Source organism: Oncorhynchus masou, chromosome 15 (genome assembly GCF_036934945.1).
Source record: "Oncorhynchus masou masou isolate Uvic2021 chromosome 15, UVic_Omas_1.1, whole genome shotgun sequence".
Lineage (NCBI taxonomy): Eukaryota > Metazoa > Chordata > Actinopteri > Salmoniformes > Salmonidae > Oncorhynchus > Oncorhynchus masou.
The window spans coordinates 25,344,235-25,411,240 of NC_088226.1; the positions used below are offsets into that span (position 1 = coordinate 25,344,235).

The following is a 67,006-nucleotide window of genomic DNA, read 5'->3' on the forward strand; positions in this document are numbered from 1 at the left end:
TGATATCCAAATGGTAGTTACAGTCTTGTTCCATCGCTGCAACTCCCGTACGGACTCGGGAGAGACAAAGGTCGAGAGCCATGCATCCTTCAAAACACGACCCTGCCAAGCCACACTGCTTCTTGACACACTGCTCGCTTAACCCAGAAGCCAGCCACAACAACCTGTCTGAGGAAACACCACCCAACTGGCGACCGTGTGGCGTGCATGCGCCCGGCCAGCTACAGGAGTCACTAGACCGCGATGGGACAACGATATCACGGCCGGCCAAACCCTCCCCTAACCCGGGGTATGCTGTGCCAATTGCGCGCCACCTCATGGGTCTCCCGGTCATGGCCGGCTGTGACACAATCCAGGATCGAACCCGTACCTGTGTTGACGCCTCTAGCACTGTGATGCAGTGCCTTAGACAGCTAGGGAGGCCTTTTTACTCATCAAGGATTTGCCTTTATTTTGCTCCATTTTATTGTTCCCTCTATCCCTACCAGTCTCCCAGTCCCTGCTGCTAAAAAGCATCCCCATAACATGATGCTGTCACTACAGTGCTTCACGGTAGGGATGAAGTTTAGACAGGTGATGAGCTGGGCCTAGTTTTCTCCAGACATAGCACGCCAAAGCGTTCCATTTTTGTCTCATCAGACCACAGAATCTTTTGTCTTATGATCTCAGAGTCTTTCACATGCCTTTTGGCAAACTCCTTAGCGTGCTATCTCAAGAGTGGCTTCTGTCTGGCCAGTCTCGCATAAAGCCCAGATTGGTAAAGTGCAGTTGAGACTTTTGTTCTTCTGGTAGGTTCTCCCATTTCAGCCAAGGAACTCAGTAGTTCCGTCAGAGTGGTCATTGGGTTCTTGGTCACCTCCCTGATCAAGGTCCTTCTTGACCGGTTGCTCAGTTTGGTCGAACGGCCAGCTCTAGGCAGAGTCTTGGTAGTTCCATATTTTTTCTATTTCCAAATGAGACCACTGTGCTCTTGGAAATTTTCAACACTCTAGAAATTGTTTTATACCCTTCCCCAGAAACAGTATATGCCTAATCACATTTCCATCTACTGTAGGAGATCTACAGACAGTTCCTTGGACTTCATGGTATAGTTTTTGCTCTGACATGCACTGTCAACTGTGGGACCTTAAATAGACAGACAGGTGTGTTTCTTTCTAATCATATCTAAACAATTGAATTGGTCACAGGTGGACTCCAATCAAGTTGTAGCGATGATCAAAGGAAATTGAATGCACCTGAGCTCAATTTGGAGCAAAGGGGTATGAATACTTATGTAAATGAGATATTTCTGCATTTCATTTTCAATAAACTTGCTAACATTTCGAAAACATGTTTTCACTTTGCCTTTATGGGTTATTGTGTGTAGATAGGTGAGGTAAAAAAATCTATTGAATCAATTTTGAATTCAGGCTGTTACACAAGAAAATGTGGAATAAGTCATTAGGCACAAATTTATGGATTTCACATGACTGGGAATACAGATATGCATCTGTTGGTCACAGATACCTTAAAGAAAAGGTGGGGGCATGGATCAGAAAATCAGTTAGTGTCTGGTGTGACCACTACTTGCCTCATGCAGCGCGACATATCTCCTTCGCATAGAATTTATCAGGCTGTTGATTGTGGCCTGTGGAATGTTGTCCCATTCCTCTTCGATGACTGTGTGAAGTTGCTTTATATTGGCGGAAACTAGAACACGCAGTCGTACATGTTGATCCAGAGCATCCGAAACATGCTCAATAGGTGACATGTCTGGTGAGTGTGCAGGCCATGGAAGAACTGGGACATTTTCAGTTTCCAGGAATTGTGTACAGATCCTTGTGACATGGGGCCATGCATTATCATGCTGAAACATGAGGTAATGGCGGTGGATGAATGGAACGACAATGAGCCTCAAAATCCCATCATGGTATCGCTGTCATTCATATTGGCAAAATGCAAATTGCCATCGATAAATAAATGGTGTTGGAGGCAGCTTATGGTAGAGAAATTAACATCCAGTTGTCTGGCAACAGCTCTGGTGGACATTCCTGCAGTCAGCATGCCAATTGCATGCTCCCTCAAAACATCTGTGGCATTGTGTTGTGTAACAAAACTGCACATTTTAGAGTGGCCTTTTATTGTCCCCAGCACAAGGTGCACCTGTGTAATGATAATGCTTTTTAATCAGCTTCTTGATATGCCACACCTGTTAGGTGGATGGATTATCTTGACAAAGGAGAAATTCTCACAAGCAGGGATGTAACACAGATTTGGGCATAACATTTGAGAGAAATAAGCTTTTTGTGCATATGAAACATTTCTAGGATCTTTTATTTCAGCTCATGAAACATGGGACCAACACTTTACATGTTGCGTTTATATTTTTGTTCAGCGTACATACTGAGGCATAGATGCAGACATACGTACATGCACACACAAGCATGCACGCACACACATACACTTTGAAGAGGTTCAGTGAAGGTGCCTGGTATCCCACTTTGGGAGAGCCTTTTCATCTCTCATCCAGATCTGACAGGGTCACCTTCCCCTCAATCACATGCACAGACTAAAAACCACTCCACACACACACACACACACACACACACACACACACACACACACACACACACACACACACACACACACACACACACACACACACACACACACACACACACACACACACACAATACAGCTCTCTACACAAGTGGTTTGCTCTGCATTTTACTGCCAGGGGAAATCAGCTCTCAGACTCACTAAGAGGCTTTCACTCTCTTAGTTTGTACAAGATCAAAAAGACAAAACTGAATAATTACATTGCATTGTGTGAATGTGTGCAGAGGTGTGTTTTCAACCACATGTTTGTGTTCCAGTGTTTACATAACCTTACGAAGTGACAACATCCAGTGTATATGTGTGTGTGCCTGTGTCTATGAGTGAGTGTCTGTTTTTGTCTGTTTGACCTGTGTCTATGCGTGTGTTTCTACAGTGCCTTGCGAAAGTATTCGGCCCCCTTGAACTTGGCGACCTTTTGCCACATTTCAGGCTTCAAACATAAAGATATAAAACTGTATTTTTTTGTGAAGAATCAACAACAAGTGGGGCACAATCATGAAGTGGAACAACTTTTTATTGGATATTTCAAACTTTTTTAACAAATCAAAAACTGAAAAATTGGGCGTGCAAAATTATTCAGCCCCCTTATGTTAATACTTTTGTAGTGCCACCTTTTGCTGCGATTACAGCTGTAAGTCGCTTGGGGTATGTCTCTATCAGTTTTGCACATCGAGAGACTGAAATTTTTTCCCATTCCTCCTTGCAAAACAGCTCGAGCTCAGTGAGGTTGGATGGAGAGCATTTGTGAACAGCAGTTTTCAGTTCTTTCCACAGATTCTCAATTGGATTCAGGTCTGGACTTTGACTTGGCCATTCTAACACCTGGATATGTTTATTTTTGAACCATTCCATTGTAGATTTTGCTTTATGTTTTGGATCATTGTCTTGTTGGAAGACAAATCTCCGTCCCAGTCTCAGATCTTTTGCAGACTCCATCAGGTTTTCTTCCAGGATGGTCCTGTATTTGGCTCCATCCATCTTCCCATCAATTTTAACCATCTTCCCTGTCCCTGCTGAAGAAAAGCAGGCCCAAACCATGATGCTGCCACCACCATGTTTGACAGTGGGGATGGTGTGGTCAGGGTGATGAGCTGTGTTGCTTTTACACCAAACATAACATTTTGCATTGTTGCCAAAAAGTTCAATTTTGGTTTCATCTGACCAGAGCACCTTCTTCCACATGTTTGGTGTGTCTCCCAGGTGGCTTGTGGCAAACTTTAAACGACACTTTTTATGGATATCTTTAAGAAATGGCTTTCTTCTTGCCACTCTTCCATAAAGGCCAGATTTGTGCAATGTACGACTGATTGTTGTCCTATGGACAGAGTCTCCCACCTCAGCTGTAGATCTCTGCAGTTCATCCAGAGTGATCATGGGCCTCTTGGCTGCATCTCTGATCAGTCTTCTCCTTGTATGAGCTGAAAGTTTAGAGGGACGGCCAGGTCTTGGTAGATTTGCAGTGGTCTGATACTCCTTCCATTTCAATATTATCACTTGCACAGTGCTCCTTGGGATGTTTAAAGCTTGGGAAATCTTTTTGTATCCAAATCCGGCTTTAAACTTATTCACAACAGTATCTCGGACCTGCCTGGTGTGTTCCTTGTTCTTCATGATGCTCTCTGCGCTTTTAACGGACCTCTGAGACTATCACAGTGCAGGTGCATTTAAACGGAGACTTGATTACACACAGGTGGATTGTATTTATCATCATTAGTCATTTAGGTCAACATTGGATCATTCAGAGATCCTCACTGAACTTCTGGAGAGAGTTTGCTGCACTGAAAGTAAAGGGGCTGAATAATTTTGCACGCCCATTTTTTCAGTTTTTGATTTGTTAAAAATGTTTGAAATATCCAATAAATGTCGATCCACTTCATGATTGTGTCCCACTTGTTGTTGATTCTTCACAAAAAAATACAGTTTTATATCTTTATGTTTGAAGCCTGATATGTGGCAAAAGGTCGCCAAGTTCAAGGGGGCCGAATACTTTCGCAAGGCACTGTATGTGCCTGTGTCTATAAGTGTGTGCCTAAGTGTGTGTGGGCCTGTGTCTGCCTGTGTGAGTGTGTGTGTATAGCTGTGGGTTTACCTGTGTTACAGAGCAGGCTGTCTGAATTGGAAGGTCACATCACTGCTATTGGGTGGGTGAATAAGAGTTCACTAACACCACATCAGACCTGAGGCTATCCACTTGGTCATCCAATCACTACCTACCGCAATAAAACGTGTCTTTTAGACAGGGCTTGACACACGCACACACACACACACACACACACACACACACACACACACACACACACATGGATGCAAGCACGTGCACACACAAATGCAAACACACACACACACGCGCAGACAGACACACACACTGGCTCAGGGCCAGATTCAATCCGGACCGTGGAAGATCTGCATTATAACGTGATAAAAATGTTACATTTCCGATTGAGCCGAAATATGCAGTGTTTACCATGAATCTTTCGTGGTCCGGATTGAATCTAGGCCTCAGACACACACACAGAGAGAGACAAACAGACACAGTCTCTTATCAATTTTGAGCAGTAATTTTTTATCGATTGAAAAAAAGAAAAAAGGCGTAGAGGGTGAGAGTAAAGGCAGTTGGATATTTTCGGCTCCCAGACGCCTACCTCCCTTGGGGTCAGAGATCAAAGGACCAGAGGAGGTCAACGTTGCCTGCTGCAGAGAAAAGTTACATCCCAAATGGCACACTATTCCCTATTTAGTGCACTACTTTTTGCTAGGGCCCATAGGGTTCTAGTCTAAAGTAGCGCACTATGTCGAGAATAATGTGCCATTTGGGACACAGACAGAGAGTGGGTTGGTTGTTTGTTATAACACTCCGTCTTTAATTGTTGTACTTCTGTTCTGTCCCGGTTCTCCTTGCCTGCGGCTCAGTATGGGAGTAGAGAAGAACAAGGCGAGGGAGGGATGGAGGGGAGGGGCATGTCGCCACGCTAAAAGCCTTCCCTTTCCTCTCTCATTCCCTTTGGAGAAGTGACCTCTCTTTGGTGTGGAGGAGAGTCACCTTTTCTTCTTCTTTCTCTCACTCCCTCGGTCCCCCCTCTTCTGACCACACTGTAAGGGCTGTGATTACTGAACCACTCAATTGGGTTCCTAAAAGTAGACATGCTAACCTCCAAAAACATTTCTGCGAGGTTGCAGGAAGGTAACAGTAGCTTAGCTGTGGGTGAATGTATGCATCTGCAGGAATGAGATGATAGACGGTTGGCTTACTGTATGGTGTTAATATCATCATGTGCTTTCTCTCTCTCTCTCTTTCCTCTCTCTCTCTCTCTCTCTTTTACACACACACACACACACACACACACCGAGGATTTTCATATGCCCATCAGCTACACCACAGTGGTAATTGCTTGAGTCCAACTTGCTACTGAAGAAAATTCACGATAGTGAATGCAATCTCTCCCACACACACAAACACGCCATCCCACACACACACTTGCTTGCACACACACACACGCCATAATGAAAACCCAGATACCATACACACTCCTACAGGGTAGTGGGAGGAGAACAAGAGATTCAGATAGACTCCACTCAGTGCCGGGTTCCCATGGCGACAGGTGACATAACGCCTAATGGAAAACAACCAAACCTGATGACAAACAGCGAAAGAGAACCACTTGAACACTGTGTGCATCTCAAACATCACCCTATCCCCAATTTAGTGCATTACTATTATTACTACTATTAGTAATGCACTATACTAGGTTGTTGTGTGTGTGTGTGTGTGTGTGTGTGTGTGTGTGTGTGTGTGTGTGTGTGTGTGTGTGTGTGTGTGTGTGTGTGTGTGTGTGTGTGTGTGTGTGTGTGTGTGTGTGTGTGTGCGTGCGTGCGTGCGTGCGTGCGTGCGTGCGTGCGTGCGTGTGACTATTACAGTGCATTGCAAAAGTATTCATCCCCCTTGGCATTTTTCCTATTTTGTTACATTGCAACCTGTCATTTAAATGTGTTTTAATATGGATTTCATGTAATGGACATACACAAAATAGTCCAAATTGGTGAAGTGAATTGTAAAAAATGACCTGTTTCAAAAAATAAACGCTCTCCAGACCCTGGACGTGAACTGGGGACCCCGATCAGAGACTCTGTCCTCAGGTACCCCGTAGACGTGAGTGAACAGGGCCTCTGCAGTCTGTAGGGCCGTAGGGAGACCAGGCAAAGGGAGGGGACGGCAGGACTTAGGAAACCGAACCACAACGACCAGGATCGTGGTGTTGCCCTGTGAGGGAGGAAGATCCATCAGGAAGTCTTCTGACAGGTGCGACCACTGCCGTTGCCATTGTGGAACGGGTAGGGGTTATAATTTCCCTCTGGGCAGGTGCCTGGGAGCCTTGCACTGGGCGCACACTGAGCAGGAGGAAACATAAACCTTCACGTCCTTGGCCAAGGTGGGCCACCAGTATTTCCCACTAAGGCAACGCACCGTCCGACCGATGCCAGGATGACCAGAGGAGGGTGACGTATGGGCCCAATTGATCAAACGGTCGTGGACAGCAGACGGAACGTACAGGCGCCCAGCTGGACACTGGGGGGGAGTGGGCTCTGTGCGTAATGCCCGCTCGATGTCCGCATCCAGCTCCCACACCACCAGAAAAGAGGCCGGAATTATGGGAGTGTGATCCATGGACCACTCCTCTGTGTCATACATCCGGGACAATGCATCTGCCTTAGCGTTCTGGGAACCTGGTCTGTAGGAACCTGGCATGCCCACCTTGCCTGACGAGGGTTCAGTCTCCTCGCCGCCCAGATGTACTCCAGATTGCGATGGTCAGTCCAGATGAGAAAAGGGTGTTTAGCCCCCTCAACCCAATGTCTCCACGCCTTCAGAGCGTTGACAACAGCCAACAGCTCCCAGTCCCCCACATCATAGTTTCGCTCCGCCGGGCTGAGCTTCTTCGAAAAGAAAGCACAGGGGCGGAGCTTTGGTGGCGTGCCTCGAGCGCTGAGAGAACACGGCTCCTATCCCAGCCTCGGACGCGTCCACCTCCACGATGAACGCCAAAGAGGGATCCAGATGAGCTACATGGGAGCCAAGGTAAAGAGAGCCTTCAGGTGACCAAAAGCCCTGTCCGCCTCAGCCGACTACTGCAGCGTCATCGGTCCTCCCTTCAGCAATGAGGTAATGGGAGCTGCTACCTGACCAAAACCCCGGATAAACCTCCGGTAGTAGTTGGCAAACCCCAGAAACCGCTGCACTTCCTTCACCATGATGGGAGTTGGCCAATTATGCACGGCTGAAATGCGGTCACTCTCCATCTCCACCCCTGACGTGGAAAAGCGGTACCCTAAGATGGAGACGGACTGTTGGAAGAACAGACATTTCTCAGCCTTGACGTACAGGTCATGCTCCAACAGTCGACCAAGCACCATGCGCACCAGGGACACATGCTCGGCGCGTGTAGCGGAGTATATCAGAATGTCGTCGATATACACCACTACACCCTGCACACTACACTCCCGGAAAATCTCGTCAACAAAGGCCTGGAAGACTGATGGAGCATTCATCAACCCGTACGGCATGACGAGGTACTCATAGTGCCCTGAGGTGGTTCTAAATGCTCTCTTCCACTCGTCCCCCTCCCGGATACGCACCAGGTTGTAAGCGCTCCTGAGATTTTGTGAAGAAGCACACCCCGTGCATTGACTCGATCACACTGGCAATGAGAGGCAGCGGGTAGCTAAACCTCACAGTAATCTGATTGATCCCTCGATAGTCAATACACTGGCACAGACCCCCATCCTTCTTCTTCACAAAAAATAAACTCGAGGAGGCAGGTGAAGTGGAGGGCCGAATGTATCCCTGCCCCAGGGATTCGGAGACATATGTTTCCATAGCCACCGTCTCCTCCTGTGACAGAGGATACACGTGACTCCTGGGAAGTGCTGTGTCTACCAGGAGATTTATCACACAATCCTCCTGTCGATGAGGTGGTCATTTAGTCGCTCTCTTCTTAGAGAAGGTGAGAGCCAAATTGGCATATTCTGAGGTGATGCGCACGGTGGAGACCTGGTCTGGACTTTCCACCGTAGTCGCACCGATGGAAACCCCCACACATCTCCCTGAGCACTCTCGTGACCACCCCTTGAGAGCCCTCTGTTGCCACAAAATAGTGGGGTCATGACAGGCCAACCAGGGTAAGCCCAGCACCACGGGAAACGCAGGAGAATCAATAAGGAAGAGACTGATTCTCTCCTTATGACCCTCCTGCATAACCATGTCAAGTGGAGCGGTGGCCTCCCTAATCAGTTCAGACCCTAATGGTTGACTATCTAGGGCGTGCACAGGGAAGGGCATATCCACAGGAACAAGGGGAATCCCTAAACTATGAGCAAATGAACGGTCAACAAAATTCCCAGCTGCGCCTGTATCTACTAGCGCCTTATGCTGGGAATGCGGGGAAAACTCAGGAAATGAAATAAACACAACTCTGGTTGAGCCTGGTGCCGACTCACCTGGGGTGACACAATGCCCTGCCTACTGCCTCGACTCCCTGAGTAACCCCCCCAGCACCTACCAGCAGTGTGCCCTCTGCGGCCACAGATGGTGCAGGGAATGGCCCCTCCTCCGGTCGCCCTATGTGCAGCACAACCCAGCTCCATGGGTGTCGGAGTGGAGGTGCTCGGGGATGAAACTGACAGGTCCCGATCCGGACGTCCGCGGGCAGTCAGCAGGTTTTCCAGCCGGATGGACATGTCCACCAGCTGGTCCAATGTGAGGGTGGGGTCTCAGCAGGCCAACTCCCGACGGATGTCCTCACACAGACTGCACCTGTAGTGATCGATCAGGGCCCTGTTGTTCCATCCCGTGCTGGCGGCCAGGGTCCGGAAGTCCAAGGCGAAATCCTGCACGCTCCTCGTCCCTTGCCTCAGGTGGAACAGACGTTCACCCGCCGCTCGACCCTCGGGCGGGCGGTTGAACACTGCCCAAAAGCTCTACGTAATGGTCCAAAGCTGCATCTCCCTCACTCCATATGGCGTTGGCCCACTCCAGGGGCTGGTGGAGGCGCTGGAAAACCTCCTCCCCTCTCCCAACGATCCATTGTCTGCAACACGCGATCCATGGCTGTACCCAGACATTGCAACATGGTCCAGTGGTTTAAGGGGAAACATGTAAATGTCTTGGAATGGCCTAGTCAAAGCTCAGACCTCAATCCAATTGAGAATCTGGGGTATGACTTAAAGATTGATGTTTACCAGCGAAACCCATCCAACTTGAAGGAGCTGGAGCAGTTTTGCCTGAAGAATGGAAAAATCCCAGTGGCTAGATGTGCCAAGCTTATAGAGACATACCCTAAGAGACTTGCAGCTGTAAATGCTGCAAAAGGTGGCTCTACAAAGTATTGACTTTGGGGGGATGAGGGAGTTATGCACGCTCAAGTTGTCTTGTCAGGAAAAAATATTTTGCATCTTCAAAGTGGTAGGCATGTTGTGTAAATCAAATTATATAAACCCCCAAAAAATGGGATTTTAATTACGGGTTTTTTCGGCAACAAAATAGGAAATATGCCAAGAGGGTGAATACTTTCACAAGCCACTCTACCGCAAGCGACTAGCACACAGCCAAGGCAACGAAGTATTGGCTTCGGAACAAGTCTCTGAATGTCCTTGAGTAGCCCAGCCAGAGCCCGGACTTGAATCCAATCGAACATCTCTGGAGAGACCTGAAAATAGTTGTGCAGCAAAGCTCCCCATTCAACCTGGGGGAACTTGAGAGGATCTGCAGAGAAGAATGGAAGAAACTCCTCAAATACAGGTGTGCCAAGCAGCATCATACCCAAGGAGACTCGAGGCTGTAATCGCTGCCAAAGGTGCTTCAAAAAAGTACTGAGTAAAAGGTCTGAGTACTTATGTAAATGTGATATTTCCATTTTTATTTCCGTTTTTATTTGTAATCAATCAATCACAAAAAATAAACACCTGTTTTTGCTTTGTCATTATGGGGTATTGTGTGTAGATTGATGAGAGAAAAAAAAACATTTAAGGCTGTAACGTAACAAAATGTGGAAAAAGTCAAGGGGTCTGAATACTTTCTGAATGCACTTTATCTGCAGGTAGGTGAGTGACCGAGACTGTTGAGGGAGGCTGACCCTGTCTTGTCCTTGTCTGTGTCATCCATTAATCTATATTCATGTATTCCTTTGGGCTGATTTGCTTATGGAGCCCAAGTAGAGCACATCACTCATACAGTAATGAAAGCCTTTTCTGCCTCCAGCCCGGCAGAAATATTCAATTACACCAACAGGCCAATTCAATTACCAGATGTGCTGACGGGGGCCTGCGGGCCACACACACACAAGCACACACATACATACACACACATCTTCACACAAGCCTTTACACACACACACACATCTTTTCACATCGAACACATACCAGACAGACAAGCACACACCTGAGAAATGAGGCACACACACACACATACACAGACACACAGGTGAGCTCCCTCATACTAGTCTCGGATATCTCTGCTTCTCTCTGACAAAGAAAGGGGAAGAAAACAATTATTCCACCAATAACATCAGGCTTCTCCAGACAACATCTCCTGAACAATCTCTGTCACCATATGAATAGCTGTCCTCATTCTAATATGACCAGCTAGTCTAGACAGAGACATCTCACTGCCCCACATGGAGAAGGCTAGGTCTGTATCCCAAATGGAATCCTATCCCTTTCATAATCATTTATAGTCGCTTTTATTAGTTGAAGGCCGAATAGTAGTTTTTATACTATGAATGTACTTTTTTTATTTTATTATTAGACAGCAGAGCAGTAATGTCAGTTCAGCTAAACCTAGGGTATGGCAAAGTGGGTTGTGCGGGGGTGGTTCCAAGGAATCTTTTGGAAGTTGAAGCTCATTTACTGCATTTTTACAGAATTGAAAAACTCAAATGCAATTTGGAGAAAAGCAAAAACAAACAAAAATGACCCCATTGTCAGGACCCGGTTACGAACTTGGGTCTCCGGAGTGAGAAACAGTCACTTAACCAACTGGGCCACGAATAGTCAGCAGAACCCAGAAGATGAGGCAGACACAGCAGTACTTAAGACGGTGTATTTAATAAAGTAAAAAGGAGAAGTCCTACAATACAAAAATGGCAAATCCAAAAGGTGGTAGGAATAGCACAAAAAAGCCTCAAGAGATACTCAAAAACAAAAACAGAATTCCACAAGAGCATCCACCGGAATCGACAAGAATACACAGAACACTAGGGCTGGGTGCTAACATACAAACACAGAGCCCAGAACTGAGGGAAACTAAGGGTTTAAATACAATCAGGGGAAACGAGGCACAGGTGCAAATAATAATGGGGAACAAGGGAAAAAAACATAAGGTCAAAAAGCACAATGGGGGCATCTAGTGACCAAAACCCGGAACAACCCTGGCCAAATCCTGACAGAATCCCCCCTAGGAACGGCTCCTGACGTTCCTACCAGCTCTCTCAGGGTGGAGGGCCCTGAACTGACGAATGAGGTCAGGGTCCAGGATGTCTTTGGCAGGAACCCAGGAGCGCTCCTCGGGACCGTAGCCTTCCCAGTCCACCAGATACTGCCAGGACCGCTGCACCCGGCGGGAATCCAGTATCCGATGGACGGTATAAGCCGGCTGGCCTCCAATGACACGAGGCGGAGGGGAGGTCTGTCTGCCGGGACAAGGGGAAAAAACAACAGGTTTTAACAATGAAATGTGAAATGTGGGATTAATCTTAAGGGATCTGGGTAAGTGTAGGCGATAAGAAACTGGGTTAACTCTCCTGGCAACCTTGAAGGGACCGATGTATTTTAGGGACAGCTTGCGAGACTCCACCCGTAGAGGTAAGTCTCTTGTGGAGAGCCAGACTCTCTGGCCGGGGCGCAGGGTAGGCCCGGGACGGCGACGTCTGTTGGCTTGTTGTTGGTACCTCTGTGAGGAACGCATAAGATTAAGACGGGTCTTCCTCCACATAAGCCGACAGCGTCTGACGAACTTCAAGGCTGAAGGCACTCTGACTTCTGCCTCCTGGTCCGGGAACAATGGAGGAGCATAGCCAAACTGACACTCGTGCGGGGACATACCAGTGGAGGAGGAGCGCAAGGTGTTGTGCGCGTATTCGGCCCAAACAATAAAGGATGACCATGTGGACGGGTTGTCACGAGTCATACATCGGAGGGTGGTTTCCAGCTCTTGATTCATCCTCTCTGTTTGGCCGTTGGACTCCGGATGGTACCCTGAAGATAGACTGGCAGAAGCCCCCATGAGTTGGCAGAAGGCCTTCCAAAACCTTGAGGCGAACTGGGGACCTCTGTCAGAAACCATATCTTGAGGAATGCCGAAGACTCGGAACACATGATTAATTACCAACTCAGCCGTTTCCTTGGCAGAAGGTAACTTAGTCAGAGGGACGAACCTGGCCGCCTTTGAAAACCTGTCGATTATGACTAGGATAGTAGTATTGCCATGGGATGGAGAAAGTCCAGTAATAAAGTCCAATGAGATATGGGACCAGGGTCTGTGGGGAACAGGTAAAGGGTGAAGGAGTCCTTGAGGGCGGAGGTGAGAAGATTTGCCCTGGCAGCACACGGGACAGGCATTGACGAAAGTGGCAACGTCTTCTCTTATGGTAGGCCACCAGAACTTACGCTGGATGAACTCCAAGGTGCTACCTACGCCCGGTTGACAGGTGAGGCGAGAGGAGTGCCCCCACAGAAGGACCTGAGTCCTCACTGCCTTGGGGACAAACAACCGATTGGCAGGACCTCCTTTCGGGTCCGGTTCGCTAGCTTGAGCACGTCTCACGGTATCCTCAACTTGCCACGAGATCGGAGCCACAATCTTAGCAGCAGGAAGGACAGGCATGTCCGTGTCATCTCGAATGGCAGGAGCGTAGACTCGGGACAGGGCATCCGGTTTGAGATTCTTCGACCCGGGCCGATAGGTGAGGATAAACTGGAATCGATTGAAGAAAAGAGACCATCTAACTTGTCTAGAGTTCAACCGCTTCGCCTGCTGGATATACTCCAGATTTTTGTGGTCCGTAAGCACTTGAAACGGGTGAGAAGCCCCCTCGAGCCAGTGTCTCCATTCCTTCAATGCCATCTTAACCGCTAGGAGTTCACGATCCCCACATCGTAGTTCCTCTCAGTCGGGGTAAGCCGGTGTGAGAAGAAAGCGCACGGATGAAGCTTCTTGTCTTCACCCCTCTGAGACAGGACAGCTCCAACACCAACCTCTGATGTGTCTACCTCCACCACAAATGGTTCATCCGTAGTCGGTAGTATCAGGATGGGAGCAGAGAGAACGCGCTGCTTGAGTCCTTGGAAGGCCGTCTCAGCTTCTCTTCCCCACAAAAACCTTGCATTGCCACCCTTGGTTAAAGCTGAGAGAGGGGCTGCCACCAAGCTGAAGTTCTTGATGAACTTGCGGTAAAAGTTTGTGAAGCCCAGGAAACGCTGAACTTCCTTAACGGATTTGGGGGTGGGCCAATCCCTACCTTCCTGGGGTCCATTTGGACTCGACCGGGTTCCACTACAAATCCCAGGAATTGTACTCGGGATGAATGGAATTCACATTTTTCCGGCTTAACGTACAGATGGCTGTCCAGGAGGCGTTTGAGTACTTGTCTGACATGCTTCGTGTGTTCTTGAAGGGAGCTCGAAAAGATGAGGATGTCATCCAAGTAAACAAACACAAATATGTTAAGCATATCCCTAAGCACATCGTTTATGAGCGCTTGGAACACCGCTGGGGCGTTGGTCAGGCCGAAGGGCATCACCAAGTATTCATAGTGACCAGTAGGCGTGTTGAAAGCGGTCTTCCACTCGTCACCAGGTCTGATCCGCACAAGATGGTATGCGTTCCGCAGGTCAAGCTTAGTGAAAACAACTGCTTCCTGGAGCAGCTCGAAGGCTGTGGCCATAAGGGGTAGCGGGTAACGGTTACGGACGGTTATGGCATTGAGTCCCCGGTAGTCGATGCAAGGACGTAATCCACCGTCTTTCTTGGCCACAAAGAAAAACCCTGCTCCCGCCGGGGAGGTGGATGGACGCATGAGGCCTGCTTCCAGAGCGTCCTTGATGTAGGTATCCATAGCAGCTCGTTCGGGTGGAGATAGGGAAAGATCCGACCCCTGGGGGCAAGTGCCCGGAAACAGGTCGATGGGGCAATCGTAAGGTCTATGGGGTGGTAGCATGGTGGCCCTCTGTTTGCTAAACACCAGTTTGAGGTCATGGTAACACTCGGGAACTCGGGTCAGGTCGATGGATTCTAAAGACTCGGGAGTAGAACTCAGGGAATTCTGGAAAATACAAGTAGCTTGGCACGTAGGACCCCACTGCTTGATAGTGCCCACAGACCAGTCGATGTGAGGGTTATGGCTGTGAAGCCAGGGGTATCCAAGGACGAGAGGGAACTCGGAACAGGAGATCAAATGAAAGTTCATCAATTCCTGGTGTTGTGAAACTGAAAGTCGCAAGGAGGTAGTGACATGAGTGACAAGTCCAGATCCCAAAGGGCTTCCATCCAATGTAGTGACCCTCATGGTTTCACTTAGAGGTTCAGAGGGAACGCCATTCTCCTTCGCCCAGACACCATCCATGAAGTTACCTGCGGCTCCAGAGTCTACCAAGGCTTGAAGGTGAAGCTTGTGGTTGTCCCAGGAGAGGGTGACTGGAATGAGCAGACGGGAGTTGGACGGATGGGAGGAGGTTATGTTTCCCGTTACAGTTCCCCCGGTCTGTACGGGACAGAGCGTTTCCCTGGAGCCCGGGACACGTGGAACGGAAATGGTCCGGTTTGCCGCAATATAGACAGCGTCGCTCCCTCATCCGGCGGTCTCTCTCAGCCTGGGAGATGCGTCCAATCTGCATGGGTTCCGATGGAGCCAGCGAGGATAAAGGTGGGGACTCGGAGCTGGGACTGATAGGGGCTAGAGGTCTACGGTTGAGTTCTCTCTCTCTCAGACGCTGGTCAATGCGTGAGGCCAACTTGATCAGGGACTCGAGATTGTCCGGTGGTTCCCGAGTGGCCAGTTCATCTTGGATAGTGTCGGAAAGGCCTTTCAGAAAGCACACCGTGAGCGCCTCGTTGTGCCAGCCACTTGCTGCTGCCACTGTGCGGAACTGGATGGCATAGTCCGTCACGCTGCGCCAACCTTGGTGGAGAGTCAGGAGCTGTTTGGCTGAGTCAGAACCACTGCTTGGGCCTTGAAACACTCGTTTGAATTCCTCAGCAAAGGCAGAGTAGCTGGCACAGCAGGAACTATGGGCATCCCACACAGCAGTAGCCCAGGCCAGGGCTTTTTCCGACAGCAGGGTGATGATATAAGCGATCTTAGACCGGTCGGTGGGAAACGACGAGGGTTGTAGCTCAAAGGAGAGAGAACATTGGGTGAGAAACCCTTTACAAGCACTTGGATCACCTGAGAACCGTTGGGGAGGTGGAAGACGAGGTTCAGCCAGGGGGTTAACTGCCATGGGTACGTGAATCTGAGGTACTGGGACGGGAACTGTTGCCGGGGTAAGACGATCAGATATTTGCTTAATGGAAGTCAGCATCTCCGACAGAAGATGAGAATGTCTAGCCATTAGGGCCTCTTGCTGAACCAGGGCGGCTTCGTGGCATTGGACAGTCTCCTGGTGGTGGGACAGCATGGCAAAAAGGTCCTGGGAACTGGCTGCCTCTGGGTTCATTTTTGGCTCTGTGTTTCTGTCAGGACCCGGTTACGAACCTGGGTCTCCGGAGTGAGAAACAGTCACTTAACCAACTGAGCCACGAATAGTCAGCAGAACCCAGAAGATGAGGCAGACACAGCAGTACTTAAGACGGTGTATTTAATAAAGTAAAAAGGAGAAGTCCTTCAATACAAAAATGGCAAATCCAAAAGGTGGTAGGAATAGCACAAAAAAGCCTCAAGAGATACTCAAAAACAAAAACAGAATTCCACAAGAGCATCCACCGGAATCGACAAGAATACACAGAACACTAGGGCTGGGTGCTAACATACAAACACAGAGCCCAGAACTGAGGGAAACTAAGGGTTTAAATACAATCAGGGGAAACGAGGCACAGGTGCAAATAATAATGGGGAACAAGGGAAAAAACATAAGGTCAAAAAGCACAATGGGGGCATCTAGTGACCAAAACCCGGAACAACCCTGGCCAAATCCTGACACCCATCTTATCACAATATTGGGTTTAAAGGGTCTGTCGAACGACATAAACAACATCAACCACTACTCAAACTCAACATAAGTTGACTAATTTACTCATGGAATGAGGCATACTTAAGTGATAATGGCCTCGAAGCCGGTGTTTGGAGGATATACTGGCACGGGTGTTGTTAGGCCCACGATGAAGTCGAGGGCCGGAAAACCATGCCAATATATCATCCAAACACCGGCTTCGTGGGCATTACGACTTTTATACAACGGGTTACCAACAAATTCAAATAATGACTGACATATGTTCATTAAAAACGTTATTTGGATTAATTTATTCATACTATTTCATCCTTCCACCAGATATAGTCCTGACACAAATCTTTGCTAGTTGCTAGAGATGCGACCCAGTCATTCAGTCTTGTTCTGTATCTATGCACGCAACCTAGTTGTTTGTTCGAAATGTTCCATTGCCATATTTGCTTGCAATGTTCTTATCCCTTGCTATTTCTATTATTATGTATTTTTGCTCTTTGCACCCCAGTATTTCTACTTGCACATTGTCATCTGCACATCTATCACTTCAGTGTTAATGCTAAATTGTAATTATTTCGCCACTATGGTCTATTTATTGCCTTATGTTAGGTCACCACCAAGTCACAGAAAAACACAACAGCCATTTTTCCAGCAAACGAGAGGAGTCACAAAAAGCAGAAATATAGATCAAATGAATCACTAACCTTTGACGATCTTCATCTGATGACACTCATAGGACTTCATGTTACACAATACATGCATGTTTTGTTCGATAAAGTGCATATTTATATCCAAAAATCTCATTTTACATTGGCACGTTATGTTCAATAGTTCCAAAACATGCTGTGATTTTGCAGAGAGCCACATCAATTTACAGAAATACTCATAATAAACATTGATAAGAGATACAACTATTATACATGGAACTTTAGATAAACCTCTCCTTAATGCAACCGCTGTGTCAGATTTTTTTTTTACTTTACGGAAAAAGCATACCATGCAATAATCTGAGTACGGCGCTCAGAGCCCAAACAAGCCAACAAGATAGCCGCCATGTTGTGGAGTCAACATTAGTCAGAAATAAATATTCACTTATCTTTGATGATCTTCATCAGAATGCACTCACAGGAATCCCAGTTCCACAGTAAATGTTTGATTTGTTCGATAAAGTTCATCATTTATGTCCAAACACCTCCTTCTGTTAACGAGTTTGGTAAACAAATTCAATCTCACGACGTGCGTGCAAGTCCAGCAGAAAGGTCGGACGAAAAGTCCAAAAAGTTCCGTTACAGTCCGTAGAAACATGTCAAATGAAGTATAGAATCAATCTTTAGGATGTTTTTTTATCATAAATCTTCAATAATGTTCCAACCAGAGAATTCCTTTGTCTGTAGAAAAGCAATGGAACGTGAGGTAACTTTCACATGAACGCGCGTCACGAGTCCATGGCACTCTGCCAGACACCTGGCTCAATCCCTCTCATTCCACCTTCCTTCACAGTAGAAGCCTGAAACAACATTCTAAAGACTGTTGACATCTAGTGGAAGCCTTAGGAAGTGCCACATGACCAATATCCCACTGTATCTTCAATATGGAATGAAGGGAAAAATATCACACCTTGCCTTTAGCGTATTTTGTTTTGTCGGCATTTGGAAAGGTTCCCGACAAATTTGCTTTTTCCGTCAGGCCTGTGGTGAATTTTGTATATATATTTTTTTACATGTACTTTACTCGTATAAAAAGGATGGATGGAAATCTGGTTCATGTCATTTAAAAAAAGAAAACCATGATCTTTTCATCTTACAAATATATCAAATTCAAATTTAATGGACATAACCTATCCACATCTGGCACGTTTTCCCAAACAAGGCCTCTCTCTCCCAGGCTAAAGCCATCCGCAAGCACCCTGCCATGGAGCATAGAGCCTGGAACATCTGTGTCCTGTTTGGACAATCTCACTTTGTTTGATGATATTTTAGGGGGATCCACTTGAACACTCTGGGTGCGTCCCATATGGCACTCTATTCCCTATATTGTGCACCAATTTTGACACACACCTTGAAATAAACACATACCAGACAAACAGACACACACCTTAGATATGGGAGCCACAGCCTGTCGCATGCACACACACAGAGACCGAAGTAGTGCACTATATAGAGAATAGGCTGCCATTTGGGAAGCAGAATCTCTGTTTTAGGAATGAATAGATGTTGTGTCTGTTTAGCATAATGAAAGGCTCCCTCTCGGCTCACAGAACCATGCATTATTCATACATTATTATTCATCAGTCTAATCAAATCGACGAGGCACAGGCAGACACCTGCAGCTCAGAGATAGTCGTGCATATACACACTTTAGAAGTAGGGGCTATGTACTGGCGCACACACAACTTAGAAGTGGGGGTCACAAGTGGGGGCTGTCGCACACACAACTTAGAAGTGGGGGTCACAAGTGGGGGCTGTCGCACGCACATCTTAGAAATAGGGGCCTCAGGCTGTCACACACATACACACCCGATGGCCAGTTCAGGAGTATATAACATCTTCAGATATAAATATTATTATGTAGATTGAACAGATATGATTTTTGTATTCATTTTATCTCTATCTGCACCATTCAGAATGTTTTCTAGAGTGGATATTAAAACATAGCATGTCTCACTACCTGTCTGGATTGGAAACCCCAATGGGACATGGTCCCCAACCCCTACGGTAGAAAACAGTGTGTCGGTCTCCCTTTGTGAACCTGCTGCTCCATCCTCTCTAATAGCCCCTCACCATGGGGGGGGGGGGGGGGGGGGCTTACAGCTCTTACAGCTCCGGTCATCTTAATTAGGGTGAGCACACCAAAACCATTTTTTTGCGTTTTGCAACAGAAAACAAAAAATGTGCTTTTGTTCTAGAACAATCTAGAACAATGGACATCTCTTGCAAAACAGATTTCAATTAGATAAACCTGTATAAATAAAGGTTAAATAAATATTGGAATTTTCAAGAATAAAGTCAAAATGAAGTGAATAAAGTGCCAATATTTTCAGAATAAAGAAGCATTATTTTTTAAATAGTCTAAATTAAGCTTCAAGAAAAAAGTTTGAATATAATAGACTTTAAATTTATTTTTGAGAACAAAGTAACATTTTAAGAATAGAATAAACTAGACATTTATTTTGGAGAACAAAGTCAACATTTTTTAATATTTTTTTTTAGATAAAGTGTTATTTTTCAAGATTAAAGTAGGAGATTTGGCGAATTCCATGCCTCCCTGGCTCCCCTTTGATGTGTATGCCACTGTTGAAGTGCCTGAGTTAGATGACCTAGTGAAACTATACTTTAGAATTTTCTTTAGTAACCAAACATTACAGCTAAAGCCATCTATGCAGCCATGTACAGTATTGCATCCAAGTCCATGTGGTTCATCTTATATAAACTATATATAAACAACATTTTTCTTTGCATCATACTGGCAGTCTACACGTTGTCTTTACTGGATTACATGGGTTGTTTCACCAACTCGGTGCATTTGAGAAGAAAGTGCCTATTAGATGACAAATAAAGTAACAGGGTTAACAATTTCTTCTTAAATCAACAATCAATTCCTTTGTAACAGTGGCAATTCAATGCAAACTTCACAAAAAAAATGAAATTGTTAAAACATTTCCAGCCTGTCTATCCATTGGTAGTAGGGTTGACATGTTATGCTCGGACTACTCAAAAGTAGAATCAGCTCAACTGCTTTTAATCTATGTTTTTACTATTTTCTATGGTTCTTTTGAAAAAAAGATTTAAAAAGGAATAGTTTTAGCATATTAAAATGAGAGTTCAGTTTACTTAACAGGGTAACTGTAGCCCTTTCCTGCAGTCAAATGACATACAGTTGAAGTTTACATACACCTTATCCAAATACATTTAAACTCAGTTTTTCACAACCCCTGACATTTAATCCTAGTAAAAATTCTTTGTTTTAGGTCAGTTAGGATCGCAACTTTATTTTGAGAATGTGAAATGTAAGAACAATAGTAGAGAGAATTATTGATTTCAGCTTTTATTTCATTCATCACATTCTCAGTGGGTCAGAAGTTCACATAGACTCAATTAGTATTTGGTAGCATTGCTTTTAAATTGTTTAACTTGGGTCAAACATTTTGGGTAGCCTTCCACAAGCTTTCCACAATAAGTTGGGTGAATTTTGGCCCATTCCTCCTGACAGAGCTGGTGTAACTGAGTCAGGTTTGTAGGCCTCCTTGCTCGCACATGCTTTTCCAGTTCTGCCCACAGTTCTGCCTGTTCTATAGGATTGAGGTCAGGGCTTTGTGATGGCCACTCCAATACCTTGACTTTGTTGTCCTTAAGCCATTTTGACACAACTTTGGAAGTATGCTTGGGGTCTTTGTCCATTTGGAAGACCCATTTCCGACCAAGCTTTAACTTCCTGACTGATGTCTTGAGATTTTGCTTCAATATATCCACGGAATTTTCCTGAGAAATGAAGGCTATTCCATGCGAGAAATTGCCAAGAAACTAAAGATCTCATACAATGCTGTGTACTACTCCCTTCACAGAACAGAGCAAACTGTCTCTAACCAGAATAAAAAGAGGAGTGGGAGGCCTCGGGCCACAACTGAGCAAGAGCACAAGTACATTAGAGTGTCTAGTTTGAGAAACAGACGCCTCACAAGTCCTCAACTGGCAGCTTTGTTAAATAGTACTCGCAAAACACCACGTCAACAGTGAAGAGGCGACTCCGGGATGCTGGCCTTCTAGACAGAGTTGCAAAGAAAAAGCCATATCTCAGACTGGCCAGTAAAAAGTAAAGAGATTAAGATGGGCAAAAGAACACAGATACTGGACAGAGGAACTCTGGGAAAGGGCAGTGTGGAGTACAATAGAGATTGCATCATCTGTGGAGCTGTTAGGGCGGTATGCAAATTGGAGTCGGTCTATGGTTTCTGGGATGATGGTGTTGATGTGAGCCATGACCAGCCTTTCAAAGCACTTCATGGCTACAGAAGTGAGTGCTACGGGTCGGTAGTCATTTAGGCAGGTTACCTTAATGTTCTTGGGCACAGGGTCTATGGTGGTCTGCTTGAAACATGTTGGTATTACAGACTGAGACAGGGAGAGGTTGAAAATGTCAGAGAAGACACTTGCCAGTTGGTCAGTGCTTGCTCGGAGTACACGTCCTGGTAATCTGTCTGGCCCTGTGTTGTTGTGAATGTTGAGCTGTTTAAAGGTCTTACTCACATCGGCTGCTGAGAACAGGATCACACAGTCATCCGGAAAACCTGGTGCTCTCATGCATGTTTCAGTGTTTGTTCTGAACCTGTTAGTTGTTTAGCACCCCCTAGTGGCAGTTTAAGTGCAGCAGTGTTTAATTTACCTGTTTGTGTCATGTGACAGGAAGCAGTTTCAGAAGGGAAGCAATGTGTTAGATGTGCAAGTTTGACAGAGTAGTTACAATCCTTCAACATCCTTCTTTATAAGCTTTGTAAGAAGTAATGTCTGTAAGTACATTTGTATCTAAACACAAGATAAATGTTGATCACATGATCTATGAAAGATGAAGAATAGCTTCAGTGCTATTTCTCCCTAGGGACACTTAGCTGAACAATAAAGCATTCAGTTGCATCCTAGTAACTTTATATTGGAGTCTAGATTGAGCACTCTTATTCCGTACATTTAGCGCAGTTATTGTGAAATACATTCTGTGCTCTATACTACTGTAACTGAAAACATGTACTTTTGTGTTTGTTGCAGTTTCATACTGTGATTCAAGTAAACTTACAAAACGGCACCCTGCTTCTTACTGAGTTATTTCGGCAGGTAGCCTAGTGGTTAGAGCTTCTATGCCATACAACACTCCTTCATTGGCCTCCAACTGCTCTTAAACGCTAGTAAAGCCAAATGCATACTTTTCAACCATTCGCTGTCTGCACCTGCTCGCCCCACTAGCATCACTACTCTGGACGGTTCTGACTTAGAATATGTGGACAACTACAAATACCTAGGTGTCTAGCTAGACTGTAAACTCTCCTTCCAGACTCATATTAAACAAAGATCTCCAATCCAAAATTAAATCTAGAATTGGCTTCCTATTTTGCAAACAAAGCCTCCTTCACTCACGCCGCCAAACATACCCTCGTAAAACTGACTATCCTACCGATCCTCGACTTTGACGATGTCATTTACAAAATAGCTTCCAATGCTCTACTTGCAAACTGGATGCAGTCTATCACAGTGCCATCCGTTTTGTAACCAAAGCCCCTTATACCACCCATCACTGCTCTGCCTTATCTCCGCTCACTGGTCACGATAACAATACTCACCCGTAGCACGCGCTCCAGCAGGTGTATCTCACTGGTCATCCCCAAAAGCCAACACCTCCTTTGGCCGACTCTCCTTCCAGTTCTCTGCTGCCAATGACTGGAACAAATTGCAAACATTGCTGAAGCTGGACTTATATTTCCCTCACTAACTTCAAGCATCAGCTATCTTAGCAGCTAACAAATTGCTGCAGCTGTACACAGCCCATCTGTAAATACCTCACCCATTCTACCTACCTCATCCCCATATTGTTTTATTTTATTTTCTGCTATTTTGCACACCAGTATTTCTACTTGCACATCATCATCTGCTCATCTATCATTCCAGTGTTAATTTGCTGAACTGTAATTACTTCGCTACTATGGCCTATTTATTGCCTTACATCCTCACGCCATTTGCGCACACACAATATATTCCCTAGTACAATAGAACACAGCAAAACATGAACAACAACAGTCTAAACATAGCTGAGGGCAATTGAGCAAAATGTCCACGAGATGACAGCAAATGGACCTATCACAACCCTACAGGAAGGGTGAGAAAGTCATATCTTCATTTAAACCAGGGTATTTAGTGGCCTGTAGTTTGTAAATCCAAAAACGTTCCCTTTGGTTTAACTGCTTAAGACGGTCCCCTTTTCTAATAGAGGCCGGAACATGATCAATACCCATAGCTTGTAGGGAGGCAGGGTTGCCATGGTGTAAGGACTTGTAGTACCTATGATTAACATTTCTGGAGAACCCCTTTCTGATGGGAGTGGGCTCACTCACAATTTTGCCTAAGAACACAGCCATGAATAAAGAATGGTACCAAAACGTTCTCAGAGAGCAATTTCTCCCAACCATCCAGGAACAGTTTGGTGACGAACAATGCCTTTTCCAGCATGATGGAGCACCTTGCCATAAGGCAAAAGTGATAACTAAATGGATCGGGGAACAAAACATTGATATTTTGGGTCCATGGCCAGGAAACTCCCCAGATCTTAATCCCATTGAGAACTTGTGGTCAATCCTCAAGAAGCGGATGACAAACAAAAATCCACAAATTCTGACAAATACCAAGCATTGATTATGCAAGAATGGGCTGCCATCAGTCAGGATGTGGCCCAGAAGTTAATTGACAGCATGCCAGAGCAGATTGCAGAGGTTTTGAAAAAGAAGGGTCAACACTGCAAATATTGACTCCTTACATCAACTTCATGTAATTGTCAATAAAAGCCTTTGACACTTATGAAATGCTTGTAACTATACTTCAGTATTCCATAGTAACATCTGACAAAAATATCTAAAGACGGCAAAATTTGTGAAAATTCATATTTGTGTCATTCTCAAAACTTTTGGCCACGACTGTACAGAGACACAGATAAAAGGGATACACACACAGTAGTGTACAAATACACCGTGGTTGAGAAACAAATAGTACTGTAAATACACATACAAACAGAGAGAGAAGCAGATTACATATTATGAGACACAGTTGTCAACAGAGGGACATACGGTGCCTTGCAAGGGTATTCATCCCCCTTGGCGGTTTTCCTATTTTGTTGCATTACAACCTGTAATTTAAATGGATTTTTATTTGGAATTAATGGAACGGACGTACACAAAATAGCTTAAATTGGTGACGTGAAATGACATAAATAACTTGTTGCAAAAATGTAAAAAAAATAAATAAATAAAAAATGGAAAAGTGATGCTATGACGGCCCTAAATAAGATCTGGTGCAACCAATTACCTTCAGAAGTCACATAATTAGTTAGAAATGCACGCAGTTGGACTTTATTTAAGTGTCACATGATCTCAGTATATATACACACCTGTTCTGAAAGGCCCCAGAGTCTGCAACACCACTAAGCAAGGGGCACCTCCAAGCAAGCGGCACCATGAAAACCAAGGAGCTCTACAAACAGGTCAGGGACAAAGTTGTGGAGAAGTACAGATCAGGGTTGGGTTATAAAAAAAATATCCTAAACTTTGAACATCTCACAGAGCACCATTAAATCCATTATTCAAAAATGGAAAGAATATGGCACCACAACAAACCTGCCAAGAGAGGGCCGCCCACGAAAACTCATATACCAGGCAAGGAGGGCATTAATCATAGAGGCAACAAAGAGACCAAAGATAACCCACCCTTAAGGGTGCCAACCGGAAGTGCCATAATTGGTGTCACAGGGGCTGTTTCGAAGGGTTAAAAAAGTTAGATCTTTCCAAAACTTCATATGCGATTAGGCAACCCTCATGAACTGTAATATGCAATATGATTCAACAGTGAAAAAACATCACCAAATGGATATGATGAAATCAACACAACGAGCGATGGAGAGGAACCACTATCACTGCCCGGCCATCCCGAGTTCATCAAGCCAGTCAATTTTGCATTTCTGCAGTATTTTTGAGCATGTCAAATTCTTAATGGTAAATGCACATTGAAACATATTGCAAATGCACAGCCGTGCACCTGGTGATTGGAACAGGTTACCTGGAGCACATTTTAAAAATGGATTTTAATGCCATTACGGGGCAGCAAGGGGTCCACGGTTGGGTAGGGAGCACCCCCCACCCATGCCATCCAATAGCGGGCGCCCCTTGTCATTTTGGACATTTTTCAAAACATTGTTAAAAAACAACAGTCCCACTTCTCCCTCATCATACATGACAAATAGACCATCTAGGTTGATTCATGGCTTAACATAGTGCTATATATCATTTTGGCAGTATAAATGCCTTTTGGACATGGTTCACTGACTTTTGTGTTTGTAAACCGCCTTCCATTGATCGTACATGGCAAATGGACATAACATCCTGATTTGGCACTTTCAAATCTTTCATATTGCATTTGGACATTTCTTATTGCATTTGGCCAAATTAAAGTGACTTTTGACTTTGACTTCCTATGAAATCATATTGCAAATGGACAACACATTTGCCTTATGGACAAGTAAAAAATAAAATAATAATTATGATAATCAAATATGACAAAAGTATGTTCATACAGTTCTTCATACAGTTCTTCATACATGCGTAATTGACAAAACATCGAAAGAATTTTGTAAAACGGTCCAGAAAGCCCTTTTTTAAGGGGCTGATACGTTTTTGAAAAAATGTTCACATTTTCCACTTTTGACTTCCTATGAAATAATTTTGCAAATGGACAAAACATATGCCTTATGGACAAGTTTTAAAAAAAGGGGGGTGATAAGTTTTCAATTTTTTTGCTATTTTTGACTTTCTATGAAATCATATTGCAAATGGACAAAACATATGACTTATGCAGAAAGCACTTTTTTAAGGGGGTGATAAGTTTCTGAAAAAATGTTCAATTTCTCAAAATTTTACTCTTGGGTCTGGACTTGTGTTACATTTGCAATATGAAAAATTACGGTGGAGTGCACTCTCCATCTGTTGGATTTTTGCAGTGTTACACTTGGCATTTGCCATATGGCATTTGAAATCAACTTTGAATGAAACAACGCCGAATTGAGTGGTAATTCGACACCGTGTATGTTTTGTAAGGTGCCAATATGTTCCCATTCATTTTTGTACATTTCAGGGGGGGTATTCCCTTACAGGGATTTTTATACCTGTATGTGGGTGTCTGAAGAAGGCTGTTTTCATAGTGCTTTTGCACTGTGCGCATGAGCCACATTTGTAGTTCCCATTTGGGATAGGTGTCAATAGTGTCTGAGTGGGCTCAGGGGGCATGTCAGATTTCACCAAGCTATCTCCAATATTGCGACCACTCTTATAGACCACCAGTGGGGGTTCCTTTAAGAGGTGTGCGATTTTTATAATTTTTTTTGTCTGATTGTAGAATATGCCAATGCTTTTTCAGGATCGCTTTCATTTTCTCCGAACTCTTGGTGTACTTAGTGCCAAAGACAGTTGCGTTATTTTCTTCTTTGGTTTAGTTTTTAGTAATTCCTCTCTTGGTTTTTGAGATCTTTTTTATATATTGTCTCGAACAGGTATTCCCAAATTCCCAAATTGGGGTACGCACCTGTTGACGACGCAAGTTGTTCCTCAGGGGTACGCCAAATAAAAATGCGATTCACATTTACAAAAATAAAAAAATAAATCTTCACATTTTCAAACAGTCCATTTATATTTTTACAACGGGGCAATACATTTGGGTGAGTTTTTCCCCCTTCGCCTGAGCAGCCTTTTTTCACTGCCAAAAATAAAATGAAACCATCTAGTGTTCAACAAAATAACAACAATGTCAAATACAGGTAGACTAGTCAAATAATTAACATCCAATCACATTAATAGTTAATCTCTCACGGGAATTCCACTAACAGTGCTTATGTAGCCAAACGTAGCTACTGCTCATTTTGTTTCCTCGAAAATGGATTTTAAAGACACATACTAGCTCTACTGGTAGTAATGTTTTGTCATTTTTATTAGGATTCCAATTAGCTGACGACATAACGCTAGCTAATCTTCCTGGGGTCCAACACCAGTTAACAAGAAAATACAAACAACCACTATCAAGACTTCAAACATTCAACAAGTAGACAATACAGATAATTAGAATACCTGACAGGAAACCCTTAACATTCAGTTGATACTTTCTACTTTCTATTTGCTCTCCAGTCATACAGTCTATCACATTAGATGTTTTTTTCTTGAAGGTTGATTTACTTTTTGACTGAGAAATATGGATTGGTAGTGACCAATGACTTTCTTGGTAGGCTACTGTTTAATTTTTGTTACAAGCCGTGTTTCGTTAAAGCCTATTTATTTTTGTTACAAGCCGCGTTTCGTTAAAGCCTATTTATTTTTGTTACAACCCGTGTTTCGTTTAAAGGCTGTGTAAAGTGAATTTATTTCAATGTACCGGTAGGCACCTGCGGCTAATAGACATGTGCGGCTTATTTATGTACAAAATACATGTTTTTTAATAATTCAGTGTGTTACGGTTTTCTTCTATCTCCTCCTCTGAAGAGGTGTAGCAAGGATCGGACCAAAATGCAGCGTGGTAATTTTGATACATATTTAATAACGATGAAACACGAACAATACAAAACAAGAAACGTAACACGAAAACCGAAACAGCCTATACTGGTGCAAACTAACACAGAGACAGGAACAATCACCCACAAAACACTCAAAGAATATGGCTGCCTAAATATGGTTCCCAATCAGAGACAACGATAAACACCCTTCTCTGATTGAGAACCACTTCAGGCAACCATAGACTTTTCTAGAAAACCCCACTATACCACAATCCCAATACCTACAAAAAAAACAAGACGAAACACACCACATAATAAACCCATGTCACACCCTGGCCTGACCAAAATAATAAAGAAAACACAAAATACTAAGACCAGGGCGTGACACAGTGGGTGTGGTTTATATTCAGGTGCGCTTAATAGTCCAGCAATTACGGTAGATAGTAATTCGTTTTTTAACGTGAAGACGTGAGAGATTCTGATGCATTTTAATAATATTAATTTGGTTAGAGCAATGAAGAGATAATCTGGCAGCCCTGTTTTGAGCCATTGAGTTTGTTTTTTAATATCTTTCTTTGCTGCAAATGACCATATAACCGGACAGTACTCTAAGTGTGATAGGACCAGGGATTAAATCACCTGATTAAGAGTGCTAGATGTTACATACTCTGAACATTTTCTTCTAGCAGCAATTCCCTTACCAATCTTAATAACAATATTATCTATGTGTTCTAACCATGATAAAGCTACAACATGATGCCAAGTATTATTTTTTTCCCACTTGCTCTACATGTAATTCTATTCATCGACAAATTCAATTGCTCCTACCAGCAGTACTGCACCTGTCGACAACACAAGCTGTTCTGCTTTCACGAGCACATCCAATGCTAGCGTCAGTAATTCTACATTTGTTGTTAGCCCAGCTAGCATGGACACTGACAGTTGTGAATCTGATGCAGCCGAAGAGCTACTGCCCCCTTACCCGGGAAAGCACCGAACAACAGACAGGGACGTTGGACCATCGAAGAGGCGCGAATATGATAACTACATTCATTTGGGGTTCACTTATAGTGCCTTTCCTCAGCCACATTGTGTTATATGTGCAAAAGTACTCTCTCAGAACTTGATGAAACCTTCACTCTTGCGCAGACATTTAGAAACAAACATTACTGCTCTAGAGGAGATCTGCATGGAGGAATGGGCCAAAATACCAGCAACAGTGTGTGAAAACCTTGTGAAGACTTACAGAAAACGTTTGACCTCTGTCATTGCCAACAAAGGGTATATAACAAAGTATTGAGATAAACTTTTGTTATTGACCAAATACTTATTTTCCACCATAATTTGCAAATAAATTCATTAAAAATCCTACAGTGATTTTCTGGATTTTTTTTCTCTCATTTTTTCTGTCATAGTTGAAGTGTACCTATGATGAAAATTACAGGCCTCTCTCATCTTTTTAAGTGGGAGAACTTGCACAATTGGTGGCTGACTAAATACTTTTTTGCCCCACTGTATAATGTGAGCTACCGAGTGGCTAGGACAGGCAAGCCCCATTCTATTGTGGAGGACTTAATTTTTCCTGCTGCCACGGATATGGCTGGGACAATGTTGGGGGAAAAGGCCCAAAAAACTATACAGACAATGCCTTCATCAAACTACACTGTTTCACAACGCATCAGTGACATGCCAGGTGATGTTTTGAAACAAGTCTGTGAATTTTATGCATTACAGCCGTTACTCCTAGATGTTTCCACTTCACAATAACAGCACTGACTTGTTGGAAAGGTGGCATCCTATGACGGTTCCACGTTGAAAGTCACTGAGCTCTTCAGTAAGGCAATTCTACTGCCAATGTTTCTCTGGAGATTGCATAGTTGTGTGCTCGATTTTATATACCTGTCAGCAACGGGTGAAGCTGAAATAGCGGAATCCACTAATTTGAAGGGGTGTCCACATACACTATATATACACAAAAGTATCTTGGCAAAGGAGAAATGCTCACTAACGGGGATGTAAAGAAATTTGTGCACAACATTTGAAAGAAATAAGCTTCTTGTGCATATGGGAAATGTCAGATTTAGTTTTATTTCAGCTCATGAAACACTTTACGTGTAGCGTTTACATTTCTGTGCAGTGTGTATATATATATATATATATATATATATATACACACACACACATACATACATACATACAAACACACATACACACACATTTGTCAATCTGATAGCTGGAAAATATATTTCATTATTTTTACTTTCCTCCGCACAAGCAAACTGATTGAAAGGCCATTTCATAAACACACACATCCACTTGCTATCACGTTTGGTGTCACATGATTTCTCAGCACACGTCAGGGACTTTCGTAGAGCCTTATTCTCTATCCATTAACTCACGTCATATAAATGTATGTGCTTATCAGACATTGACCATAGTTTACAATCAACTTGGCAACACTGAACTACAATCCAAAACAAGCCATGCATAGTACTTTGTCTTTTTTCAGTTGTTCTTCCAATGAGACAGTGTAACGGTTCTCGTCTGTCGAAGGAGAAGCGTGGTATTTTTGATACATGTTTAATGACGACGAAAAAACACGAACAATACAAAAACAACAAACGGAACGTGAAAACCTATACAGCCTATCTGGTGACAACAAACACAGAGACAGGAACAAAACACAGAGACAGGAACAAACACAGAGACCGGAACAAACACAGAGACAGGAACAAACACAGAGACAGGAACAAACACAGAGACAGGAACAAACACAGAGACAGGAACAAACACAGAGACAGGAACAAACACAGAGACAGGAACAAACACAGAGACAGGAACAAACACAGAGACAGGATCAATCACCCACGAAATACTCAAAGAATATGGCTGCCTAAATATGGCTGCCTAAACACACCACAATAAACCCATGTCACCAACACCCAACAAAACCCCAAGACAAAACACACTACAATAAACCCATGCCACACGCTGGCCTGACCAAATAAATGAAGACAAACACAATATAATACGACCAGACAGTGAACAAGGATGTAAATTCACCGGAAGTCCCCCAACCCCTAAGTACAACCTGTACAAAGCACAGTGGCCATTGAGATTATAAAAAAAAGAACATATCAATTGTAGATTATAAAATTTACTGTCCTTTAGCAAACTTATACAACCAACCTGTAATAGTTACACTTTTTCATGCAAAAGTAACAATCATTTTCAGTTTTTCAAGAAACATTATAAATGACAATTTATAAAGCAATTTATAAAAACTTTACACAGCAGATAAAAAGAACGAGTGTTCATTATATTGCTTTTATCTCTGTGGTCTAGCGGAAAGTGATCAAGTACTCAGGATATGCCTGAATGTCATTGAATACAACGAACATGGATGGCCCTGATAGGTTGTCTGTCACGCTGTCGTAGAGTTGAGCAGATGTTGTGTTTTTAGCTGGAGGCACTATCATCCCCTGTCGTCCTGTTGTGAAATCTCCAGTCAGAACTCGGCAGAGAAAAATATACTTCTGTCCTTGTGGATCTGGTCTTGAGTATGTGTTACTGGCAGAATATCTGGCAGAAACTGCAAAATATGTGCCATTTCCATACATTGCAGCTGAAAAAATATATAGTTTAGATTTTAGACTATTGCAGAGACAAGACAGAGTATATGAGAATGACAATGTTTACATGGGGCTTTTACCAATGACCATAGGAGTAGGCAAGACATCACAAACAGATCTGCGACCAGGCTACTTGTTCATGGGTATGTATTAGGGGTGTGCCGAGCACTCAAACGAAACAAGTATTGTAAAATATGAGGAATTTTCCTGATACAATTATGATATGCTTCAAAATTATTTCTCTCCCAATTTCAATCACAATCTTGTCTCATCGCTGCAACTCCCCAATGGGCTCGGGAGAGGCGAAGGACGAGTCATGCATCCTCTGAAACATGACCCGCCAAACCACGCTCCTTAATAACCGCCTTCTTATCCCGGAAACACCAATGTGTTGGAGGAAACACTGTTCAACTGATGACTGAAGTCAGCCTACACCACAAGGAGTGGCTAGATCACGATGAGCGGACAAAACCCTCCCTTAACCCAGACGGCGCTGGGCCAATTGTGCGCCGCCCTATAGGACTCCCGATCATGGCCATTTGTGAAACAGCCTGGGATTGAACCCAGGTCTGTAGTGACGCCTGCGATGAAATGCCTTAGACCGTTGCGCCACTGGGTAGGCCCTATGATCCATATATTTTTTGTAATCCCATGATCAGAATAAAATTCATTTTCAACTGCCAGCATGCAACTCTCATGTCACTCAACCAAGTGAGAAGTACTAAATAACTCAACCCACTAGTTCTGCTGTCTGTAAAGACATTTAGGTTGATCCTAGTGACACAATTGGATAGAGTGCAGCTGTAATTCCGTCTACTCCCTTCATATAATAATTTCCACAGTCACTTTTCGCATGTTTTGCTCCATTTATACTGCTACTGCCTGCTGCTACTATGGTCAATCAAATGGAGAGGATGTTTGCTAGCAAACTATCACTGTGCATGATATGTAACGAGTGGAGCGAGGGTAGGAAAAAAAGAGACTGCTGATGTGCGCTCAGAATGCCTGCTGCAAGTTAAGAACACACACATATCCGCTGCTTCTGATCTGCAGCTTTCCTGGTCTATAAAAGCACAGGTACATGAAAAGGTATATTGCCAAACACTATTTAGGCAATTTAAAACACTTCAATTTTTTCAACCACGAGTGTCATCCTACTATCTACTGTCAATTTAAAGATACGAATACGAGTATGGTCAGATCGGCACAAGCCCAGTATGTGTATCTTACCATTTTTCCCAGCATAGCTCCGATTGAAGCCATGGTGGTTGATGTGATTGATGGTTGTGTGGCACATTCCATGGAAGAGCCTCTTCTCGTTGTTCTTATGACCGTTCCGGAGCTCCATTTCATCCTTCTTGATCTGGAGGTTCCTCCACAGGCTTGGGTTCTGGATCCTCTCAATCTGAAATAAATCAGGGAAGAATAATTATTAATCTGCCATTAATAGACTCTAAAATGTGACCATCGTACATTCCATAAACCTTAGTTTTTAGATGATTCTTTGCCATTGTGGGCTAAAATATATATATATTTTTTAATAGCTGGCTACCAGGAAGACTAGCAGTACTGTTTGGTGCTTTATTGTTATTCCAAGTGCCTACCCAAATACTAACAATCAAAGTCTATAATAAACAAACCATTTCATATGGCAGATTAAGGATGTGACAAATCTAAAACATTTCTTAAAATTGCAATTTTTTTCTAATTTAAATGTTTTTTTAAATCATAAAATGGCGTGAATGAACAATTCAGATATGGTCCTGTGTATAACCGCTACTAGGGGGTAATGCTCTTCAATCTACCGCAGTATTGGCCTCTACCAGACAGTACTCCTTACTCCTGTCCCTCACCCACAATGGTATTAATGCCGTTTTAGGGTCTCTTGTGTGCCTCTCCTCCATGTTCTCAGTTGTCAGTACATTAGACTTCACTGGGTTGGGTCTCAGGGTGCCTCCCCTTCAGCACTGCACCTGTACAGCCAATGTAGCTCAATTCCACCTCGCAAATTTTGCATTTCATCCCCTTCTCAAAGTATTGCCATACAGATTTCGCTGCTGTCACTTCCCAGCTTCAGTCTTCACCAACTGTTATCAACGATGACGTTCGGGGCGCATTAGAGCCGTGGCAAATCATTTGACAGATGCATATCTCCTCCTACTTACAACATTGTTGCATTAGTTATTTGTTTAATTTTTATTTGCCGTTATGATGATGATCAGGACCTGTTAGTGGTAGTTTTGTGATTTTAACTTTGTAAAAATTGAAATTAAAAGTTTTCGGTTAGGATTTTTTTCTAAACATTAACAATCCCAAATGAGTTTAAATGTCACACCCCTATGGCACATCCTGTGATCTCAAGAGACCAACAGATGAGTGAAAGTGAACAAATCATCCCTCACCCATGCTAATAACACCCAGCATATCCCAAGACATAACAATAACTACAATGGATGTAGCTTTAGGAACAGCAGGTACCTTTAAAACGATGTTGGGACAGGTGGCTCGGAACAAGTTTAAGACTTCATTGTGCTCTGGGCTTCCTGGCTGAATGAGGCAGGAATGGCATGACGTGTTTGCTGGCATAGCATCCCAATGTTGAGGGAGACTGTCAATGGGTTGAGCTGGAGGGAGCACAGAATACAAAGTTAATGTCCTTAAGCTGACATCTTCATTAATTGTATTCTTAAGATATATATATATATCAGGATATACAGTGCCTTGCGAAAGTATTCGGCGCCCTTGAACTTTGCGACCTTTTGCCACATTTCAGGCTTCAAACAAAAAGATATAAAACTGTATTTTTTCGATAAAGGCCAGAAACAAAACATCAAGCAAAATCTACAATGGAATGGTTCAAAAATAAACATATCCAGGTGTTAGAATGGCCAAGTCAAAGTCCAGACCTGAATCCAATTGAGAATCTGTGGAAAGAACTGAAAACTGCTGTTCACAAATGCTCTCCATCCAACCTCACTGAGCTCGAGCTGTTTTGCAAGGAGGAATGGGAAAAAATGTCAGTCTCTCGATGTGCAAAACTGATAGAGACATACCCCAAGCGACTTACAGCTGTAATCGCAGCAAAAGGTGGCGCTACAAAGTATTAACTTAAGGGGGCTGAATAATTTTGCACGCCCAATTTTTCAGTTTTTGATTTGTTAAAAAAGTTTGAAATATCCAATAAATGTCGTTCCACTTCATGATTGTGTCCCACTTGTTGTTGATTCTTCACAAAAAAATACAGTTTTATATCTTTATGTTTGAAGCCTGAAATGTGGCAAAAGGTCGCAAAGTTCAAGGGGGCCGAATACTTTCGCAAGGCACTGTATATACATATATATAATGCTGTGTCTATGCCATGTTTATCTTCTTGTTGGGGGTTTCTAAACAGTGCCTTTTCTGTATGTAAAGCACATTTGTGAACAACAGACAATTTGTATCTAATACTAATACTTGAGGAACTTAGCTTATCCTCTTGGTAAGTATGGTTAAAATATTTTTTTTTTTAAATCACTACATGGAATACACATACAGTGGGGCAAAAAAGTATTTAGTCAGCCACCAATTGTGCAAGTTCTCCCACTTAAAAAGATGAGAGGCCTGTAATTTTCATCTTAGGTACACTTCAACTATGACAGACAAAATGAGGGGAAGGAATTCAGAAAATCACATTGTAGGATTTTTAATGAATTCATTTGCAAATTATGGTGGAAAATAAGTATTTGGTCACCTACAAACAAGCAAGATTTCTGGCTCTCACAGACCTGTAAATTCTTCTTTAAGAGGCTCCTCTGTCCTCCTCTCGTTACCTGTATTAATCCCACCTGTTTGAACTTGTTATCAGTATAAAAGACACCTGTCCACAACCTCAAACAGTCACACTCTAAACTCCACTATGGCCAAGACCAAAGAGCTGTCAAAGGACACCAGAAACAAAATTGCAGACCTGCACCAGGCTGGGAAGACCGAATCTGCAATAAGTAAGCAGCTTGGTTTGAAGAAATCAACTGTGGGAGCAATTTTTAGGAAATGGAAGACATACAGACCACTGATAATCTCCCTCGATCTGGGGCTCCACGCAAGATCTCACCCTGTGGGGTCCAAATGATCACAAGATCGGTGACCAAAAATCCCAGAACCACACGGGGGGACCTAGTGAATGACCTGCAGAGAGCTGGGATCAAAGTAACAAAGCCTACCATCAGTAACACACTACGCCGCCAAGGACTCAAATCCTGCAGTGCCAGACGTGTCCCCCTGCTTAAGCCAGTACATGTCCAGGCCCGTCTGAAGTTTGCTAGAGAGCATTTGGATGATCCAGAAGAAGATTGGGAGAATGTTATATGGTCAGATGAAACCAAAATATAACTTTTTGGTAAAAACTCAACTCGTTGTGTTTGGAGGACAAAGATTGCTGAGTTGCATCCAACCACACCTACTGTGAAGAATGGGGGTGGAAACATCATGCTTTGGGGCTGTTTTTCTGCAAAGGGACCAGGACGACTGATCCGTGTAAAGCAAAGAATGAATGGGGCCATGTATCGTGAGATTTTGAGTGAAAACCTCCTTCCATCAGCAAGGGCATTGAGGATGAAACGCGGCTGGGTCTTTCAGCATGACAATGATCCCAAACACACCGCCCGGGCAACGAAGGAGTGGCTTCGTAAGAAGCATTTCAAGGTCCTGGAGTGGCCTAGCCACTCTCCAGATCTCAACCCCATAGAAAATCTTTGGAGGGAGTTGAAAGTCCGTGTTGCCCAGCAACAGCCCCAAAACATCACTGCTCTAGAGGAGATCTGCATGGAGGAATGGGCCAAAATACCAGCAACAGTGTGTGAAAACCTTGTGAAGACTAACAGAAAACGTTTGACCTCTGTCATTGCCAACAAAGGGTATATAACAAAGTATTGAAATAAACTTTTGTTATTGACCAAATACTTATTTTCCACCATAATTTGCAAATAAATTCATTAAAATCCTACAATGTGATTTTCTGGAATTCTTTTCCTATTTTTGTCTGTCATAGTTGAAGTGTACCTATGATGAAAGTTACAGGCCTTTCTCATCTTTTTAAGTGGGAGAACTTGCACAATTGGTGGCTGACTAAATACTTTTTGCCCCACTGTATGCATTGTAAATACCAAAGGGAAGAGTACCTGCAGACTTGTCGATGCGTCTAATTTTGAGGCTGTTGCCATGGGTATCTGTAGCAGGCCCGTCAGGAAGGGTGACCTTGTACATCTGCCTCTGGAAAGAGACCTCTACGTGGGGCAACTTCCTCCCCAGGGCCTGCTCCAGATGGAAGTTGGGGATGGGGTCAAAGCTCTGGTACTGCCCCCCTGGCTGCTGCTGATACTGCCACTCCACCATGTTGCTGGCCACTTCCACGTTCCTGTTGAAGGTCTCTTTGTCCCTGGCCTTCCTCAGCATGTCCTGGATCTCACTGACTGCATTGAGGACATCCTTGCTAAGGCCCTCGATCGTGAGCATAGCTTCCTCCCTGGAAGAATTGTATTCTATCCTCACACACACTCCCATGGTGGTCTGCATGTCGTGGATGCACTTACGGTCAGAGTCAGACAAGTTGAAGATGGCGTCATCGGTGATGCTGTTGCTGACTTGCTCCTTCAGGATCAGGTCCTTGATCCAACGCTTGGCATTGTCCACTCTGGCCTGAGAGCCACCGCAGATATGGAAGAAAGCTGGATCTACTTGCTGGCCCTCGATGACAAAATCCTCATCCTTTTGCGGCATGTCAGCTTTACTCCAGGTTAAAAATGCTGTACCAATATTGAACACTGCATTATTTAGACGCAATCTTAGGGTATTAGTCAATGGGAGCTAGTGCTACAGTTAACTTTGTTTAGGTCTATGTGGCAGTAAATATTAGGGGGTAAAGAAAGGCCCACACACGGTAACATATAATGGTGCTCCACAAGGCTTTCTCCCGGTGCAGGAAGAAAGCACTGGGGAGCAGCATTATACCATGTGCTGGCCTTTCATTTCTTTATCAACATAATAAGGTAGCCCTTACATTTCATTTTTCCCCAGATGCTCCCCTTCTTTTGAGTGTCAACGTCTGTGCCCTCTTTCTTCACCATAGATTTGTGGAACTCTGTGAGCATGGCAGGCTGGAAGATGACCATCCTGACCAGCTGCAGTGTGTTTTGGGACTTCTGACCCACCACCTCCACAACAGCATCCAACATTGCGTCAGCCACCTGGCCCGCCTGTACATTGCCCTGACCTTCAATGAGAGAACAGGCTAGTTGCCACACCTAGCGAGTGTGGATATGAAGTTCAACAACATGCAACATGTATATTATATTGCTGCAAGACATTGCCCAGCAATGAAACAAAGATTTTCTGAATATGAATATGCCTGTTAACCTTTACTGTCTAATGGAGGGCAAAGTTTAAAAAACAAAGCACTTAGCAAACAGCTGTATTCAAATGGGTCAAGTCATGTTCCTTCAATCCTATGGATTCTCACTAGGGTTGCAAAATTCCAGTAACTTTCCCCAAATTCCCAGGTTTCCCCCAAAATCCCAGTAACTTTCCCCAAATTCCCAGTTAAACAATTCCCAGAATCAGAGAGGAACTCTGTCGTGGTCTCAACTTAGTGTTGAGAGTTAGAAATGTAGACTACGCAAGGTGCAATTTAGAAATTTGGTACCTGAGTATTCATTCCTGTTCTGTTTTGTAACTCACCTGTGCCGAGAGCAGGGAAGGAGATGGATGTGAGGTTATTCTGTGCACACATTTGCAGTGCTCCTTTAACCGACTCCTGGATCTTCTTTGGGTCCGTCTGACCAACCAGGTGGATGATCTTCTTACACCGCATGTTGCCCGGCTGGGTAAGTATCACTCCATTGTTAGGCTGGGCTCCTGGAAATATACATTGTATACATTATTTGTTTTACTGTACATTGATTTCAGTAGGCAGAGCAGTGACCATATGTACTTGGAATTTAAAGAGTCAGAACATTTCTGAGACTTTCCTGATTGTATACCAGGACAAGGAACATATCTTGAGGCAAGTTTGTAGGTGAAATTTTATTTTTAAAATCCTAACGTATTTTTTATATTTTCATGACAGGACAGTAGGAAGCAGAGGCTAGGGAGACAGGTATGTACAGTTGAAGTCGGAAGTTTACATACACCTTAGCCAAATACATTTAAACTCAGTTTTTCACAACCCCTGCCTTATAATCCTAGTAAACAATTCACTGTTTTAGGTCAGTTAGGATCACCACTTTATTTTAGAATGTGAAATGACAGAATAATATTAGAGAGAATAGTTTCTTTCAGCTTCTATTTATTTCATCACCTTCTCTGTGGGTCAGAAGTTTACATACACTCAATGAGTATTTGGTAGCATTGTCTTTAAATTGTTTAACTTGGGTCAAATGTTTTGGGTAGCCTTCCACAATAAGTTGGGTGAATTTTGCCCCATTCCTCCTGACAGAACTGGTGTAACTGAGTCAGGCTTGTAGGTCTCCTTGCTCACACAAACTTTTTCAGTTCAATCTATAGGATTGAGGTCAGGGCTTTGTGATGGCGACTCCAATACCTTTACCTTGTTGTCCTAAAGCCATTTTGCCACAACTTTGGAAGTATGCTTGGTGTCATTGTCCATTTGGAAGACCCATTTGCAACCAAGCTTTAACTGATGTCTTGAGATGTTGCTTCAATATATCCACATAATTTTCCTCTCTCATGATGTCATCTATTTTGTGAAGTGCCTCCTACAGCAAAGCAACCCCACGACATGATGCTGTCACCCCCGCGCTTCACGGTTGGGATGGTGTTCTTCGGCTTGTAAGCCATCTCTAGGAGACAGAACGTGTCTCCTTCCTGAGGGATATGACGGCTGCGCTGTTCCATGGTGTTTATACTTGTGTACTATTATGTGTACAGATGAACGTGGTGCCTTCAGGCGTTTGGGAATTGCTCCCAATGATGAACCAGACTTGGGGAGGTCTAAATGTTTTCTGAGGTCTTTGCTGATTTCTTTTTATTTTCCCATGATGTCAAGCAAAGAGGCACAGGTACACCTCCAATTGACTCAAATGATGTCAATTAACCTATCAGAAGCTTCGAAAGCCATGAAATAATTTTCTGGAATATTCCAAGCTGTTTAAAGGTACAGTCAACTTAGTGTATATAAACTTCTGACCTACTGGAATTGTGAATTATAGGTGAAATAATCTTGTCTGTAAACAATTGTTGGAAAAATTCCTTGTGTCATGCACACAGTAGATGTCCTAACCAACTTGCCAAAACCATAGTTTGTTAACAAGAAATTTGTGGAGTGGTTGAAAAACAAGTTTTAATGACTCTATCCTGAGTGTATGTAAACTTCCGACTTCAACTGTTTGTCTCTATAAGCTTGGCACATCTAGCTACTGGGATTTTTTTCCCATTCTTCAAGGCAAAACTGCTCTAGCTCCTTCAAGCTGGATGGGTTCCACTGGTGTACAGCAATATTTATGTCATACCACAGATTCTCAATTGGATTAAGGTCTGTGCTTTGACTTGGCCATTCCAAGACATTTAAATGTTTCCACTTAAGCCACTCAAGCATACTGCTAAAGCAACACTCAGGGTCATTGTCCTGCTCAAAAAGCTCAATTTTAGTCTCATCTGACCAGAGTACCTTCTTCCATATGTTTGGGGAGTCTCCCACATGCCTTTTGGCGAACACCAAACGTGTTTGATTATTTTTTTTCTTTAAATCAATGGCTTTTGTCTGGCCAATCTTCCGTAAAGCCCAGCTCTGTGGAGTGTACGGCTTAAAGTGATCCTATGGACAGATACCCCAATCTCCACTGTGGCGCTTTGCAGCTCCTTCAGGGTTATCTTTGGTCTCTTTGTTGCCTGGCCCATGAGTTTTGGTGGGCGGCCCTCTCTTGGCAGGTTTGTTGTGGTGCCATATTCTTTCCATTTTTTAATAATGGATTTAACGGTGCTCCTTAGGATGTTCAAAGTTTCAGATATTTTTTTTATAACCCAACCCTGATCTGTACTTCTTCACAACTTTGTCCCTGACTTGTTTAGAGAGCTCCTTGGTCTTCATGGTGCCGTTTGCTTGGTGGTGCCCCTTGCTTAGTGGTGTTGCAGACTCTGGGGCCTTTCAGAACAGGTGTAAAAATACTGAGATCATGTGACAGATCATGTGACACTTAAACAAAGTCCACTTGTGTGCAATCTAACTAATTATGTAACTTCTGAAGGTAATTGGTTGCACCAGATCTTATTTAGGGGCTTCATAGCAAAGGGCTTGAATACATATGCACGCACCACTTTTCCATTGGATCTTTTTTATAATTTCTTTAAACAAGTTTTTTTTTAAATTTCACTTCACCAATTTGGACTATTTTGTGTATGTCCGTTAAATGAATTCCAAATAAAATCCATTACAGGTTGCAATACAACAAAATGTAATGCAACAAGGGGGATGAATACTTTTGCAAGGCACTGTAGAGGGAGACAGAGTGAAAGGTTCGGAGACAGACAGGAAGAGCACAGACAGTTTGCCGAGCAGAGGCTTGTTCAAATAGTCTTCTTTTTTGATCACATACTCTTTTCAGATATAGAGGTTCTTACCGAGTTGTTGGCATTCCGCTACCACAGTCTGACCAGCCACATCCAGAATGGCCTTAGATACCCCTGGAGAAGGAAGTATAAGAGGAAGAGAAGGGTTATAAAAATTGTGTACGAGGAGCTTTATAGTTATCAAATACAGTGTAGCCATAATGTTCTGTAATGTAAAGTTAGTACCTATTATTTGTTATGTTAACAATTGTGTAATGTACAGAAAAACAGGTCAACTCCAGTGAAATGAGACAGAAGTAAGGTTAGATTTACCTGACTGGAGATTGAAGGTGTTATTGGAGGAGTTGACGATGACATCAGTGGTCTCCTTGGTGATGTCTCCTGTGATTACCTGTATAAGCGCCCCTCCCATCTTCATCTCGTGCATCCCTGAGCTTGAAGTGATTTTAGAGAAAGGGCCTAGTAAAGAGGGAAGAAAAGTCAAGCCAATTACATAAGGGACCTTGATCCACAAAATGGATGCCTTTTGGACATGCACATTTTTAAGCAATGAACTTTTAAATATCTATTCTTTCAACATTCATTTGCATGGAGGATATGTTCAGCCTATGGAACCCCCCCCCCCCCCCCCCATTTCAGGCATTCAAATCCTATGACCTAAGAGCATTTTATCTGCATGTGTCAACCCTGTTACGGACACTTATTTAACTGCCTAACTATTATTTAAAAACATGTTTAAGATAAATCCAACATTGTCTCATTGATCAGATATTCATTGTACAGATAGACTCACATATACTAACAAACTGATAAAGTTACCCGTGGGCCTCTAACAGGCTTGACAATAACAGGGTGAAGATCAGCCATTACTCCTCATGGGTTGAAGAGCATGGGACTACCCATCTAGCACATCCAATTTGGAGACCCATATGTTTCTGAGAGCTTGGTGAGTGTGGTTGTCCTATGGTTATTTAGCATTCAACAGTCCCATAACGTTTCATATAGGTTTCCTCGTTCTATTTAAAGTAATGTTCTCAAATTGATCAGAGAACGATAAGAAACAACGTTCTTCTGTGGGAATTTCAGTCATTTAACATTACGTTGTCTGCAGGTTTCCTCATGGTTCTTTTTAGTCATGTTCTCAGAACATTAAGAAAACTTACCATAAAAAAACACAAGAAAACATTAGTAAAGTTCTAAGAATGTTGTTTAAAAACATATATTCTGTTTTCAGCATGAACAGAACTCCATCTTCTATCTAAGTTATGAACCGGTTCGAACCCAAAAGGTTTATATCACATCTTTTTTTTTACCTTTATTTAACCAGGCAAGTCAGTTAAGAACAAATTCTTATTTTCAATGACGGCCTGGGAACAGTGGGTTAACTGCCTGTTCAGGGGCAGAACGACAGATTTGTACCTTGTCAGCTCGGGGGTTTGAACTCACAACCTTTCGGTTACAAGTCCAACGCTCTAACCACTAGGCTACCCTGCCGCCCCTCATACCTTAGGAAAAAATAATTTGTCAAAATATACATATATGAATCTTTATAGTCCTCTATAGCTCAGTTGGTAGAGCATGGCGTTTGCAACGGCAAGGTAGAGGGTTCAATTTCCAGGACTACCCATTCGTAAAACGCATGTCACTTTGGATAAAAGTATCTGCTAAATGGCATATATTTAAATGGCATATATTATGCACATATTTAAATGGAATATATTATTAACATACCTTTACTCTGTTGACTGGATGCTGCTGAGCCACTTGACGTTCCCGACTGGGTTGTGAACCTTTTGTTAAATTCATCAGTGAATGCCTGTGAGCAAAGGTAGAAGCAATTAAAAGAGGAAAACAAATTGCACCTTGAAGCAGAAAAGGGTTTTACATTTGACAGTAGTTTTATCGACTATATCACTCTTTTCCTTACCTGGATTGTCGGTGCATCACCTGGGTGGAGGATGAAGGCAACCTCCTTCAGGTGCTTGGGGTTCCTCTTACTGCTAAACTTGAGGACTTCATCCAGCATCAGAGAGGCCACCAGGTCTTTGGGGAAGCCCAGGTTTCCCGTGCCGATGGCAGGGAAGGTGATCGAGATGAGTCCCTGATGCTCTGCCTCACCCAAGCACTCTTTCACGATCCCACTCAATATCTAGGTAAATTTCAGTTAGACATCAGTAAGACGTGGTTTTATACTACGTAGTACAGGGCTCTCCAACTCCTGTTCCTGAACAGCTACCAACCTGTAGGTTATCTAGCGCACCTGTTAAAATTACCTGGTTGAGGAGCTGAAAACCTACAGGACAGTAGCGCTCCAGGAACAGGGTTGGAGAGCCCTGACCTAGACATCCTACCTATGGATAAGTCATTTCAAGTGTCGGACATTACATTACTTACATTGTATAGATATTTTATATATAGTGCATTTGGAAAGTATTCAGACCCACTAACTTTTCCACAGTGTTAGATTACAGCCTTATTCTTTCACTCGTCAATCTACACACAATACCCCATAATGACAAAGCAAAAACAGGTTTATGTAAATGTTTGCAAATGTATTGAAAAAAAAAAAAAAAAAAATCACATGTACATAAGTATTCAGACCATTCACTCAGTACTTTGTTGAAGCACCTTTGGTAGTAATTACAGCCTCAAGTCTTTTGGGGTATGATGCTACAAACTTGGCACACCTTCATTTAGGGAGGCTCTACCATTCTTTTCTGCAGATCCTCTCAAGCTCTGTTAGGTTGGATGGGGAGCGTTGCTGCACAGTTATTTTCAGGTCTCTCCAGAGATGTTCGATTGGGTTCAAGACAGGGCTCTTGCTGGGCCACTCAAGGACATTCAGAGACTTGTCCCCAAGCCACTCCTGCATTGTCTTGGCTGTGAGCTTAGGGTCGTTGTCCTATTGGAAGGTGAACCTTCGCCCCAGTCTGAGGTCCTGAGTGCTCTGGAACAGGTTTTCATCAATGATCTCTCTGTACTTTGCTCCGTTCATCTTTCCCTCGATCCTGACTAGTCTACCCGTCCCTGCCACTGAAAAACATCCCCACAGCATGATGCTACCACCACCACCATGCTTCACCATAGGGATGGTACCAGGTTTCCTCCAGATGTGATGCTTGGCATTCAGGCCAAAGAGTTTAATCTTGATTTCATCAGACCAGAGAATCTTGTTTCCCATGGTCTGAAAGCCCTTTACGTGCAAACTCCAAGCGGGCTGTCATGTGCCTTTGACTGAGGAGTGGCTTCCGTCTGGCCAGTCGACCTGAGTGGTGGAGTGTCCGCAGAGATGGTTGTCCTTCTTTAAGGTTCTCCCATCTCCACAGGGGAATTTTGGAGCTCTATCAGAGTGACCATCGGGTTCTTGGTCATCTCCCTGACCAAGGTCTTTCTCCCCCGATTGATCAGTTTGGCCGGGCGGCCAGCTCTAGAACGAGTCTTGGTGGTTCCAAACTTTTCATTTAAGAATGGTTGAGGCCACTGTGTTCTTGGGGACCTCCAATGCTGCGGAAATGTTTTGGTAACCTTCCCCAGATATGTGCCTCGACACAATCCTGTTTCGGAGCTCTACAGGCAATTCCTTCAACCTCATGGCTTGCTTTTTGCCTTGACATGTACTGTCAACTGTAGGACCTAACATAGACAGATGTGTGCCTTTCCAAATCATGTCCAATTAATTCAATTGAACACAGGTGAACTCCAATCATGTTGTAGAAACATCTCAAGGATGATCAATGGAAACAGGATGCACCTGGGGTCTGAATACTTATGTAAATAAGGTACTTCTGTTTCTATTTTTTTCATACATTTGTAAAAAATTATAAAAACCTGTTTTCCCTTTGCCTTCATGGGGTATCGTGATTAGGTTGATGAGGGAAAAAATATATTTTTAGCAATTTTAGAATAAGACTAACGTAACAAAATGTGGAAAAGGGAAGTGGTCTGAATACTTTCTGAATGCAATGTACACAACAAATACAGTACAAATACACAAAAAATGAAACTATAAATCCTTAGATACGGAACAACATAATTTACCTTCTGTGGTGCTCCTTGTCCATTGTCCCAGTGAGGGGCGATGGTATGAAACACCTGCTTGCTCTTCAGGTTGCAGCCAGTGGTGACAATGACTTCCCCAGGCCTTCCGGCTGTGCCCTGTTGGTTTACCAGAGTCTGAAGTTGAGGGCCAGCAGCGGCGAGGATGGCCTTGGAGACTGCACCATGGTTAAGTGCTAGGTCATCACCCACGGTATTGACCACAACTTCTGTCTGTAACAGTAAAATAATTTAAGAGTTAAACGTCCAATGTATTTGTTTACACATATACAAATACACAAATAAACTTGAAACAGATCTATGAAAATCTTCAAGTTGCATGTAACTGATTATGAACTGGATTGTCATTCAATGACAACTTGTATATGGTACCTCAACACCAAAAGGGTTCACTACACAAAACTATTGGATCTTCTGATTTTATCATCATGAAATCTAAGACACTTTTAACTAAGATTATTGAAATGTATACAAACAAAGTGAGCCAAAGTAACATTGGAAACAATTTACCACAGCATCTTGGATATTCCCTTTCGTCAGGGTAATAGCCAGCCCCTCTTTTGTCTGCACACTTGAACCACTTGTGCGTTGAACCCGATTACCAGGCTGGCTGTGTGTAGCTATGGTGGGTCGATTCTCTCGTGGATGACTAGTCCCATGGCTCCCAAACACCTTCTGCACTGCTGCCTCCATAGCCTGGACTGTCTTGTCATCATTGTTCACCAGATGGATCTTTTTCAGAGTGTTCTCCCCAAACTTGTCATCACAGTGTTCTTTAACAGCTTTGACGATGGTGTCTGCACACAGGGTCAGAGGAAAGCCTAGATTCCCGGAGCTAATAGCAGGAAGCGCCACATACAGGCAGTTGTGGGTCTCTGCTAGATCCAGACTCCCTTTCACCGCCCTCCTCAACTGTCCTATGGCCTTCTGGGGGTTTGCCTGGTCAAACCTGGGTCCCACTGCATGAATGATGTGCTTGCAGCGGAGCTTCCCTCCTGCACCAGTGATGACACAGTCCCCTGGCTTGAGCTGACCCTTGTTCTTGATGATCTGGTTGCACTCATCCTGCAGTTGAGGGCCAGCAGTATCCAGAAGAGCTCCTGCAAGACCTCCACTGTGCTTCAGGTCCAGTGCAGCAGCATTGACAACAGCGTGTACAGAATATTTGCACATGTCTGCTTTGCAAACGGCTATCTCCACCCCATCTGGTGTTTGAAGCTGGTAGGTAGGTTTCATTCCTCCTCCTGCTAGCTTTATGCCTTGTCCGCCATTGCCATCATACTCTTCTTCAATCAGCTGGACCACACAGCCTGTCTGAATCATGACTGAGTCAACATACATGGGCTCATTGTCCTGGAAGAACTTCTTTGCTCCAGGCTTGGGGATTCTCAAGGTGTCAAAGAATGTGGAGGATAACAAGTTTTCGAATAATGCCTTGCAATCTGTTACGTGAACTCTGGTGCCACTCAGGTAAATAGCCTCATCCTTGAAAAAAACTTTAACTCCACTATCACTGACTTTATCAGACCAAGCATTCCTGTGATGTTCCTGGATGAATTTAACAATAGCCTCAGGCTTAACTTCGATAGTTTCATCAGCATGAGCATTTTGGTGTAAGAAATCATCCAATTCATTACAAACTAAGAGAACAGTTTCCTTGTAGCCAGACACTACCACTTGTTGTCCTGAATAGTCACCTGATATCTGGACCATAACTTTCCTGAAAGGAGTGTTTGAAGCTTCCTCCAAACGTTTGGCAATATCCTTCCACTCGGACATCCTCAGGAGATCGGAGTCTTCTACATCTATGTATTGAGAAATCAAAAGCGTATGCAGTTGATGTTCTGCTTCGCACAGGACCTCCTCAGAGACAGCCAGAAGCTGCACTCCTTTTCTCTCTATTTTTAGTGCTGCATTGATGCGCTGTAAGGTCAGAAGGGAACTGGTTAGCTTTTCCTGGTTTTCTTCCTGCAGGAATTCAAGGACGTAGTCATCCAATTCCACCAGCTTTTGTTTCAGGGCTACTACTTCACCTGCAAGCTTTCTGTTAGCACACAACACCTCTTGCATCAACCCATAGATGGTCACACTCTGGCTCTCTTGATTATACGTCAGCTTCAACTCTGGGAATTCACCAACAATCTTGTCCAGCAGGCCGCCATGCAACAGTACCTGGTAGATTGATGGAACCAGAGGGAACTCCTCTGTTATGCTCATCTTCTCCCTCTTGATTCTTCTAGAAATCCTGTCCATGATCCCATCCAGTGTCTGCCTGAGCCGGTCCACATCTTCTACCAATCCTACCACTGCCAGAACACCTCTGGTCTCTTCATGGACTACCATCACGGCCTCCCCAGACACTGCCTTGAGGATCTCCCCTTCAGACTCTTCCCATGCAGTGTCCTGAACCTGGAGCTCCAATGATTTAAAGTTAGACAAGGCTTGGATTAAGGCAACTTTGGTGGTGTCCTTCCATTGTTGTAAGTGCTTGTGTTTCACACCCTTCTGTTTGAGTAGAGATGGCAGTGGGCTTAACTTGATGGTAGGTTGCTGGAAGTCTACATTGCAGAAGTGTTTGCTCATTTCCTTGTGGATGGTCTCTGCAGCTTCCTGGTTGTCACAGAGGTATCTCCAAATTGCCTGGTTGATGTTTTCGGTGAAGGCAGAAGGGAGTTTCAATGTGGGTCTGTCTTTGCCATACAAGGCCGTTCCCAGAGAATCATAGAAGGGGAAAGCCTTGAGAGGCTGCTTCTCAATGTAATGTGGTTTCTCTAGGACTCTGTGAACAGCTAATAAAAAACACATAATATTGGATTATTCCTCATACATTATGAAATATAATTTTGTCATAACACATATAACATAACTATGTAGTACCAAGGACGGCAGAAGTAGGGGGCGGCAGGAGAGGCAGCCCCCCTGCTCTACCGCACCTTTGATGTGTTAAAGGAATAGTCATTGAACTCTGGACACTGACTGTAGACCTAACTTCTCACATAGAGCCAAATATAAAATTACCGAATAGAGAATGAAGCATTTATTGCAGTAGAATTATACACCAATTGTTAATTTTGTCTTGGGAACAGGAGGGAGAAATATGAGCTATTTTTTCCACCATCTGAATGCACATGTGCCTATAAACTAGCTATTTTAAATGATTTTGTATAAAATCTGACAATATTTAATCAAATAAAATGATGCATCCAAGACAAACTAAAATCTTATGAGAAACACGTTAGATCGTTCACAGCCTTAATTCCCTTAAGAGGTGAACATTTGCACAGGATGAATCCCGTGTTCGATTTTCATCCATAAAAGTAATCGCTCTGCGAGAAGCAAAAACGGAAGCGAGACAACTACTTTACCGATGTCAAATAGAGTATTGATGCATTAATTCTATCAATTTGTTAAATGTATTCTTGTAGGTACCGATTCAGTTAGTCTTCTAGGGCAACAAGGTATGACCGTAGAGAAACTGCATATAGCCTATCTAATTATAGGCAAGTTGAGTAACAAATAGTAAATCATTATTAGTAGAAACATACCTAAATAAGGCGTACATTTTTTTTGCCCCTGCACCCTATGGAAAAATCATTCTGCTTTCTCTTAGTACTGTTTTTACCTTTAGGATCTTGAAAGGTGAGGATTGCTGATTGGTCCTCTTCATTAATTTCAGCGTCTTCCACCTCCTCGCCCCCTTTTCCAAATAACAGTTGGAGGTGGTCTGAACTAACATTTGGATTTATGTTTTCAACTTTCACTTTTGTGGTGAGTTCCAGGAGTTTAACAGATAGTTGTTTCTGTCTGAACATCCTGTTGCTGGTGCAGCTGGTGATGAAGTTCTCAGTCTCTGACAAATAAGATAAGTAGTAGAGTATGCTGATGAGATATGGCCTTGTTTTCAAGAGATACTAAGTCATAACATTCAGTAAATAGTTGGTGTCTTTGATGACGTGTTCTATTTAAAGGATAAAATTCTATACCTCTCAAAATGGGATTTACATTTTAGTAATTTAGGAGATTTACAAGCAGTAATAATGCTGTCATAATGTCATAATGCTGATTCTATCTTTAAGGTGGAAAAACAACAAATCATTCTTATTGTTTACCTTTTCCATTTTGGAAAGTCACCACAGCCAAGCCAGTGTCTAGGACAGGTGTCAGGATCTCCAGACTGAAGGTTTGAGTTGCAGTAGGAGAGTCAGAACCAGAGGTGTTATACGCACTCAGGATGTTCTCTATCAGCATCTCCAGAAACTCCTTGCTCATGCTCTCCTCAATGTTCCCCAACACGGCTGAGGTGGACACCAGCTTTTCCTCGACTTCCATCGGTTCAATCTCCATCTCTGTCTGTGGCTCAGTAAGGGGAGTGTGTCCAACTCCAACCCCACTCGTTGGTAAGTCTTTTGAATCAGTAGCATCTGAGAATGATAAGACCATGTATTTTTGGAGGTTTACGACTACTTTGTTGATTTCTACAACAACAACTGTAATACAACTTTATCAATGTATTATTAACCACTGCTTAGCCAAATCAGTTATAGTATGTTAACTTAACCATGGTATAGAATGCAAACTTTTGTGTCGTATGGTTAAACATTATATAATTATGTATAATTCTAGAAAACATTCCTTTCACATACACTAGTGGTTCCCAAAACGTTGTACTGCGACCCATTTAACCCTTTCAAATGTTATTGCGAACAGCCCAATAAAAAATCTTTACTTTAAAAAAATAAAATCAGGTCAGACACAAACCAATAGGAATCCCCCACAACCCTGCACCACTTGAGAAATGCTGAGATATTATTTTAGCCTACTAACCAACAGCTTGCTTTTTGAAGCCTAGTAATTCCTGCTGAGCATCAGCCTCTGTCTTCCTCTTAGCTGACGCTATGAGCTGGTTGTCAATTGGCTCCCTATAACCTGCTAAATTATGGGTAACACTTTACTTAAAGCCTGCAGGTGTTATGCTTTATAACATGTAAGCATGTAAGAACATACACTGAGTGTATAAAACATGTAAAGAATACCCCCCCCCCTGCTCATGTATACATGTATATGTCATGTCTTATAATACCACCATTTCTTGTAATAACACAAAGGTTTGCATAGTATGGCATGTTGAATAGTTTAATATATATATATTTTTATTTAACCTTTATTTAAGTAGGCCAGTCAGTTAAGAACAAATTCTTATTTACAATGACAGCCTACACCGGCCAAACCCGGACGACGCTGGGCCAATTGTGCGCCGCCCTATGTTACTCCCAATCACAGCCGGTTGTGATACAGCCTGGATTCGAACAAGGGTGTCTGTAATGACGCCTTTGGCACTGAGATGCAGTGCCTTAGACCGTTGCACCACTCGGGAGCCCAATATGAGTGTTTAATATTGCCTGCCTTGTTAGCTGCCAAACAACTATAGATGTTTATCAAAAAATGTCATGTTTGATACTTGCCTGAGGTGACAGGAGACAGTGTTTCCTAAATATAAAAAAAAATATTGTGTTATGTATTTAATACAGCATTGTGATTGGTCAACATAGTCACATGATTGGCTATAAAATTGTCACTTAAAACTTTGAAAAATCAGAACAAAGAACTGGTAGTGCATCTGGGAACTGGTAGTGCATCTGCACAATCTGGCTGTAAGAGAGAGGAATAGCCTATGGTGCACAATCAGGACACTACTGACCTTTACATTCTTTGGGACATCATCTGATGGCAGACCAATGGTCAGTTTCAGCACCCCTCGATCCAACCTGATCTCGTGCTCCTGCTTCTCAAGAACTCTACGCCTGACTGTGCATGGAACAGAAAAGAACCGCTACTAATGATGCAATGTTCAAAACACATTCAGCCATGAATAACAATGTAATAACAATGTAAGGGATAGTTCATAATTTACTGGGGAGGGGGTCCAAAATAGGGGAAGGTTGTCAAACTTTTTACTTTGCTTTGGGGAGGGTTGTGTGTTTATTTTTTGGGGGCACAGGGGAGGGTAGCGTGTTTATTGCCTGGTTTACATTTGCCCTTTTGCAGGTTTTACTACATACAGTTGAAGTCGGAAGTCTACATACAATAGGTCAGAGTCATTAAAACTCGTTTTTCAACCACTCCACAAACTCCACAAAAAAAGTTGGTTAGGACATCTACTGTGTGCATGACACAAGTAATATTTCCAACATATGTTTACAGACAGATTATTTAACTTATAATTCACTGTATCACAATTCCAGTGGGTCAGAAGTTTTACATACACTAAGTTGACTGTGCATTTAAACAGCTTGGACAATTCCAGAAAATGATGTCATGACTTTAGAAGCTTCTGCTAATTGACATAATTTCAGTCAATTGGAGGTGTACTTGTGGATGCATTTCAAGGCTACCTTCTAACTCAGTGCCTCTTTGCTTGACATCAATGGGAAAAATCAAAAAAAATCAGCCAAGACCTCAGAAAATAAATTGTAGACCTCCACAAGTCTGGTTCATCCTTGGGAGCAATTTCAAAAGGCCTGAAGGTGCCACGTTCATCTGTACAAACAATAATACGCAAGTATAGACACCATGGGACCACACAGCAGTCATACCGCTCAGGATGGAGTCTAGAGATGAGCGTACTTTGGTGCAAATCAATCCCAGAACATTAGCAAAGGACCTTGTGGAGATGCTGGAGGAAACAGGTACAAATCTATCTCTATCCACAGTAAAACAAGTCCTGTATCAACATAACCTGAAAGGCTGCTCAGCAAGGAAGAAGCCACTGCTCCAAAACCGCCATAAAAAAGCCAGACTACGGTTTTCAACTGCGCATGGGGACAAAGATTATACTTTTTGGAACAATGTCCTCTGGTCTGATGAATCAAAAATAGAACTGTTTGGCCATAATGACTATCGTTATGTTTGGAGGAAAAGGGGAAGGCTTGCAAGCCAAAGAACACCATCCCAACCGTGAGGCACGGGGTGGCAGCATCATGTTGTGGGATGCTTTGCTGCAGGAGGGACTGGTGCACTTCGACAAAATAGATGGCATCATGAGGGAGGAAAATTATGAGGATATATTGAAGCAACATCTCAAGACATCAGTCAGGAAGTTAAAACTTAGTCGCAAATGGGTCTTCCAAATGGACAATGGCCCCAAGCATACATCCAAAGTTGTGGCAAAATGGCTTAAGGACAACAAAGTCAAGGTATTGGAGTGGCCATCACAAAGCCCTAATCTAAATCCTATAGAACATTTGTGGGCACAACTGAAAAAGTGTGTGCGAGCAAGGAGGCCTACAAACCTACTCAGTTACACCAGCTCTGTCAGGAGGAATGGGCCAAAATTCACCCAACTTATTGTGGGAAGCTTGTGGAAGGCTACCCAAAACGTTTGGCCCAAGTTAAACGATTTAAAGGCAATGCTACCAAATACTAATTGAGTGTATGTAAACTTCTGACCCACTGGGAATGTGATGAAAGAAATAAAAGCTGAAATAAATCACTCTACTATTTTTCTGACATTTTACATTCTTAAAATAAAGTGGTGATCCTAACTGACCTAAATTAGGGATTTTTTACAAGGATTAAATGTCAGGAATTGTGAAAAACTGAGTTTAAATGTACTTGGCTATGGTGTATGTAAACTTCCGACTTCAACTGTAATTTCTTCCATCCTAGCCAGATTTCCTCATCTGCTTGCATACCCCTCCCTTATATCAAAGTGTTATGGCACTTCCCTTATAGGGCTGGGCAATATGGCCAAAATATCACATCGTATGGTATTTTTCAAATTTGACAGTATTTTATGTTTTTGATTTATAAAAGTTCCACATTTGCTTTATGAGTAGTGTGTGACCCTCGGGTGGCAACACATATATTCTAAATTATTTCGATGGGTATTTCTCCACTTGGATTGTTTTATACTGGTCAATTCAACTTCACCCTAAAATAATTTCTTCTGAATTTTCTGCACTCATTTAAGATAATTTCCATACTGCCAAGATATGGGCAAAAATACCTTATTTTTAACCAAATATTGCAATTGCGATTTAGATCAAAACACTTGGGTGAACTTTTGGAATCATGGAAATAGAATGTTTATTATATTATTATTATAGTTATAATATAAATAATAGTGGGCACATTCAATACTGTGTTGCTTGACATGACAACGAATGAAAACGTCAAGGAAGAGTTATTGTGACAGGGTAGGAACAAAGTGATGTCCTGTGTTTCCTGGAGGGCCCTATAATCTTTGGCTACATTAAATATTTATTCATATAGCCAACATATTCATGCTTCGCCTCTTCCTCTTTTTTTTTTAGAAGATACTGTTGCACAAACAACACGCTGATTTTAGGCCTCCACCATCACTGGTATCAGCCTGTATTAGCTAGCCAGCTAACTAGAGATTAGCATTAGTGGCTAACACGATTTAGCTTAACTTGCTAAGAAAATACAAACTAGCTGTAAGAAACACAAAATAATATTGTAATTATAGAACGCTTGTGGATTTACATTAAGATCAAATTGGAAACAACATTGTTGCCATCAACATTGTTGCATGTGCTGCATTGACCATGGAGACTTAAAGAAAGTGTCTTGTTGTCAAGCAAAAACAAATGCGCTCCTTGAGTGACGGGGTGGGACTATAGGTCTGTGTGGAAATTGGCGTGGAGAGAGAGATAGAAAGCGGAGAGGGATGGACTCAAGTAGCGGAGTAAACTATACAAATTAACTTACACACGGCGTATCACATTAAACAAACCAAACAGTCAAATAGCGTTGTAGAAGTTAAAGTAAAAACCCAAACCGGTCCGTGCATCAATACCTGTATATAGTAAAATACGGTATACCACCCAGCCCTTTCCCATGTGCACTACGCTTTTTCGCACGCCAACTGTACCTACACCACAGGTCAATATAGTCTACCAGTCTGTCTATCCTGCCCGCTACCCACCATTCATAGTGACAATAGTGGTAGGTGGATCGTTTGTCCAGATCTGCAATAGGCTAACTAGCAATCATACCACACATAAAATCATGCACAGCTGCTCCAATTTTCAATATAAATTCACATAACAAAAAGGAATAGCTGATAGGCAACGGAGACGCCAGGTGCGTCATTGACCAAAAAAGAACAGTGGAGACATGAAAAGCTCCCCTATTGATCTTGTTTAGAGATCTTGATTACCCAACAAATTGACCACAAGATGCCCAAGAAGATATAATATTTGTCTAAAACGTAATAATTTAAAATCTTGCTTACATTTGTATATGATCACGTGTCTCTATTATTCGTGAAGGTACTTGGGAAAATATTCCCCAAATTAAAATCCATTGTAGCTCATTTCCTGGTGTTACATTATTTTTTATGTCTAACAATGGCGAATAAAACCACGCGGCCAGTTGGGGGACCCTGGTCTATTTCATTGAGGTGTTGAAAATTAAAACGCAAACCATGATATTGAACAGTGGAGGCTGCTGAGGGGAGGACGGCTCATAATAATGGCTGGAACGGAGTTAATGTGTTTGATACCATTCCATCGATTCCACGGCGGCCATTACCATGAACCCATCTCCCAGTAGCGTGCCGTGGTTCTGGGGCCTGGGCCTTCAGTGAAGTCCTACACAGTCCCACCCGAATTAATCCACCTCTTATTACCATCATTATGATGCCATGGCTATAGACACTATACATTTAGACAGAAACGCAGTACAACCAGGCGTTGCGTCACCTTGAAAATGACATTTTTATTCTGAGAATTGCAGGGGAAGAGTACAATACAGTACAGTTCAACTAATAGGCAAGAACATAGTCGAGTGCAACAGAGTTATATTAATATTCTTCTTCTATCCATTTCTGGTCCACAAACTTTGAGCTTTATGTCCCCCCCCCAAAAAAAAATACTATGTGTCCACTAAACAGCGCATTGTCGCACCCAAAGCAGTTTCACCATGATGATAAAGACATAACTATTCAATGAAAATAAAAGAAAGAAAACAAATAATTTGCAAAATAGGCTATTTGCCATTTTATTTTGTTAATATATAGGCTATTTAATATTAACGAAATAAAATGCAAAACATACATACACATTTAATAAAAAATAAAATGCATTGTATGCCTACTCACCAAAGACTGATTATTTGAACACAAAATCCTTCCTCCTTTCTTTCCTCAAGAAGACTTCAATGACTCTGTTGTACAGTCTATCTGTGCGTTTCAGTTCCACCAATAAGTCCTTTTCTATCGACATGGAGGCTAATGCTGAAAGCCGAGTCTGTCCAGTAGCATTTCTGGAATACGTTTTGATTCGCTTTAAGGCTGAGAATGACCGCTCGACAGAAGCCGTGGACACAGGGATGGTCACTGTCACACATGCCAATGTGTAAAGTTGCCCCATGTCCTCATTCAGATTTTTCTGCTTAAGGAAATCAAGGAGATCAGAGGGACTTTTCCCTTCAAAATCAGTCATAGCATACATTACAGTCAGTTCTGTTTTTAGCTTGGATAGGTCAAACAGTGTTCCGTGACTCTCTGTTAAGCTGGAGAAGGCTGTTTGCGGGAATTTTTTCCGGTAGGTCTGAAAGTGCTGGGGATCCAAGAGGGAGAGAAACATTAATTTTTCGTGGTCTTGAAACCTGTTTCGTATCTGGCAAAGAATGTTGTCCAGAATATTGCTGTGGAGTTGTTGGTAGTATGTGCGAGGGTCTCCTTGTGCTGGGCCTCTGCGTGCGCTGGGTGAACTTGAGATGCGCGCTGTGTCATTGTAGATTTGACTGAACCTGCGCCTCTCTCGCTCAATTGTGTCACAAAACTTGTTCACCCTTGTCAGGCAGAATTGTACATCCAAAGTTTGTTTCTGTAGAATTCCAAAAAGCACATCCGAATAATTAAAAATCCCATTGAATGTTTCAAGCAAAAAACAAAACTCAAAATCATCCAAACGTGCATTAAATCCATCAGCCATAAGCACAGTATCCCCGTCATGGTCATCATGATGTTCCAGTAAGTGGTTAAACAGCTCCTTTAGGGCAACTCTCTTTTCAAAGACTGCATTGACCAATCTAGATGTATATTGCCACCTCGTTGGTGCAACCTTAGGAAGACGACGCTTGCAGATGTCATCCAGCAGTTGCGTGCGCTTAGGGGATCGTGAGAAAAATGCTGCAAGGCCATTGAGGTTGGCAAAGAAGACCTTGCATTCTTTAAGCTTTGAGGCTCCTTGAGTCAGTACTAAATTTAGTCGATGTGCATAACAGTGAATGAATAAGGCCATCGGTGCCCTCTCCATAACTTTAGCCTGCACCCCATTGAGTCCAGATGCCATGACTGCCGCGCCATCAAAACACTGTGCCACAACTTTATCCAGACTACATTCATTTTCCTCCAAGAAACGGAAAATAAGAGCGGCAATGTCATCAGCTCGCTTGCCGCTTGTCACATCTTCAAATCGGATAAATCGCTCCTTGACTCCTGTGTCCGTCACATAACGCAGGACGAGTGAGAGTTGTGCTGCATTTCCCACATCTGTTGTCTCGTCCACCATAACAGCAACAAAGGGAGCTTTTTTAATCTCCATTTTGATCTCTTCTCCCATCACTTCAGCAATAGCATCAATTAAGTCATTTTGTATTTTGCCTGACGTCCCAATGAACACTTTGTTAGTGGACAGGTGGTATTGTAAATCTGTGTTGCTTTCAGAAAGAAAAGAAAGAAGCTCCACGTAGTTCCCTTTGTTTGTGGAGTCAGCACTTTCATCGTGTCCCCTAAATGAAAAGTTCCTGTTTACCCAAAAGCATGACACAATCAATGAGTCTTTTCAATATTTCCCTATTTTTCTTCACCTTTTCATTATGCAGCTCCGTTGCGCCGCGCGCTTGTTCGTTGAGCTGTAGATCCACTCGGGTGTCCCCAAAAGTTTTCAAAAGCACCATTGCTTGTAAGTGCCCAGCCGTACTTTGGTGTCTCGTTGCTGCCTTGCTTAGACAACTCAAGTTTGCAAAGCCAGTGTGGCTCCAAACACCAAATCGATCACTTGCAACTATTAGGCATTCCCAGCAGTACAGTTTGCAGTGCTTCTCGGAGCCTGTGAGCCATTGATAGCGCTCGTAGTTGGAACTTTGAAAGTGGCGAACGAACCCCTTTCCCACCTGTGACAGGCTTTGTAGCGTCGGTGTCGGGCAACCTCTCCTTACAATGTCTAACTTTTCTTGAAAAGTTCGTCTTGAGAATGGCATTATAATTATATCCTCGACCAAATCGATATCTTCTCCTCCTTCAGCCATTGTGGGTTGAAAAAACAGCTTAGTAGTACGCAAATTAATTTGTTTATCAAATTCAGTTTCCTAGTTCTAAGGTTCTGCATATACCTGCCCATAGGACCTGCCTCTCAATATTGGTAATCCAATCAAAAGACGAGCATGCACTATGCCTGCTAGCTGGCTCCTGTGTAACACTGGAGCCAGCCAGCAGACGTACAATAGCCAACTCTAAAGCTGATTGGTTGACACTAAAGTTTCATTTCCATTCACTTTAAGATACAAGTGCCTGCACTGTTGATTCTGAAGGCCTGAGGGCAGATTTTAGACCCCTGGCAACACATGATGGCTGAATATGATTGGATAAAAGATCTAACATAAAGACCAGCCCTCCAAATCTCAACCTGGGGCTGGAAGCAGTGCAACCAAGAGGAAAGCTATGAAATGAAGAGTATAACTCTTACTCTGGGGAATAATTTAATACATATTTGTGGGAAAATATATTTAAAAATATATATATATATTCTGATGATGTTTAGGCCAGCAGAGAAGGCCTTGCTGGCCCTGACGGCCCACCACTGCCATCTCCCCATTTAAGGTGCCACCATCCTCCTGTGATATTGAAGTGCCGGAAGTCGGTATGCTTGTTTATTGGATGTGTGGTGCATTGGCACAGAAACACAGAAATGTAATTTGATCGCTCAACCTTCTGGCCCGTAGCCCTGCGTGTCATCAGTGCCACAAAATAATGCTGTGTAAAAATTCGATATCCACGTTTATAGACACTGGGTCGCTACCGTTATTATTTGTGGTTGTAAACATTATTTTGAGTTAATCATATGATGGGCAGGGTAGGCACAAGTACATTTCGAACTTCCCTAACAACATTGGTTGAATGTCATCTCTAACCAATAGGTGATACAGGCCGTTTAAAACAAGCATTTACAATTGCTATAACTTACCCTCCTCAGTTTTGAACCGCACTACTGCTTCTTGTCCATCTTCGTATTCCACAAGACAATCACCACCGTTAGACTTTTTACTTTGGAAATATTTTACCAACTTGTTTTTCAGTTTGGGAATATTGGGATTCCTCTCCAACTCAACAAGCAGGGCAAATGCGTAGGCTTCTGCCATCCTGCCCGAACAACTTCAAATGACGAAAAACACATTTATTCACTGTAGGTGCGGTAGCCTATCAGTTTAGTTTCGCTTTTGATTCTGGTGAAACCATGTAATATGACATTGCAACTTGATCGGTGTCGCGCATCACCCTATTTTATCCTGTGCATTGTCGTCTGAAAATTGCTTTATTATTGAAAGGAATAGGCCTACACTTGCAACGTGTATGAACACTTTCTTACAGTGTGCATACTTCAAACTATTAGTATTGTTTTGTAAGCCTATTTGAGTGCGTATTTCTTTGCATACAAAAGGGGGCGTTTTTAAGTTTCTTCTTTCTGATAACTTTCACTGGTTTCCTTCAAAGTTGCACTATGCAGAAATCGCTACGCAATTTCCTGGTTGCTAAAATTCGAATAGTTTGCCTCATTTCAGTTTGTGACAAAACAATCAAGTATAGAATCATTGTACCATCTAAACCGCTGTGAAATATATTTTCCTTAACCAAAAATATTGTACTTTCAGCTGTTTGAACGTAAAAGACGCAAAAACAAATCTTAAGAACGGGAAGCATATAAATAGCACACATAGAATAGATATACCACTTTTTAGACTTGCTTTCAATAGTGGCGTGTATTCATGAGGCCAAGGGAAACCAGGCTTCCCCCAAAAAATACCAAGCAAAACATTATTATTATTATTTTTTATCTTTCCTGTCTCTGTGTTTCATTACTGTCCTTCAATTAGCAAGAGGCTGGATGTAATTTCACTAGAGAAAGCATCAGAGCGAGAGAAACGTGCCCCTATTTCTCAGTATGTGTAGCCCATCTTCGTTTGAATGTTATTAAATGACAAGACAGAAGCATTGAGAGTAACATTCTTGTTCAGTACATTGCAAAACACTGGAGTTGCAGTAATTAACATTTACCAACAGATGGCATCACGGTGCCATCTTACACCCATAACATCTCCTTTTTATAAAATAGGACAGGAGCTGTCAATTCCCTAACAAAACAAACCTAGTAATAATTTCCAACATGAAAAGAAAACGAAACTGTTCAAGTAAGAACTTAACACATTTTGATACTCTCTTCACTTTTATCTCTGTCTGTCAACAATCCCTAATGGGAATCCTACAGATTAATTATTTTTGGTGGCTGGGACAGACGCCCGCAGCGTGAAAAGACAGGGGGCTTATCTGCGAGGACTGCGGGTTCCCACACAGGCGTGTCACCTGACTGTCTAAGGGGAGTATTGATGGGCGAGGGAGTGGCAGACCTGTGATCCCCTGGCTCCTCCCCCTGTGCCTCAGGCCCCATGTGACTTGCTGGGGTTCCATCTTTTGTCATGCGACCCCTATGACCATCAAGGTTCTGAATAGACGCTGGCTCAGCAATCCGAAGGTAAACCCTGTTACGATGGTACAGTGATTCATTCACTTCGACCGAGTAGGAGCGTGGTGCCACGGTAGCTTGTGGGACATCATCATCTCTCTGTTGCTCAATGGCATATTCATTGCAGATTGTGCATTTTATGACATAGTGTTTGATTTCACTGCATTCCTGGCCAATACAGTGTGCCACATGCTTGTCTGTAACAGGCCTCACCTCCTATGTGACTTGAGAGCACACGCGCCAACATCTCAGGGCGCAGAGACCAGGGAATAACGACTCTCTGGGGGGGGCATTTCAAAGACAGCCTTCACTTTTTCAGGATCCGCATTCAATCTGGTGGAGGACAAGATGTGCCCATGTAAGCGGACATCTGACACTTTCAACTGAAGCTTTTTTATACTTAGCCTTAGCTTGACCTGTCTGTATCTGACCATCAGGGCCAGCAGCTTGGCGTCATGGTCACATTCTGCCTCCTCATCACTGTCCCCACAGCCCACTACGAGGATGTCATCTGCTATGAGTTCCACGCCACTGAGTCCCATCAACAGCTCGTGCCGTTTCCGCTGATACACATCTGGAGCCACAGGGACACCAACCAACCATCTCTTCCACTGAGCTTCAACCACCTTTTCCCGCCCCAGGGTGTCCAAAAGGTAGTCATGTAGCTGCTGGGCTCGTTGAGCTTGCACTGCAGGAAGGCATCTCTGGCGTCCATGAGCGTGAAGACTCTGGCCTTCGCGTGCTTGTAAAGAACATTCTCCAACGTGGTTATAATGTAATGTGAACGTCGCAGAGCCCGGTTGAGATGTTTAGGATCAATGCATATCCGTAGCTTGTCTGGTTTCTTGACAATAACTATATTACTTATCCAGTCTGTAGGCTCTGTGACGGATATGATGTGGCTATCTGCTTCGTATTTGTCAAGCTGAACCTTCGTAGCTGCTTTCATGGCCACTGGTACATTGCGGGGTGCACACTGGACAGGCTGGATTGCTACGTCCAACTCAAAGTGGACTTCGCCGGAAACTGACTCGACTGGTGCGTTGAAGACATCATGGTACTTGCTTAGGAGTGTCTCCTTGCTCAGGGGCCCAGCATGGACTTTGTATATAATCTTAAGATCAGCTGGGATGGTGAAGTTAATAAGCCCAAGGCGCTCGCATGTACAAACCTGGCAGTAATGACTGTTGACTAGCCTAAACTATTTCAAACTCAAGGGTGTGTTTCTGGCCACGTAAAACACACTCTGTAACAAACTCTGTCACAAACAGGCCTGAATACAGAGGTCATGAACTGGCCTGAATACAGTTTCAGCTTGGTGCTACTCTGTGTGAGTTTGTCTCTGGGCACGAACCTCCTTTTGTCTTTAAGGCTCATAACGTTACATGTGGCCCCTGAATCTAGCTGGCATTGCTGTGGTTTTTTATTAAGTAGCAGAGTGACAAACCACTTTTTTCCTTTTGCCCTCACTGCCCCTACTGCCCCTCACTGCCCCTATGCACTCGCTAGCATATACATCCTCTGTGCTGTTGTTCCCTTCAACTGTGTTTGTTTCAATGGAGTGCACTTTACCCTCCTTTCTCTTGCTTTTCATGCAGACCCGTGCGAAGTGATTTGCTGTACCACAGGATTTGCATATTTTTCCATAGGCTGGGCAGTGTTCTTTTCCCCGTCCATGAGAAATGCAACAATATCGGCACTTATTGGGGTTGTCTACTGCAAAGTTGGCTGTAGTATTAGCATTAGCTGTGGCAAAGGGGAGCTTCTTTACTGGCTGCCTGAATGTAGCATTGACATTGTCCTTTCTAGCTCCATGGACCTTATCTGTATATCAGTAATCTCTGATGCACGGCATGTCTCCACTGTCTAGACCAGCGTCAGGTCACGTTCTCTCAGCAAACGTCTGCACGTGCCCTCATCAGTTATGAAAGCACTATCTTATCTCTGATCAGTTCATCTCAAATTTGCCCCGATTGCCACCAATTTTTCAACCCTTGTATTGGTCAGCCTGTTGCGTGCTTTGGTGTATGTGTTCCCAAACAAGGCCCAGTTGCGCTTAGGCGGCAGATATTGGTGGGATTTGGAGGATGGAGGCAACAGGGGAAAGAGCCTCAGTTCCACAAAGTCCCTTCCACCAGGTGGCTGATAAGATATGTTGGCACGACTGCAATATTGCATCTCCATCCCAAAGCCCTTGCTTGGAAGTGCACTTCGCCAGACTGCCAAGGACCTTACCCTCATCCAGGCCAAGGTGGCGAGACACGGCAGTGATGACACCTTAAGCCTTGTTGATCTCTGAACCAGACAGAATGCTCTTGCCAGCATAATTGGGGTCCAACATGTACGCTGCGGCATGTATGGGCTTCAGGCAGAAGTCTTCACGCTTTTTGATGTATTTCAGAACTGCAGTTTCCTCTGCTTGGAGCAACAGTGAAGTGGGCAGGGCAGTACGGATTTATTCTCTTACATCCACGAGCAGTCTGAACATCAGACAGGATGGCATTGTCTACCTCAATCCGTGCAATGGCTACTGCTATACGTTTGAGGCTGCTTACAACTCTCTCCCAAAATACATAATCCAGGAGGATCCTCTTGGTGGAGCTGTCCATATCGGCAGACTCCAAGAAATGGCCATATAACAGAGACTTTTTCCACTCCAGGAGAATGTCAAACATGATGACAACACCACCCCAACGGGTGTTGCTGGGCAGCTTCAATGTGGTGCTCTTATTCTTCTCACTTTGCTTGGTGAGATAGATTGCTGCTATAACTTGATGACCCTTCACATACCTAACGCTTGGCTCTCTTGTAGCGTGTATCCATTGTTTTCAGTCCCATGATGTCCTTGAGGTGCAGATTCAATGCATGAGCAGCACAGACAATGGGTGTGATGTAAGGGTATGACTCCTCCACTTTAGACCAAGCATCCTTCATTTTCACAGCATTGTCTGTCACCAGTGCAAATACCTTCTGTGGTCCAAGGTCATTGATGACTGCCTTCAGCTCATCTGCAATGTAGAGACCGGTGTGTCTGTTGACCCTTGTGTCTGTGCTCTTGTAGAGTACTGGTTGAGGGGTGGAGATGATGTAGTTAATTATTCCTTGCTCACGAACATTCAACCACCCATCAGAGATTATTGCAATACAGTCTGCTTTCTCTGTGATTTGCTTGACCTTCACTTGAACTCTGTTGAACTCTGCATCCAGCAAAAGAGTAAAACAATCAGGTCTGGTTGAAGGGGTGTGTGCTGGGCGAAGAACGTTCAGAAATCTCGTCCAAGGCCTCCCGGGTGGCGCAGTGGTTAAGGGCGCTGTACTGCAGCGCCAGCTGTGCCACCAGAGACTCTGGGTTCGCGCCCAGGCTCTGTCGTAACCGGCTGCGACCAGGAGGTCTGTGGGGCGACGCACAATTGGCCTAGTGTCGCCCGGGTTAGGGAGGGTTTGGCCGGTAGGGAAATCCTTGTCTCATCGTGCACCAGAGACTCCTGTGGCGGGCTGGGTGCAGTGCGCGCTAACCAAAGTTGCCAGGTGCACGGTGTTTCCTCTGACACAATGGTGCGGCTGGCTTCCGAGTAGGATGGCGCTGTGTTAAGAAGCAGTGTGGCTTGGTTGGGTTGTGTATCGGAGGACGCATGACTTTCAACCTTCGTCTCTCCCGAGCCCGTACGGGAGTTGTAGCGATGAGACAAGATAGTAGCTACTAAAAACAATTGGATACCATGAAATTTGGGAGAAAAAGGGGTCAAATTTTTAAAAAAGAAGGAAAAAAAGAAATCTCTTCCACTACACATTGCCTGTGAGCATCAGAGGTGAACCAGTTGCATACACAGCTCGAGCAAGACATCCATCAGTATTTCTCTGACGACGTTCCTCCATTGACTCAAAAAAACGTATGATTGCTGGTGCGAGCTGTTGCTATCGTTAAGGTGTCTGATTCATAATTTTTACCTCGAATAGAAGTAGAGGGACTTTTGTCAGAGGTTGCTTGTTGTGAGCGAGCGCTGGGGGAACTTTATGAACCAGATGATTCTGCATCTTTGTTGCATTCTTCACATATGATTTGGCACAGTATTTGTAAATGTACACATAATTTCCTTCTACATTAGCTGCAGTGCAATGTCCCCACACATCAGATATTGCCCGTGGCATTGTCCTGTAAAGAATAGAAAAAAAATTGCAAAAAAAACATATACAATTCCATGTACAGATAAATAGTTAAGCAGTTAGATTTAACAACTCCTTTGTAAGATAAATGTTTTAAAATGAAACATGTATGGTAGCAGGCTCAAGCAAGCTAAAACCCACATGGTAGCAAAATCTAACTAGCAGAAGTTAACAAATTAGGAATGATTTAAATACACATTGCTGTAGGCTACTATATTACAGCTCCCCCCTACTTTGTACAATTTCCGCCTGAAGACATACCCATATCTAACAGCCTGTAGCATTGGCACAGAACCAAGGATATGCATATTCTTGGTACCATTTGAAAGAAAACCCTCTGAAGTTTGTGTACATGTGAATTGAATGTAGGAGAATATAACACAATAGATCTGATTTAGATAAAACAATGAAAAAAAACATACGTTTTTATTTTTATATCATCATCTTTAAAATGAACAAGATAAAACAAACATTCAGATAGGATGATGGGGACAACAGTACTTGTGCAAAGTTTCAGAATGATAACTTTCAAAATGAGTGTGCCTACATGACATTTATCATTAAGTCACCCAGGTGTCCCACACAAGTAGCCCAAATGTACCCAAGTTGCCAAATTGGTGAAGGTATACATTTTGAAGCAAATTACTATATACAAATATTATATTATTATTATATTATTATATTATATTACAAACTACCAAAATGGTATTCTAACACACCGCCCCAAAAAATATATGAAAATAAATAAATAAATGGGAAAAAATATATTGATAAAAAAATATATGAATATATATATATATATACATTTACAAAATAACATGGGTAACTATTTACACACTTTCAATATTTGGAAGATCCTCAGTCCTCTCTCAAATCAAATCTATTTATATAGCCCCAGCCTAAAACCCCAAACAGCAAGCAATGCAGGTGTAGAAGCACGGTGGCTAGGAAAATCTCCCTAGAAAGGCAAAAACCTAGGAAGAAACCTAGAGAGGAACCAGGCTATGAGGGGTGGCCAGTCCTCTTCTGGCTGTGCTGGGTGGAGATCACAGTGGTTGTAGAAGATGCAACAGTACAGCACCTCAAGAGTAAAAATGAACAGTTTAGGGTTTCATAGCCGCAGGCAGAAAAGTTGAAACTGGAACAGCGGCAAGGCCAGGTGGACTGGGGACAGCAAGGAGTCATCAAGCCAGGTAGTCCTGACGCATGGTCCTAGGGCTCAGGTCCTCCGAGAGAGAGAAAGAGAGAATTAGAGGGAGCATACTTAAATTCACGTAGGACACCGGATAAGACTCCCATTCGGAGTCAGTGTCACTGTGAAAGAAAATGTTCAGTTAGAATAGTTTCACATATGAGCCCTGTATCAACAGGTATAATAAACAGATATATAGAGAGAGTTGAAGGTTGAAGGTTGAATATATTAGGTTGAATATGGGGCGGCAGGGTAGCCTAGTGTTTAGAGCGTTGGACTCGTAACCGAAAGGTTGCAAGTTTGAATCCCCGAGCTGACAAGGTACAAATCTGTCGTTCTGCCCCTGAACAGGCAGTTAACCCACTGTTCCTAGGCCGTCATTGAAAATAAGAATTTGTTCTTAACTGACTTGCCTAGTAAAATAAAGGTAAAAAAAATATATATTATTATATTATTACCTGCTAGATCTACTGTCTCTTTTATATTATGACATTTCAGCTAGATCTACTGTCTTTATTATATTACAACAGACCAGCTGTATCTACTGTCTCCATTTCACTTTGGCCATTGATGTGGTCCTGCCCTCTCCTCAACAGCCTCAAATAGGCTATTTCATGTGGGTTGGGGTGGGGCGGCAGACACACACATCTCACATTTCATGACATTACATGTTGATATATTGCTTCTAAATTTAAAAAAAATCTGAAATAATATTTTATATTATTAATTTCAAACAAGGGCATTAGCATGATAAGAACTTACCAGTCCAAAACGATGTCCTCTCCCGTTCAAAAAATATTCCTCCACAATCTCTAAATGAAGCGTCCTACAACAATCTCTGTCTCACCTTCCCAATCAATTTATTCTAAAATTGTGTGTACATCTGTATATCTAGACTTAGATTTAGCTTTCCCTGACTTAGTCGCCATAATGATTGATATATAAACAGCTGAATCTGCGCGTTCACCAAACAATGCAGTGCGTAATATGCGTAGCTCCTTCCGGTATGAAACTTCAATAGCGAATAACTCACTTTAAGCTGAAGCTTACTACATAGGTTGGTCTTGCAACACATAAACATGGCGTATTACCGTTTAGCTCAGCTCATTGGCTATCTACCCAGCTAGATTTCAAGCCGATCAGTGGTCATTGGGTTAAAAGTCAGTCAATCAACGAAACAGCGGGCATATCATTGGTGCACAATGTCATGACTTGTTGTCTTCAAATCGGTCTCTTTCAGTCAATTACGTCCCGCGAAATGGCCCATCAGGTTTGATTGTGTTACAAACAAGCCAGTTGATTGCAGTGAAACCAAACATGACTGGAAAAGTCACGTTCTGTGTGGGTTATTTACCTGGAATGTGTCGTCGAAAATGGAATGAGACGGAATTCACGACACAAGCGGTTCACAAAATGTTTTGTGTTAGGCAATAAAAACGGATTTTATCAAACAAAAGATAATTCATTGTGTAACAATGAGCATTGGAATTGCAAACAGATGAAGATCGTCAAAGGTAAATTATTTATTTTAATGCAGTTTGTGATTATGT

The 67,006-nt window shown here is 43.1% G+C and overlaps 1 protein-coding gene across 3 annotated transcripts; it reads right to left on the minus strand.

Annotated features, from left to right (window-relative positions):
• Positions 1-30,149: 30,149 nt before the first annotated feature.
• Positions 30,150-58,993, minus strand: parp14rs1 (poly(ADP-ribose) polymerase family member 14-related sequence 1). Of its 3 annotated transcripts, none has more exons than XM_064988894.1 (18): positions 58,547-58,993; positions 51,031-51,137; positions 50,795-50,819; positions 50,157-50,258; positions 49,442-49,753; positions 48,955-49,182; positions 45,843-48,121; positions 45,315-45,545; positions 43,204-43,425; positions 43,008-43,092; positions 41,589-41,735; positions 41,328-41,390; positions 38,430-38,606; positions 37,753-37,965; positions 36,875-37,498; positions 34,197-34,342; positions 32,949-33,123; positions 30,150-31,711 (listed from the first exon to the last, which is right to left on the minus strand). In XM_064988894.1, the coding sequence occupies exons 1-18, from the start codon at positions 58,719-58,721 to the stop codon at positions 31,428-31,430; spliced, it is 5,595 nt and encodes a 1,864-aa protein (XP_064844966.1). In that variant the 5' UTR covers positions 58,722-58,993; the 3' UTR covers positions 30,150-31,427. The 3 variants fall into 3 exon arrangements, with proteins under 3 accessions (XP_064844966.1, XP_064844965.1, XP_064844967.1); XM_064988893.1 differs by having other exon boundaries at positions 50,157-50,261; XM_064988895.1 differs by lacking the exon at positions 50,157-50,258 and having other exon boundaries at positions 58,547-58,992.
• Positions 58,994-67,006: the final 8,013 nt, after the last annotated feature.

What these genes read in the sequence shown, in the direction of transcription:
- parp14rs1 (XM_064988893.1), bottom strand. Translation starts at nt 58,721, where the DNA reads ATGGCAGAAGCCTACGCATTTGCCCTGCTTGTTGAGTTGGAGAGGAAT. An exon ending in CTTCAAAAAGCAAGCTGTTG is followed by an intron (nt 49,754 to 50,156) that starts GTTAGTAGGCTA and finishes TATCATTCTCAG; the next exon opens with ATGCTACTGATTCAAAAGAC. An exon ending in ACGCATCGACAAGTCTGCAG is followed by an intron (nt 34,343 to 36,874) that starts GTACTCTTCCCT and finishes TGCTCCCTCCAG; the next exon opens with CTCAACCCATTGACAGTCTC.